This window comes from Podarcis melisellensis (assembly GCF_964234715.1).
Source record: "Podarcis melisellensis genome assembly, chromosome: 5".
Taxonomy (NCBI): Eukaryota; Metazoa; Chordata; class Lepidosauria; order Squamata; family Lacertidae; genus Podarcis; species Podarcis melisellensis.
The window spans coordinates 47,348,446-47,420,534 of NC_138537.1; the positions used below are offsets into that span (position 1 = coordinate 47,348,446).

At 43.2% G+C, this 72,089-nt stretch overlaps 1 protein-coding gene across 1 annotated transcript; it reads right to left on the reverse strand.

Annotated features, from left to right (window-relative positions):
• Positions 1–16,127: 16,127 nt before the first annotated feature.
• On the reverse strand, positions 16,128–51,262 carry XPNPEP1 (X-prolyl aminopeptidase 1). The gene is made up of 21 exons (XM_081912112.1): positions 51,139–51,262; positions 47,715–47,814; positions 42,106–42,226; positions 39,220–39,283; positions 37,416–37,520; positions 34,669–34,761; positions 33,741–33,884; positions 33,365–33,460; positions 31,739–31,820; positions 30,830–31,040; positions 29,391–29,480; positions 29,075–29,125; positions 28,145–28,203; positions 26,559–26,636; positions 25,351–25,422; positions 22,643–22,703; positions 21,889–21,958; positions 20,589–20,762; positions 19,202–19,278; positions 18,132–18,230; positions 16,128–17,453 (listed from the first exon to the last, which is right to left on the reverse strand). Exons 3-21 carry the CDS (start codon positions 42,220–42,222, stop codon positions 17,325–17,327), a joined length of 1,872 nt encoding a protein of 623 aa, XP_081768238.1. The 5' UTR covers positions 42,223–42,226; positions 47,715–47,814; positions 51,139–51,262; the 3' UTR covers positions 16,128–17,324.
• Between the last annotated feature and the right edge of the window lie 20,827 nt (positions 51,263–72,089).

The following is a 72,089-nucleotide window of genomic DNA, read 5'->3' on the forward strand; positions in this document are numbered from 1 at the left end:
CAACGTTTTGGTGTCCACACCTTTACAAAGGTGGAGGATGGGAAGAAAACCAGAACAACATGGCCTCAACTATGTGACTTCCCTGGTCCCACCCATGTGACCTTATAGGCTCCACCTACATAACCTTCTTGGCTATAGGCTGCCCCACCAGGTCCAGGCGCTACCAGCCATCACTGGTCATGATAGGTGTCTATAACCTCCAGGATGAGGATATTACCTCTGAATATTCGCTGCTGATGAATAATAGGAGGAGAGGATTGTTACCCTCATAACCTGCTTGTGGGCATGGCTAGAGATGTGCTTATGCAAAGATGGCTCTAGGGAAATTAACATGGTGAGCCACCATTTTAATTTCCCTAGAGTCATCTATACATCTGTAAGCAAGGTTTTCTAAAAAGAAGAAAAAGAAAAGAAATGTTACTTTTTCTTTTTCCTTTTTTTTAATGAGAGGGAATGGTGCAAGACAGCTTGGCACAAAAAAAGGAGTTGAGCTCCCTGGGCTACCCACTAACAATATCTTTGTTTTCAGGCTTTCTAGGCAACTGGTTGGCCGCTGTAAGAAACAGGATGCTGCAATACATAGACCATTGGACTGATCCTTCAGGATTCAACTTATGTTCACTTTCCCCAGGGAACTCTGGAAATTGGAGCAAGGGATTTCATATACAACTTCACCAAGTTGCAGCAATCCTTGAGGGTAGCCATGATCGTTTAAATAGGTACTGCAAACTTTTAGCACAGTTATAGTCTAAGAGGGTCAAACATAATGTAACAGTGGTTCTGTTTACTGGAGTCACTGGTGTGTTGAATGTACACACTTCTGGCAAGAATGCCTCATATTATGTTTAATTGTCTGGGGGTCCATGATTGGCTGTTTCCATGCTTAATATCATGTGGAGAAGGAGTTTTAGCAGATCAGATTCTGAAGCACAACCGAGAAAAGCTGCATTTGCCAAAATTCCTTTTACAGGCACAGCTACTTGAGATTTAGATTCTCTTTTGTTAACCTTATTGTAACTTTTCATTGCATCAATGAAACGCACAGAAACCCAGTATAAACTGCTGGTATAAGATTCAGATGTCATCATGTTGGGGAGGGGGAACACATCTGCAGACTACACTTGGCAAGGCAAGTGGCAGTGAAGATAAAGTCAAAATGCTGAAACATTTTGCAGAAATGGCAAGGCTCTGCTCCAAAATTTGCTAACGTAAATGAAAAACATTTCCACTGACTTGGAAGTTGGAAGTTGATGGGGAAATAATCTTCAAATTCAGTCTCATTCTCACACTTTCATGTTTATAAATCCAGTTTTGTAAGAAGTACTTGGGCATGCAGTTTCTTGGACATGATGCCAGCTTGCCTGCTTGAGCTATTGCTTTGCTTTTCCATCTAGTAATTTATTGTTACCTTCACCAGGTAAGCATCTCATGGGTTTTTTACATCAAGCCGTTTGGATAAATTTCTAATCATCACCGGCACATACACACTGCGGTGGGAACAAGGGTGCTTTAAAGTTAGCAAGAGCATGTGCATACACAGGACCCTAACAGAGGGAGGAGGGAAGGGTGTGCATGGAGCTCTGAAAAATAGAAGCAGCCATGGCTTTTGAGATGAAGCAGCCTGCCCCACAGCTGGTGGGAATGTTTGAATGCAGCCTCCTGCTGAGCAAGCCAGCAGATTTTGAAATATATTTGGCTGCCATTGTGTGCAATGTTGTAGGGGCAAGCACTGAGTTTAAAGCAAAGTGATGAAATGAGTGGTGAATTTTATCTTTGCTCCTGCTTTAAAGAGAGACAGAAAAGAATTATTATGGTAGGTGTGTGTGTGTGTGTGTGTGTGTGTGTGTGTGTGTGTGTGTGTTCAGTGCTATCTTTGATTAAAGCACTTTCACAGGAACCTCATTTAGCAAGAGATTTGTTACAGAAACATCAGCAAACAATTAACTTGATAAGATCTATCAAATGTAGGGATAGGCTAAATTTATTCAGGTTAAATCTAGCCAGTCTCAAACTTCGTTCTTCCTACTGAAATGACACCAGCTGTTACACATACACTTACCTTTTCTCAAGAAAGAGGAAAGAATATGCTATCAAAACCTCATTAATATTCATCATCGTAATCATCATCAATGTTGTCCTGTTTTTCAAGACCTTCTGACAGCTTTGGCAGGTAGCGGCTAATAATAATTCCCTGCTTAGGGTAGTTTTTAATGTTTGATGCTGTATTGTCCTTAATATTTGGTTGGAAGCTGCCCATTGTGGCTGGGGAAACCCAGCCAGATGGACGGGCTATAAATAATAAATTATTATTATTATTATTATTATTATTATTATTATTGCAATGAAGGATGCTTACAGGTCATTCAGTTCATTAGATCACCAGTGGCCATTTAGATGGGCACCTTAGTGTGGGCGTATGAAGGTGAGATGTAGCCTGAGGTATCTAGAGAAGAAAGCAGTTTATTTTTGGAAACCACCTAAATAGTTTCCAAGAAGATTCCTACCAGCGTAAATTGCTTGTGATATTTCAAAGTGTTGATGAAGTGCTTCTGCACCCACAAAATACATGCTCAACATGTAAATCTTTCACACCCAAAAAATAAACTGACCCAGTAAAGTTGTACTGGAATTTATGCTGCTCAGGAAAATGAGCCATGTAAGAACATGGCTATGCATGTTTCTATACAGTCATTCTTAAAACCCATTACATGTTTTTTTAATATAAAAACCAAATCATGCAAACAAATCTTAACAGCCCAATAACTGGGAACCTTTGTGAACTGAGTGATTTGCCTATGCCGTTTCTGTCCAGTTAATGATCAATAAAGACACCTGGGACATATGTGCCTAATTTCAGATTCTTAGTAAGAAATGAAATTGAAGCTGATTTCAACATAATAATAACAATAGCAATGTACACATTACACCAACACCTGGAAAAAATCTGATGAGATCAATATGTGTCTACATAACATGAGATGATAGATAGATGATAGAGATAGATGATGATAGATAGATAGATGATAGATAGATGATGATAGATAGATAGATGATAGATAGATAGATAGATAGATAGATGATAGATAGATGATAGATAGATAGATGATGATGATAGATAGATAGATAGATAGATGATAGATAGATAGATAGATAGATAGATGATAGATAGATAGATAGATAGATAGATAGATAGATAGATAGATAGATGATAGATAGATAGATGATAGATAGATGATAGATAGATAGATAGATAGATAGATAGATGATAGATAGATAGATAGATAGATAGATAGATAGATGATAGATAGATAGATAGATAGATAGATGATAGATAGATAGATAGATGATAGATGATAGATAGATAGATAGATGATAGATGATAGATAGATAGATAGATAGATAGATAGATAGATAGATGATAGATAGATGATAGATAGATAGATAGATAGATAGATAGATAGATAGATAGATAGCTGATAGATAGATAGATAGATAGATAGATAGATAGATAGATAGATAGATAGATAGATAGATAGATAGATATCAGTATACATTTGCATAGCTGGAGAGAAAAGGGTTCGTAGCATTTACTCCACAGGGGCAGCTGTTCTGTGACACAGTGTTAAAGGGAGAAGGGAAAAGGCAGGCAAGCAGGTTATCAGGCATTTGTGGACATCTCCTCTTTATACAGATGGCCCATTTTTAAGGTCATGCCTTTGTTTTCCATCTTGAAGGAGCTGGAAGATTCAGTTGTGTAGTGGAAGAGAGAGCATGGAAAAGTGTAGCTCCAAGGCCAGGGCCAGTGCACCCATGAAGCAAGCAGTTGCCTCAGGCGGCTGATCCAGCTTTCTTTGTGCCGTCCACTTGCCATTGGGCCCAACTCCTTCACCCATGGCTGTGTAGGTAGCAGTGGGTGGCAGCACAGGAAGGGACCAGGCACAGGAGGAGGTAGCTACTGCCATGGCCAGGTGCAGAGGAGGTGGCCATGAGTCCATGACTGCAGTGGGCAGTAACTTCTGGGCATGGAAGCAGAGACAGCAGGGGAGCCATATTTTCTGTTGTGCCTGAAGCATCAAAACATCCCAGGCCAGCCCTGCTCTGGGACTTTTACCAGAGCTGGTGTAATGATGTCATCTGCTGGAGTGCCAGGGAAATTTGATAGTCCTTCCTTCCTCCGGCAAGTGAATGAGGTGCTGGGGAGGCTTTCCTTTTCTGACAGACTTGCATAGAGGAAGTTAGAGAATGAGAGAATTCAAGCAGAGGTTGGATACTTTCTCTCTCTTTTTGGTGGGGTTCCTACTTCATCCTACCAGTTTAAACGATAACACTTCTTTCTTGAGATTCTTTGCAATTTCAAATGGAAAGCTAAAGGTTGCATTTCAGCTGACTGAAGATCTTTTGTTGAAGCTCAATATGTTTCCTTCAAGCTGAACTTATGCAGTCAGAAGTGAGCACTATTGAGTTCAATGGCACTTGCAGTCATGCTGATCCTAACATGGGATTATTGGGCATTATACTTTGTACAGCTGCTTTGTGGTATATACCAGTGGATCCACACACCTTCCTGCATTGTTGGGTTCATTGCTGCAGGACAAGGTCATTGCTTTGCCTGGGGTCCTTTGTGCCAAATCCTGCCTCTACTTGACCCTTCTTCTTCCCTTTACGGTGTGGCCAGATGCACTCCTGATGAGGCCCACCCACCCACATATTCATTTGCCCAGAGCCAGTGATGCATATAAATCAGCATGTGCTTTTTTTCCAGATTTGTTCCAAAAGATCAAGCAATGTCCCTGCTGCTGGGACCTGTCAAGATTAGCTCCTGCACGTCATAATTTCCCACTACACCACTGGAGAGAATAAAAGGATTTGGAGCAAGTTGTCTGCATGTGAAAGACTGAAGGGAAGAGCTAGAGAGAAGACTCCTGGAGACAATGCTGATGGTGGTTTTCTTTTTCTTTTTCTCTTAGTGAGAAAGCACATAAAAACGTAAGGAAAGCCCTGCTGGATCATGCCAAAGGCCCATCTAGTCTAACATCTTGTTCTCATAGTGGCTAATCAGTTGCCGATGGGAAGCCTACAAAGCCTCTTCTTCATCTTCTGAAGGTGCTTCACATCTTAAGACATGAGTGAGTAAAGGCAAGGTTGGGAAATGGCCTTCAGTGCCCTCCTAAGTATGGGGGAGAGAACACTGGATAAATTCAGCAGCATTTAGGCCGTCTGCTGTTCATATAGCTTCGCCGCAAGGAGAAAGAAAAAGTTGCTTTTTGTCATAGTGAGCAAAAGCCATCTACAGTGGTACCTCGGGTTACATACGCTTGAGGTTACAGATGCTTCAGGTTACAGACTCTGCTAACCCAGAAATAGTATCTCAGGTTAAGAACTTTGCTTCAGGATGAGAACAGAAATCGCACAGTGGCGGCATGGCAGCAGCAGGAGGCCCCATTAGCTAAAGTGGTGCTTCAGGTTAAGAACAGTTTCAGGTTAAGAACGGACCTCCGGAACGAATTAAGTTCTTAACCCAAGGTATCACTGTATATGTTTGCAATCAACAGAGTATTACCAATCCGCTCTTTGGCAAATGTTATTTTGGGTTGATAAACTGAGACTAGGTTTACCCAGAGTAAACTATTTCAATTAATGAACATGGCTACATTAGGTCCATTAACTTCAATAGATCTACTCTGAACAAAAGTTAGGTGACCACTGTTCATAATCTAACCTGCATGTAAGCTTTTTGTACAAGTGAATCAGGATGAATGCTCAATAAACAGATTGTCTGGACGTACCCATAGGTAAAGGTAAAGGGACCCCTGACCATTAGGTCCAGTTGCAGACAACTCTGGGGTTGCGGCACTCATCTTGCTTTACTGGCCGAGGGAGCTGGCATACAGCTTCTGGGTCATGTGGCCAGCATGACTAAGCCGCTTCTGGCAAACCAGAGCAGCGCACGGAAACGCCATTTACCTTCCTGCTGGAGCGATACCTATTTACTTGTACTTTGACATGCTTTCAAACTGTTAGGTTGGCAGGAGCAGGGACCGAGCAATGGAAGATCACCCTGTCGCAGGGATTCGAACAGCCACCCTTCTGATCAGCAAGCCCTAGGCTCTGTGGTTTAACCCATCACGCCACCCGCGTCCGGACATAACCATAGACACTCCTAATTTTCTCTTGCTTTTTGGGCCATAAATCAACCCTTATACCTATGCATTAGGAAGAGATGGTCTCTCCAGCAAATGACCTTTCTCATTTTCCTCATTTCTCAAGTATCATTCAAGCTATCAGGAATAGGTTGCATTCTGTTTTGCTTCACCCACAACCTTACCAGAGGTCCCTGGTGACCTTGGCTTTCAGCTCTGTTCTTTGCTTTTGCTTAGACAGGTAGCTGCTATCTGGCATACCAGCCTACTCCAACCCTGCAAACCTCTCTGTCCTGTTCCACCTGCCCTATCACCAACTCCCACCTTTCTGCACCCTCCATATTCTTTAGCATTGGTCGCATTGGCCTCTTTGGCCCTTGTGGACATGCTTGTCCTATACACAGTAATCCGATTATATGCAATTCCTGAGTACTTCCTTAAAAAGTCCCAACATTGACAGAGAACTGCAGTTGGCATACGTTAAAAGTCTGGATTCTTGAGTTTCCGTCACAGCTCAAGACACACTTGCAACACTGTTTTGACAAGTCTGTTCATTACTTGGGTGTAGACAGTGTGATATGGGCTTGATTCATTGGCATCTCTGATACTTGTATTTTTCTTCTTCGTTAGGTGGACTAATAAATTAATATGGGGAAATAGCATGGCAAGAAAAGTGAAGCTTGCCCTATCCCAGAACAGCTGCTACAGTTGAATTTTGGGCTATACCTTATTTCAGGGTGCAGTCAAATGTCATGGAATCTGATCATAGACTCTCTTATATGAGGTATAGTTTGGGCCACAGTGAGAAGCACAAAGCCCAGCCTCGGCATGTTTTAAACCAAACAAACTCAGCTGAGCAAGGAGGGAAACTCACATGAGTGGAGTACTAATCAGGGCAAGCATTTATTTTGCATGTCTGATCTTTAAAATATTTTAAAATCTATCTGATAAAATATACACCCTTGACATTCAAAGGAGGGCAGGGAAATCTGAAAGGAGAGGGAAATATTTACATGAGATTTGTGCAACATGGCGAGTCCCGTGAAAATGCTAGCCACCTTGAGCCTATGGGCAGAGGGAGCGAGGATATAAACTGAAATAAATAAATAAAATGCATCCCTTATATCTTCAAGCAGCGTACTCCCGTGGAATACTGATGGGATGGAACAAGCAAGTCTCTGGTAGAAGAAGGACCCCTTGTGGTGTGAAAGAAAAACAGAATGAATTGAATACATGCCGGAAAGCAGCTTCTGGCCTGATTTGCTCATGGGGCGAAGATTAAACACTTTGAGAGGTAAATACAGCAGAACGTCCCCTCACACTGTTAACGTGATGCTTATGTTGGAGGTGGCCAAGAGCACAATGTGTATGGTTACTTAGAAGTCCCACTGTGCTCAGTGGTGCCGACTCTCAGGTAAGTGTAAACAGACTTGCAACCTTAGAAAGGATATGCAAGCAGGACTATGAAATGTCAGAAGGTTCACTTTGCTTACTCCACTGAGATGGCTGTTGAGCATCTGAGGCTTATGTATGTGGTACACAGTGTTTGCGTGCATCACTGTGTGTGGTGGGGCTCATTATATCTTTAAAGAGAGAGTTGAGACCTATTTACTCCTTTGCTTAATGTAAGACGTGTAACTTGAATATTTGATTTCACTGACAATAATGGGTTAGATGTATGTATGGACATACACTTGGAAATCAAGCTACAATGTCTAATGGCAGTTGATTGATATTTTGTGCATGCTGTGTAAAATATTAATCAAGCAATGAATAGTAAATACTGTCTTATTTGCTAACAAGCAAAAGAGGAAAGTGCAAATAACCATTGTAGCGTGGATAATTAATCAAAAGATGGATCTCAGTTGCCATACTCTTGAAACTCTCCCATTTAGTCACAGGATGTATGTTAGCTCAGGCCTTTCATATGACGTACATTTTGATGTGACTTTTGAAACAAGAGTATTTTATTTAAAACTACAGTGGTACCTCGGAAGTCGAACGGACTCCGTTCCAGACATCTGTTCAACTTCCAAAATGTTCGGAAACCAAGGCGCCGCTTCCGATTGGCTGCAGGAAGTTCCTGCAGCCAATCAGAAGCCGTATCTGACATTTGGGTTCCAAAGAACATTCACAAACCAGAACAGTCACTTCTGAGTTTGCGACGTTTGGGAGCCAAAACGTTTGACTTGCAAGGCATTCGGGATCCAAGGTAAGACTGTAATGGCAAACGATTGATGGTCTTTCATCTTCTTGATACTCAATGGGTTTTCAGCAGGGTGGTACACCAGATTGAATCCTAATCCAAATTGAGCCAAGGATCAGAGCAGGATCTGGGCCTCAGTTCGGTTGGGTTGAAACAACCCTGGATCACTACTTGTTGAGGAGGCCTGGGTCATCCAGGGCTGTCAGAGAGCAGGGCATCAAGAAGGAATGAGAAGAAGGCATGAGCAAGAAAAAGGAGAGACCATGAAAAGGAGAGACCTACTGAATCAGTCTGATCCAGAGATGACAGGGTGGATCAGGGTGGCCCTAATTTTCAGGTGCCTCCACGGTGAGGAGCTAGATGCAGTATATTTATTGAATGTCCAAGAAGACTAATTCTCTCATTAGGCTTTGCACCTTTTTTGCCAGCTTTCACTGCATATTCTTTGTCTTTAGGACATATTATACAGTTTCTTCACTTCTGTCATTAAAATCTTTCTCGCTTTCTCGCGCTTTCTCACACCGAGAGAAAGGTCAAAAACACTTCGCTGGAGATGGGTTTTCCATTTTATTGTCTACGAGGTCGCTAGTCGTGGTGTATATAAATAAAATATATACGTAGGGTCTGCTAGCTGCCTTGTTGATTTGGTTGCATTTAGGGCCTGTTTATTTCTTCCTCTCATTCTACACTGGGGAGAGAAAGAAAGGGAAGGAAAGAACTGGAACATTAAAAATAAAAAACAAGCTGCTATTTGATACACTTCCTTTGCATTAAAACTGCATCAGGCTTCCGACTTGCTTTTAACAGCATCCACGCCCTGCTTCTGGGAGTGAGGCGTTGGCATCTCTTGTGAGCCATTAGATTTACACTTGCCAACGTTGTTCTTTGAAAATTTGAGAGTTCTGCTTGGTGAGCAGGGTCTCAGGTGGCTTGCAAGAAATAAGGCTGGCTCCCACGTTTCCATTTGGGAGTGAGTGTTCCTGTGGGGATTAAACTCCCCTGTAGATGACCAGCTTGGCAAGCAGCAAATCACCACCACTTTCTGTGTTCTTGCTGCAGACGCGTAACAAGCTTCCACATATTGTGATGTTGATAGTCAGAGACACGCAGGTGACCACACATTTCACTTTCCTGTCAGAGAAAATCTACTATAAACTATCCCTGTCACCCCCATAGGGACATGTCATTGTTATTTTCCCCTTAGGACTCAAGGCACACACTGAACACAAGCTTGTTTACTCCGCCTAATACTCTTTAATGGACCGCATTCGCTGTTTTGCAAAGGTATACTTTTCTACTCTTTTCAGGGCTCATCCACACCATGCATAGAAAGCACGGGTCTGGGCAGTTTTTTATTCTGCCCTGCTCCTTTTCAAGGGAAAATCCGCTCTTTAGCAATAGATAAAAACAAATGGCAATCCGGAGAAAAACTGAATTGCCATTTGCTCCTATTAAGCACTAAAGAGCAGTTTTCCCCAGGGGAAAGTAGCAGAACAAGAGGAAGTGTAGATAAGCCCTCAGTGCATACCTAGGGATGAAAGTGGGGGTGGGGTTCATATTCGCTTTAGCAATTGCAACGGGAAAGAGATTAGTTCTTCCAAATGAATGCATGTGAGCAGCAATACAAGTTTGGCATATAGACACCTCAGGGTGTCTCATAGCTGAATATGGAAGTGCTACAGCTTCTAGCACAACCTGGTCTGCACACATTTTCTAGCCAGAAATCCATTGAGAGGTATTGGGCCCTTGATTGCAAAACAGTGAAACTGCCTGTTCCTTAACACGCTTGTAGACTTCATTTGGCCAGATAGGTAGCAATGTGCTATTATCATGAGTATGTGAGGTGTTCAGACATTGGTAACCACAAGTACTTTCTTAGACTGCTACCCTAACCTCTACTTTATGTACAGCAGGGAGGGGAAACATCTGGCCATGCAGATATTTGGGGCCATGCTGGTGGAAGTTGGAATCCAGTAAGATTTGGAGGCCTGCAAGTCTCCTGCCACTGCTGTTCAGAGTGCCTTACCACTGGCCATTTTGACTTGACTTTAGTTTGTACTCAAATTTAGCTTGTCCCCTGCCTAGTTTGGCTGCAACTGCTTTCCTCAGACAGGATTCTAGACATGGTGATGCATTTGATGATACACGTCCCAGTAATTGATATTTTCTTGTTTTGGCTCACTGACAATACTCAGAGCATCTGTTCTCGATTCCATATATAGAAGAATACCTGATCAAAGGAATTTGTTTTATTTCTTCCCTTCCTTAGAAAGTGCAGTATTAGGACTCTTGATGATCAATGAGAATAAACTCCTAAGGAAAGCCAGTGCTATAAATTCTTAAAGTGTGGAATGGCTGCTATATCAGCAGGAGAGGGTATTTTTGCAACAAAAACAAACAAACAATGTGGTGGAAAATAGCTCCCTCACGTCAGACCTCTGAGGTATAATGGAGTCCTTATTGAAAACAATACAGAACAGCTTTCCTGACTATTATTGCCGAGCCAATTGCTTCTGAATGCCAACGCAACCACTTTTAACACCAGCAATGAAACACACAGCCTTGTCAACAGGAGTGCAACACTTAAAAACCAGAGCCAAAAGACTTCCCCTCCTTTTATCAAATTTGTCCACAATGGAGGGTTGAATCTGCTGCCAGTGGGTAAAGATAGATAATAGCTTGGTCAGGGACAGGCCAATGTTCTTCCTAGTGGAAGGAGCTGCTTGGAACAGTGTAGTCCAAACCATGTTTTCTGAGAAATTAGTCTTGCTGATTACTGTGAAACTTACTAGCCTGTGAGTGGCTTTAGGATCACAGCTGTAAAGCCAGGGTTTGTTGTGTGGGCATCAGAAAAGTCTGGCATGTCTCAGAAGAGCAGTGCATATCCTCTAAACATTAGGCTATCCCCCAATTTAAGAAATATTAGACAATCATATAGGTTAATCAATCTGCATAATTTGGATGTTAATAGAAACAAGCAGTTAGCAGCACTCACAAAATTTGCCTTGTGACTGCAATACACAGCCTGATAAGGTTTTAGATTTGCTTATGTCTTTCTGATTCAGTTTGTTATCCAGGACCCAAATTTGACCTGTTTAATCGGAAACTCTATTTTTCCCCATTGACAATGATAGGAAAAATAAATATGGCTCTCTTTTTTTACAGAAGTGGCTGGAATTTGCAGTTAAGAGTCTCTCCAGAATGGCTTGAGCCTGCCAAATTTCAGGTGATGATTCACTCATGGGGTTGTTGTGCAGAGAACTTTTTCGATGAGTTTTTAAATTTTTGCCATAAGTACATGCAAATTCCAGACATGCTTCCCTGTTCTGAGGCAATAAAGCCTGCCAAATTCCAGAAAGATAAGAGCAGTGGTTCTCCCACAAGGGCATACTTTTATCAGTTTTTGGTGGAAATGGAAATCACGTTCCCTCCTAGTTCTTTGTGCACAATCTGCTTGAAAACTCTTGGCATTTCTCCTCTGTTGCTGAATGGAATGAAAGATGGGTGTGCAATACTGGCATCCAATGAAATGTGAGCATGTTCAAGGGGCTGTGGTTTAACATAGTTAAACCAATGCAAACAGGAACTGAGTTCGGATATTTATTGAGACCTTTTGCAATGAGCCATAGGATGTATTGGTGAGCACCTTGGCACCTCCCTGGCACCACATTTGTGACCCCTGCCATAACACAAACTGCTTTGGAAACCCCTTTCCATTTCAAAAGCAGTTTGCAGTGCAGTGAAGTTTTATTGTTTAATGAAAAAAAGGCTAGGGCTGTGATCCCATGAATATGGGAGTCAGACACATTGAACTCAGTGGACCTTACTTCCAAGTAAACATACTTAAAATGGTGCTGAAAGATCCTCTTGGCCTCATAGAACTAACTCTATAGTTTGTTGTACCTTGATTATTAGGTATATTTGTTTTTTAAAAAACAGGCTTATTATTATTCATCTTGAAATTTGTTGTTCATCAGGATTAGGAATGACTCTAAAAAGTAGATTTACTTTTACTTTGTGAAATCCCAGTGGTGAAGCTTCTTCTACATTTCTCTCCTTGATCCTTCGTTCCCTGACATCAGACAATATGTGACATGTCTGTGGAAGTTCTCTCAGAAAAAGCCTTGGCAGATGCAAGAAGTAAAGTTCTTATCTCAGTACCCAGGGAAGTTATGCAAGTTAAGCTGATGGCACTGAGATGAGGAAAAAACACCCTGGAGAAATGAATCATTGATAGAAGATCCTAAATATTAATAAGATACAAGAGGATGCTTCATTCAACTTTGCACTTAGCCCAAATGCCTGGATAGACTTGCTCGCTCGCCTGCTGGATAAACTATTCTAAGCCATGCAAAGATACCGAACAAATGCCAGGTCTTTCTGACTGCTGAACGGATTATTTATTCAAATCTCAAATGCAGCAGAAACTCTATAGCCTAAACAAGGTTTCAAATCAAAATTTCAGTTCTGAATATACTGTCCTTCTGAGGCCCACTAAAGAAAGGGGCCTCTATGAGAAAGGGGGGAAAGGATATCAAAAAATTGCAAAGCATCTTCAAATGCATCTAGGTTAGATTGCACTAATGCGTTATATACCTGGGGCTGCCTTTGAAGACAATTCAGAAACTACAGCTAGTAAAGAATGCAGCAGCCAGATTATTGATTATTGACCAGAAGGTCTGAACATATTACATATTTGTGTCATATGAGCACAAGGCATCAGCCTTAGTTTCCAGTTTCCCAGCTTTTGGGAACTTGGGCCAATATGAGTTAGCCTTAAATCTGATATTCAACTGGCAGGCTTTTAAATAATAATTACAGAAGGTTCTAGAAGGTTCTTTCTGCTTGGACAGGTGCATCCCTAAAGATTCAGAATTAGAATTTCTTCTGAGATAAGGTTATGCGTGGCACACTGATTCTTGCAGTTAAAAGATATATAAGCCAATATTGTTCATGGCACTCATTTCCTTTCGAGTATGAATCCATATAAAAAAATGGCAGAGAAAGTTTCTTTTCTCAGAACTTCACCCCACTCCACCATCTTATTATATCAGTATGCATCTGTTGCAGCAACCCACATTTTGAAAAAAAATTAATGAGAAAAGCAAAGTGGGTTCCCCCCTCCCTCCCTCCAGTCTGAGAAGCTTCCACTGGAAATCCCCCAAGGACAGAGAACAGTGAGGAGATAGGCCCCAGCTTTAATTGTTGTATTAAAATTCTTCCAAGCTAGTACACAAGCATTAAAAAGGCAAGCTAATTAAAATGCCAACACGGTGCCTTTCATAGCCTGTGAAGTTCTTATTATGTGCTTTTCTTATTGCTACCGTAACTTCAGCTAGACCCAAAAGCCTCCCTAAAAGTCTCTGCTTATATAAAAAAGTAGAATTGTGGCAGTTTTCTCCCTCTCTTGCAGTACTAGAAACTGAGGTCATGCAAGTGAAGCTGAATGCCTTTAAGATTCAGGGCAGTCAAAAAAATAACACAGCAGCACATCATTAAAACACTGGAATTTGCTGCTTCAAGGCCTAGTGATCACCACCAACTTAAGACAGCTTTAAAAGGGGATCTGACACACTGAGGGAAAACTAGCCGTGGCTACCAGTCATGAGATCACCTCTAGCATCAGTGGCAGTGTGCTTCTGAATCCGTTTCTGGGGAACATAAACAGGAGGGTGTTATAGTGCTCATGTCCTGCGTAAAGGTAAAGGGACCCCTGACAATTAGGTCCAGTCGTGGCCGACTCTGGGGTTGCGGCACTCATCTCGCTTTATTGGCCGAGGGAGCCAGTGTACAGCTTCCAGGTCATGTGGCCAGCATGACTAAGCCGCTTCTGGAGAAACCAGAGCAGCACACGGAAACACCGTTTACCTTCCTGCCGGAGCGGTACCTATTTATCTACTTGCACTTTGATGTGCTTTCAAACTGCTAGGTTGGCAGGAGCAGGGACCAAGCAACGGGAGCTCACCCCGTTGTGGGGATTTGAACCGCCGACCTTCTGATCAGCAAGTCCTAGGCTCAGTGGTTTAACCCACAGCGCCAGCCATGTCCCTCATGTCCTGCTTGTGGGCTTCCTATCAACACCTGGTTGACAACTGTGGGAACAAAATGGTGGACTAGATGGGTCTCTGGGCCAGGATCTAGTGGGGTTCTTCTTGTCCTTGAACCCTTTCCTTCTCCTGTACACACAAATGGCTCCCATTGGTCTCTGCAGCATAAAGAGGCTGCAATGTCTGATATCACTGCAATGGAAACCACAACAGCCGCCTCCTTCCACTAGGTCACTGTAAGGGGACAATTCACATCTCCTACATGGAAGCAAATGACTCTAATCTGTGGGGGAAAGTAGAGGAAGTGCAGGAGAGGACAACTTAAGGTAGGGGGAAAATCCTGCCCCCATCCCGTGGTTATCCCAGTATTGGAAGGCAGATTTTGCCCCCTCTTCAATAGTACCCTTGGTTTGATTCTGGTGCCGAATGGAAGTTCTTCATTCCATGTTTCCCCCCCCCCCAAAAAAATTGCTTTTTTATCTTCACCTCAGCACTTGAGAGTGCTGCAAATTTATACTAGGCCTATTTGCCTTTGAGTGTCTTGTCTCATCCTGACGTGCCCGTTTCTTCGCACAAAATGACTGAGCACTTCTTAATAAGGATTCTTTTAATCGTTTGGCACCTTTGTGTTCGTATTGCAAAACCCGGTCTAATTCCATCAAACTCCTGCCTCAGAGAGTGACGTGTTTTAATATTAGTAGGAACCAATATGGGCCTGACTATGGCAGCCGAACTAGCAAATTGCCACCGTGAGGGACAGTTAAGAGGATTTGCATGAACAGAAATCAGATGAAATACAGCAAGAGACAGGTCACTGTTAACTTCTTAAGGACTGCGAGAGCCTGTTCCATTTTTAATTAATGACACTGAGCCTTAACAAAGATTTGCTTGAAGAGTGTTTGTCTGGAATGCCATTATTTTAGGAGCATCGTTTCATTATTTAGTGCCCATGCAGCAATTCTTCCTGTTAAAGATTCAGACCAAGCTCAATAATATAGAAAGTGCATGGTCTGGAGTACAAAGAGACCCCAGGTGATACAGTGGTTAAAATGTCTAAATAGGATGAGGGAGGTCCGAGTTCAAATCCCCATACAGCAATGACCCTATTTGGTTGGATGACCTTGGACCTGTCCTCCTCTCCCAGCCTATCCAACCTCTCAAGTGTTGTTGTGAAGATAAAATGGAAGGAAAAGAACTGTGTATGCAAAAATATTTTGCAGCAAGTTGTTTCCCCCGTTTACCTGTGGGTGGGGGTGGGTGTGCTCTGTCCTGGCACTCCCCGTTGGCTGGAATGGAGTAGAGTTTTGATGTTGAATATTTGTTCAGTGGCCCAAGGCAAGAGCAATTCAGCACCAACTTCCCAGTTGAAACACTTTTTTTGCAGAAATATTAAGAGCTACCTGGTTTATATCATTGGATTGAAGGATGGACTTGACAGAACCCCCAGAGCTCTTTGGAGAATGGTGAGTTAACAATGTTAACAAATAAACAAACTAGATCTAACTTTTACGTGTCCACTCTAATCCGTGAGTGAAAGAGTAGACAGCCCACATTCAGATCTCTGATCCTAAGGAAGACTAAAGCCCTTACTCCCGCCTCCAAAGCTTCTCACATTGTTCAATCAGACTGCATTAAATTAAGAAAAAATGCCTAAGAGTCCACAGCGTGCTCCCATTGCAGAAATTTGGGGTGCATTTGTGGGATTTTAGAAATCTGTGAAATTGGACACAGCAGTAAAGAAGTATATGATGTTTATTGGCACTTCCAGATTTTGACTGTGGGTAGAGCAAAGACATGTTCCTAGCCGTGTAAAAGGTTCACTCAAAACAATCAAGGCTGCTTTTCAACATTCTCCATCCTCAACACTAAATGTTTGCTTAATGGTCACACCCAGGAGCCCACACCCTCAGAGCTGGGGGGGGGGGACAAAAACCCAAGTGGCTACCATTGCATTATACCGCATGCTTAAACACTGCAGGTGTCCAAAACGATTTTCATCACAAGAAGCAACTTACAGACGCTGCAAGTCGGGGCTGGTTTGTAGAAGAAGGTACCTTTCCCCATCACTTATTGCTCAATGACACACAACCGCATCCATTGAAAAATAGTTTTGCTCAAGGTAAGCCAGGACTATCTGGACATTCTCTTCTGTGGCAGCAAACTTTGTGCATTTACCTGGAAGTAAGACCCACTGAGCACAGTGGAACTTTCTTCAGAGTAGACATGCACAGGACTGAGCTGGGGGGGGGGGGGACCTCACAGCAGCCAAGAGATAACACGATGCTGCAGTCACTGTGTACATGTGAACTTGCTCTGAGCTGCATTTCTGAGAGGTGCAAAATGCAGAAAAGCAAGGCTTTGGAAGTTTTCAGTACAGGGTCCTTGGGAACACCTGTTCTCAAGCCCCTACAGGAGACCCGTTTTACTACGCATCTCCACCTGATGCATAGCCCTGTTCTCTGTAGTGCTTTGGCAGGACATCGCAACCAGTAACTTGCATCACGTTGCACACTTCCCAGGTAGTTTTCAGTCAGCTGCACAAGCTTGGCGGTTGCATAAACAATAGAATCCAGTGATTCAGCAAGTTTTCAGTGACCTCCTGTTCTTCTCCACTGACCCATCTTCTCCGTAAGATACAGACTCCATAGCTCCCAATTTATTTTTGCTCATTATCAAGAAAATAATAATAAAAGAATCACAAGGAAAGAAATCCCCTCCCCACCCCAAAAAATATTCAATCCCACCCAGCCCCAGCACCAAGTTCTCTCCTGACCGATATGAAAGGGTTTTCACATTCCCCCCACTGCACTCTCCCTCCCCAGGCATGGTATATTATTGTAAAGCCGAACCAATACTGCACTTGCAATTGTAAAAAGGAATGACTTTCTCGCAGAAACGCACATAGACACACAAAGAGAACGTGCACGGCTGTTAGTGCATCTTGGAGATGGGCTCCGTTTCCCTAATGAGCCACCGGAGAGCTTCTTGCCGTCCTTGTCGCTCGAGCTCTGCCCCGACCACCTCTCGGCATTTTCTGTGGTACTCGTTCACCCAGTCGCACTAAAGAGAAAGGAGAGTGCCTTGATCTCCAGCCACTGTGAATGCTACTTGCAAGGGGGGAAGGGACTATATATGTCTAAAAAGCTCAAATAGTTAAAGTGAAGAGCAGCCCTTTGTGTACTGATGTCTATGGGGAAGTGCAGCTGAATACAGTAGTCCCTTGTGCATCACTTTTGGAGGGATGGAGGTCAACGGCAATTGTGAGGGCAAGCTGAACCCGCAACAAAATGCTGCAGCATGGAAGGTTCAGTGTTCCAGGCAGCTAGCCATGCCCTCTACCATGATGCGCAGAGAAAAGCTGCCTTTAAATTTCAGCTCTTGATTTCATGGCAAGTATAAGATACCTATGAATGCCTCACTAGAGAACAATCTCAATGGCAAAATGCCCCCGAATTTCAGCTGATATATACTCAGTTCCTGAAATATTTGCCAATCTGGGTGTTCCCCTTCCCACCTTCTATCCCCAAAATAACCACGGTGCCACTTGTATTATCATCCTATCAAGTTTGGCAATAGACCACGACAGGTTTGGCTGTAAAAACTAAGACAGCTAAGTACTAAGATGGAGGTTTTCATCAAGACCTGGTCTGTCTGGAAATGAGGGGGAAGAAAACCAAGCATTTCAAGTCCTCACAGTAAAAGTCTCAAGTTTTACAACACAGTTATTATTTTCCTTACCTCTTTTGGAGTTAGCAAATCAACATCTATCATTTTGGTTTGAATGGGAACCAGGGTCAAAGGCTCAAACGTCAAACTCCCTCTGTTGCTGAAGTTATACTACGGAGATAAAATATTCTGGTCATTGGAGAAAGCTTCTAGCTGAGTAAAAGTGCCCCTCTCACCATCAGAGATTTCCTATATTGCAGCCTTCCCCATTCTGGTGTTCTCCAACTCTCATGAGATGACAGAAAACTGGAGAACAGTGGCATTAAGGGTATATTCTGAGAAAGTTTAACTAAGCAAATCCAGACATGTTATCCATCCCTCTGGAGAACTGTCCCTGGTGCATAAAATTGACTTTAGATTTGTTCTCACCACTTTTATAAAAATGTTTTCGGTCAAGTAACGTAATGCATGTCTAAAGTCCATTTTGGGGGCGTAATCCAGCCCGCCAGTCGGTTTAATCTGGCCCCTGTGGCAGTTTATTTCCTGGGTAAAATCCTTTTAAAAACCTCAACAACTTCAATCCTAAAAAGAGCTCAACAAGTTTGGGGTAAAATCATAAAAAAAACTTCAATCCTAAAAAAAGGCTGGCCCTTTGGTCGGCCCTCACAGCCCTTCACTTCATCAAATCTGGCCCTCTTTGAAAAAAGTTTGAACACTACTGAAGGTCCTAATGTGAAGGTTGGCCATCTTGTGCCAAACACCATGTTTCAACCCAATGTTCTCTTACGTTTGTCATTCCTACATAAAAACTCCCTTTCATCAGCAACTAGGAAAGTTAATAGAAGATTAAGGATACTTTCCAAAGTTATGTTTCAGCTTCCAGGACAGCAGAAACCACCAAGCACTGCAAGGATGGAAAAGCTGTGGCTTTGAAATCATTGGTGGGGAACCCATAGCCCTTGAGATGCTGGAGGACTCCAAGTGTCATCAGCCCAGCCAGCATGGCCAGTTGTAAGGGACGATGGACCATGATGGCCAACGACATTTGGAAGGCAGGTTCACTCCCCATTGGAAAGACATTGTGCTCACAAGTCACAGTAAGGAGGCATTACTCCTCTCAGACATGCAAAGGAACTTCTCACCTTGGTTTTAACAGGAACGACAATGACAACGTTTTCTATTCGGATCCCAAAAGCATCAGCCTCATAATAACCAGGCTCTGCAGAGACAAAGTTAGCCAGGGTTAGGGTTAGGGTTAGGGTTAGGGTTCAAGCAACCTGAAGATTTTGGAGTTCAAAGAATCTTCCATATCACACCCAAAGACATATCTACACCTTTCGTAGAGAAAGGCAGTAAAGGCTTCTTCTATGGCTTGATCACAGAAGCTGCATTGGTGAGGCAGCACTTGGGGGTGAAAATCCCAGCACCGTAAGAAAGGAAACCAGGATGGATGATTTTTTAATGCAGGAGCAGAACCAAAGCCCTTGAACAGCAATATTGCCTGAAAACCCCACAAAATTCACATGGCAGACAAGAGATAATGTGCACCAAATCTACTGAATGCTTGTGCCAGTAAAATCAGACCTTAATGCATACATCCTGGGCTGACAAATAGCTGCCGTAACAGCTAAGGGACATCCCTGCCTCAAATCTCACTCACTGCTAGGTGAGCCCAGGCACCATTTCTCAGGCTCTCATCTATAAAATGATGCAAGAGTAGTTCAGAGCAGCAGCTTCCTGGAGATGGAGTTACTTTACTTTATTTTATTATGCTTTTTATTAACTTTTTATTACAACACATAAAAACATGATACTTAAGAAACAAACTAAAAATAAAACACAAAACAAATGACAAACAAATAACCATAAATCTGAAAGCTCTTACACACGGACTTATGTTACCCTATTTTCAATTTTCGATTGTTATTCTATTCTAATAGACTTCCTTCCTCCTCAAAGCGGGTCTAATTTCTTGTTTGTTTAACTGTTTCTTTTTCATTTCATCATGGAGTTACTGATGCTTACCAGGAGGAGGGTGGCTAGGAGGTGTTAAAAGCCTGTTTGATGCCCCACTGGGCAAGCTGCTCCTGATATGATGATAATACTGAGCTACCATACAGGAATGTAAGGGTTATTGAGATCAATGCATGCAAACTGGTAGCTCAGTCAGTACAGCATGAGACTCTTGATCTGAGGGACACGAGTTTGAGCCCCACATTGGGCAAATAATTCCTGCATTGCAAGAGGTTGGGCCACATGACTCTTGTGGTCCCTTCCAACTCTACAATTCTATGAGTCCATGATTCAAATATATTTGGACACTTGCAAGCACTATATAAATGCTACGTATTAATATAACCAATGTTGATATTTAAGGACTGGAGAGGTGCCACCCTCCCATTCTTTCCCAGAAACAACAACCTAGAGAGCCAAGAGGATCACATGAAATTCTTATATTAAAAGCCAAAGAGGCAGAAGACACTAGTTCATGTAGCAAGAGTCATGAGTCAATGGGAATAAATTAATTACCATCAGAAACAATCATCCCGGCTTCCAGAGGTTCATCTGCAAAGGTTTTGTAGCTAATGCCACATGGACCTTCATGGACATTTAGGAAAGCCCCAACTCCGTGTCCTGTGCCATGCAGGTAATCTAAGCCTTGGTCCCACAGTGCAGAGCGTGCAAAGGAGTCCAGGAGGTGACCTACAAGACACAAAAGGAAGTTGCAGGTCCACAATATATTAACAAGCTGAGCAGAAAGCAAGCAGCCTTATTTCTGACAGTCATATCCTGAACTTGCAGGTTGAAAAAGATGTGCATACAACTTTATGCTGTCCTTTATATACTATTATTTTTTAAAAAAAACAAACCACCTTTGGAAACAGGATTTAAGCATGACCATAATATTATCCAAACAATTGGTTTCCCACTCCCCCAGAACAAAAACTAATTCATACAACAAATTTCCCCATAAATCTATATGCATATGTAGTGGATGCTAGTCATCAGAGAGTTCAGTTGGATACTTTATAAAGGGATGACGTATTTCAGCAAAATCATCCGTATCAGTCGCATCATTGGGGCATGTACTCTCTTAGTTAGTTTCTCAGATAAAGCAATTGACCATTGTGTGATGTGTAGATAATCGTGTCCTTTCCTTTTGTGCACTATGCTGAGGGAACAATACAGATACCCCTTTTATCTGCATAATTTATTCATTTTTTTAAAGGGATAATGTTGCGTCTTGCCTGAGAGATTCAGAATTGTAAATTGAGGGGAAAGAGGCCATAGCTCAGGGCTTGAGTATTGACATTGCGTCCCAAGGCCACCCCAACCCCCCTCATCCTCAGGCGGGGCTGGGAGAAAATTCTGCCTGGAATCCTAGATAGCTGCCAGCCAGTCAGAGCAGACAATACTGAACTGAATGGACCAATGGTCTGACTCCACAGAAAGAAGATGGCTTCCTGTGTTCCTAAGTTTCTTAACACTCTTTCATTCAGGTCCCATATAATTTTATTCAGGCTTAAACTTCAGGTGTCAATTTTATTTTACTTAACATGTTAAAACAGGAACCCCATTTTTAAAGGGGAATTGTTGTGATTTGCTAGGGAAATATTCAATTTTAGTTTTAAGTTTCTTTAGATTGTATATATACTTTATCTGGGTCTGTGGCAATTCTATTCATCCTAAGTTACTTTTACACAGGTATGTAGTTCCACATCGTTAAACCCTTCCCTCGTGAAGGCCTGATGATTAGATAACAGAGAAAACGCAAATATGATTCCGAGTGCCACTGCAGCTGAGGAAGAGGAAAAGGAAACTGACCAACCTTTGGTCCCGTTGGGGAATACGGCTGCACTGACAGCTATGTGACCCTTCAGCACATAGGTAAAACACTCCTGGAAGGAAAGGGAAGATGATGAGCAAAACAGAGCCAGGCATTGGAAGGCCTGGCCCACGAGTCACTTGCAACCTAGAACAAGTGCATAAAAAATTCTGGACTGGGGTCTGCCAATATATTTGAAGCAGCAGCTCAGTTTGATAGTAAAAGCGACCAGTGTATATCTCATCTCCCTAAGATGTGTGTGTGTACAGGGAGGGAGGGGTGAAATAAAGGGCAATTTCTAGCAGTGGTCAGAACTTAGATGTTCAGCTTACATATGGACTACACACCAGATGTTTTAATTGGCTCTTGTACACATTGGCATCCAGAACATCTGCCCCACCCCAACCCCTTTGGAGAAAACGCTGCTTCTATAAATATTCAGGTGGTTTTGATTATGAAAAAACAATGCCACAAAACTGAATATCCAAAAGGTTCCCAATGGATAGATACAAAGGGGGGAGGGATGAAACCAGGACCGATAAAGAGGGAGAGTTGCTGCAGGTGCCCAGGGACAAAAAGGCCACCCTTGACTTTCAGGGGGGAGGGTTGGTGTCAAGCAGAGCTACTTGATCATCTCACGGTCCTTGTAGTAAGTGAAATCTGCACACAAACAAACCTACAGTGCTTATTGTATCTAAAATTGCCTAAGGCAACCTGTTTGGGGAGAATCAACGATGAAACCCGAATTCTTGCATACCTTTTCATAAGCTGTTGGGGTGCCAAAATGCATTGTCCTTGTCACATCTGTAGTTCCATCCCTTCCAAAAATAGAAAGAGAAAAACATATTCTAACTATCGAAAGAGAAAGGTGGAGGCATAGGCTGTTGCGTTATACCGAGTCTGAGCTCAGTTCAGTGATGTCTACCCTGACTGGCAACAACTCCCGAGGGTTTCAGGCAGGAGTCTCTCCCTGTCTTGCCTGGATATCCTGGGGACGGAAGCTGGGATCTTCAGCAGGCAAAGCAGATGCTCTAACACTGAGCTATGGCACTTCCCGGAAAAGTCAAGAATATACTTTAAGCTATAGCCAGCCTAGTGCAAAATTTTGTGAGCTTCTTCCAAGTGTTCTGCAGTGGGTAAGGCTCAGCTATAACAAGAATGGGCATTGCTGGTCTTGCTGAGTCGCAGCAAAATAGGCTATGAAACAGGTCAAGATTTCCTCATGGAAACGCCAGGAGACCATTGCCCACCAATCAGCTCACACAGCGAGATATTCTGTGGGCCTCATCCTTCTTACTGGAATCTAAAGTGCAGAAATAGCAATCAACGGGCAGAAGTTCACTGGGCAGGGGAAGGACAAGGTATGCCTACAGAGGGTGGAATAACAAGACGGGTAATTGGTTGTGGCAGCTGTGACCTTCCAAACCTGCTAGCAAGAGATCTCACAATTAGAGACCCCCAAAGCAGATGGTTTCTCCCGCACTCCTGAAATAAGGTATCACCTAGCCAATGGACACCCAGGTGTCTTCTGCCACACCTCAAAGTATAATCTATTTACTTATGCTGTTTTTTAAAGGGAGCAGCTTCTATAAAATGGCTCCAGCCCTATCCCAACTTTTCTCTAGTTAATGCATGCTCAAGTAAGCTTTCACAGACTGCAAGGCCACTGGAGAGATGTCAAGCGGAATCTGTAACTGTAGCTCAGAGGAAATGAACTCTCTTCCTACAAATCTATTCTGTTATCCCTCCAGCTATCCCGGCGCTGGTGTCCGTTGGTTCCTTCTGCTCTCTGCTTATGGAACATTCCAATCTGGATAACCATCTGCATTGTTGTCTCTGCACAGGGCAAGCTGTTCGGAAAGCTGAGGTACAAAGGATTTGGCTCCAGCACAAGAGATTGTACTAAACGACCTCTGCTCCCTCCCCCCCCCCCCCAGCTAGCTCTGCCAGTGTACAAACTGAAGTCACTGGATGCAACTCAAGGCTCTGGGATGCTATGTTTCATAAATGATACATAATTTGGTACTGTGGGGCATGTTTCAGAGGATGAGAAAAGCAGGACACACTTCCTTACGTCAAACCAACAAAAACAAGGGAAATAAATCCTGCCAATCCAATAAAAATCAGGGCAAAATGTGCATCCTGCAGCTCTGTGCATGAAGCACAAAGGAACAAAAATCAACCTTCTGAGGACAACACTATGGAAAGCGAGTTGGAGAGAATGTGAGCAGTGCTTGGGGAAGTATTCAAAGCCAGTCAAGCAGGATTTCTATTGATCCATGGGGGTTAGAAGCTATCAGGACCCCTGCATAACTCCTCTACTCTGTCCCAAAGGAGTGAGCAAATATTTCAAGTTCTCCAGAACTTCTTCTGCAGGCTGGGTGTTAAGCAACACTGTTTAAAAAAATGGGGAAGAAAAGAAAAAGGCAGGTACAGTGGAAAATCCTTGAGAGTCTGAAAGTTGGGAGGTCAGAAAGTGCAATGCACACTTAATTTCATTAGATGGCCCCGGTGCAAAGTAGGTTCATCAAGAAATTCTATCTAATGGGTTGGGATCGCTGACCAAGGAAGCCTACTTCATCTCTACTTCACAAGGTGTTAAGCAGGACCCTGAGAACTTCCCCCTGGGGGGGCGGATTTGTGCAAAGTCTCTCTCCAGGCACTCTGCCCTAGCACATGACTTTAAAAACACTCGAGTTAACTTTGCAACATCAGCCAGTTCAGCCCTGCTGCCCCACAGCCTAGGGAATGTCATGGATGCATAACTCATTATATACAAGTGACTGCTTCACAATGTGGCACCGAGGAAGTCGATAATTAGGCTGCCTGAGAAGAAGGCTCTCATTGTACAAGTTTTATCCACACAGTTCCCATTCAGGGGGCCATTAAAATTTCAAAAAAACCAAAATGCCAAGCCTCTAAAGCCAGGAAGGGAAAACCTGTGACCCTTCAGGTGCTATGGGACTCCAGTTCCCATCAGCCAGCACGGCCAATGGTCAAGGATAATGGGAGTTGTAGTCCAACAACATCTCGAGGGCCACAAGTTCCCCATCCCAGTTCTAAAGAAGAACTGTTCCACAGATCAGTTCCGCTCCATTCCTTGCTGAACAAAATAGTTTTCATCTTAATGCTGCTGTGCCTAAGAAACTATGCACTTCTGTAAGTCCCCAGCTTTTGAATCTCACCTCTGCAAGCACACTAGGTTGCCTTAAGCAAGCCACTCACTCTAAGCTTAAATAAAAAATGATACTGTATGTGAAATAGCACTATTTCAGAGCAAAAGGCAACTGCACAGCCCCCAACTTGCCAGGATAATATTGCTATGACTCATATTTTCTCCATGGTGTTTATCTTAAACAAGTATAGTATAAGGCTGTGTCTTTTTCCATACCAAATCTATATCTGAGGTGGGATTTGATTTAGTGTAGGTTCACCAATGCGAAGTAGCCTATAAGCTTCATTTACCTGTACTGAGCCCCAGAATCCAGGAGGTAGATTTCATTCATGGATAAAGTCCTATTTGTCTCAGGTGTAGGCCTATTCAAGAAAAGAAAAATGATTTGTCTCACCTTTTCATTGAAACCAGCAAGTGAAAACAGACTGAATTACAAGTTCTTCCTTCAATTATACAATTTAATTATGAACTCTGGGCCGAGTGTATTTGTCCTTAGTAAATTTTCATGGATTGTTGGATCAAATCAGCTGCCCATTTAGGTCAGCATCATGTGTCTGAGGGCATCTTCAGCATTGTACAGCATGTGTTTACTATTCTAACTTATATAAGAGGCTGAATAGAATTACAATATTTTGTGGTGGAAGCACATTCACAATGACGATCAGAAGGCTGGAAGAGCTTGTTATCTACACCTACTTGTTGATCACATGATTCTCTATTGAAAATTCTACAGCTGACAGGAGACAGGTCTATGAGCCACCAAGAAATATTCCAACACTTCAAAAAAATATATAGATAAAGTAAAGTATTTGCATGTATTTGCACTTCATTCAACCATTATTTCAACTAGGGTTGTGCTAAATTCTGCACAGTTATCAGTTTTTGCACTGAAAGCTGCACTTTGGGACAAGGTTAAACTTTTCACTGAATCAGTGGATGTCAAGATCTTTTCTTTTAAAAAAAAAACCATTTCCAGCCTCAACATGATGCAATCCCTGAGAAACTTGTAAAGGACAAAAGGAAATCCTCTAGTCTCTGCATTCTGCAGCAGCAAATAACCTGAGCCCTCCACAATGACTCCACCCCTCAAACTCTCTCATTAGTAACTTTGGAAAAAACAGGAAGCTAGCCAAACAGGGACAACCGATCTTCATGAAGCCAACCGCCTGAAAACAATTTGGACATCCACAGTAGATGGTTATGGAACAAGATACATTGTTCTGCTGCTTCAGCCACAAACTCTCTTTATATCACTAGATGGAAAATAACATCAACTGACGTGATTCCCTGAAGTTCTGTTAAGCCTCAGATGGGGACCACACCAAGTGCAATGGGATCCTGGAGAAAAGATTTGGTCATAGAAGCCAACTTGAAGGTTAACAGTAGCAAACATTTCCTAAACTAGACTAAGCAGCGATACACTAGCATGATGGTGCTCTAGGTTCTTCCAACTATGTAGTGAAGTGTGCAGTGCAAGAACTCTGTTGCTCTTACTTACTTGTAGTGAATTATAGCACCGTTTGGGCCTGTGCTTGATATTGTAGCAAAGCTCAAGTCGACAAAGTTCTCTTGCTGGCTGGAAAAAAGAGAAATTTCATGAGCAAAGGTCATTTAGAACTTCTACAGCAAGGAGACATCCTGCCTCTCAAAGGATGAGAACAAAGGTTTTCATTTTCTGTCATTGCCCTTCATTGAGATTTCATCATTCATGATCACCCTGGCAAGTCTTCCTGCAATTTGTCTCGATTAACCATTTGGGCCAAAACTTGCTCAGGTTGTTCTAGCAAGACAATGAACATCACACCTAAAGTATGGGGAAGGGCTGTAGCTCAGTGGTAGAGCATATGCTCTTCATGCAGAAGGTCCCAGGTTCAATCCCAGCATCTGCAGGTAAGGTTGGGAATGCCCTCTAAAAACTTGGAGACACACTGCAGTTCTGTATAGAAAATATTGCACTAGGTGGACCAATGGTGTGATGATGTGTTATAAAGAAGCTTCCTATTTTACCACCCAAAAAAGAAGATTGGGAACTGGACTAGTGATGATCTCAAACCAGAGCTTGCTCTATACCCCCTGCTTGGTTCATCCAAAAAGGTATCAGCTGGAGTACTGAAACATATTGAGTTGGTGTACTTTCCCCACATCATGCACAGCAGACTCCCTAGCCAAGTTTGCCAATCTGGTCTTAGATACAGGGTTCACATTGCTTGCCCAAAATGACATGCACAGTATTCTATGTGATGAATAAGCCTGAAGGCCAAGAACTGCATAATATTGTTCTGAGCTTGTCTAAGACAGAGGTATGAAACCAGGCAAGACAAACAAGGAGAAGACAAAGCAATAGTTTGATCATGAAATTATGCAGGACATGGACCCTCTCTCAAAACAATTTGTGGACATCCAATCAAGCCAAATGTTGGAAGATTCAGGACAAGCAAATGAAAGTACAGTGAAAGTACAAACTGTTCTTAACCTGAAGCACCACTTTAGCTAATGGGGCCTCCTGCTGCTGCTGCACCACCACTGCACAATTTCTGTTCTCATCTTGAAGCAAAGTTTTTAACACGAGGTAATATTTCTGGGTTAGCGGAGTCTGTAACCTGAAGCGTATGAAACCCAAGGTACCACTGTACTTTTTCATGCAGCACTTAGTTAAACTCACTCCCACAGGAGGCAGTAGCGTCCACCATCTTGGATGGCTTTAAAAGAAGGTTGGGCAAATTAATGAAGGATCAGTCTATCCATGGCTCCTAGCCATGCTGGCAATCCTGCCTCCAGGAGGCAGCCACACCTGTGAATGCCAGGTGCTGAAAACTGAGGGAGAAGAGAGTCTCTTATGCTCAGGTCCTGCTTGTGGCTTTCCTCAAAGTTATCTAGCTATTCACTGTGAGGTTGAGCCAACAGGCTCTTCCGATGCTCTTATGTTCCTAAAGGTTTGCTCTTCTTTAAACTGCCTGCCTTGGAAGTCGGACCGCTTCTTACCGCAGCCTCCCAATAAAACAAATAAAAGCCTCCCCAAAGTCTATATAAAACTTCAGTGACTATAATGACCCAGAGATTGCCCACATCTGTCTTTCTTCTTACCTACGGAACTCCTCTGCTTTGTCTGCTGCTGTTATTTCAGTAATATTCCCTTTGGGAACCTAATAGAAAAGATTGCAGCCTGGTAAACAACAATGGAAACACAGCATGTTGTAGCCTTCATGGGATCTTGCCCAGTCACCCTCTCTTTTCCCTTAGAGGCCACTGTTGACTCCCCATCCCTCCATGCTATCCTTGGGCATCAATATCAGGGCTCAACGACATTAGCAGTGGCTAAACCAACGGGACTTGGTTTCTCCTCAGTAGACTACAGCTATTGAATATCAGTGTTACCTTGGAAAACTTAAACGTGTGGTTAATCTTAACTATGCTATATTGAAACCAGCTTTATAGTTTGATTTCATAAGTTGACTTCTTTCAATAAACCACGGTTAAGACTAGACACAGTTTGTTTGAGTTTGGACATTCCACTAAGCTGTGATTGGTGGCAAACAGCAGCAAAAGCTTCTGATACCCTGCATGTGGCTGCACTGGAAAAGCAGAGCGAGGGGGAAGTGTTTGAGGCTAACGCAGGCCCATTCACGTAGTGCTAAGCACCATAGTTTAGTGTGATATCTGAACATGGCCATTGTGAGAAAACCAATATAGCATATAAAAAAACAGAAGATGCTTTCCAGTAACATTCTACTATGGCAACCTCTGCCATGATTTTTCTCCTGTATGCAAGCCAATCATTCACCATTCCTCTTTCAATCACACAAGGCAAGCAAAAACAGTCTCCAAAAGTCATCATTTCCTCTCAAGGTGGAAATATGAACAGCCCTCACAGCCCCTAAAAGTCTCAGTGGCTTTCTCCGTCCCTCTAGGCCATGGTAATCAGTAGTTACCATGAGCAATACTAAAGCTTATATTCATGCAATCTTCTATTATACAGTAACAGTCTTCTCTCAGTAAAAATCTATAAAACTATACCTCCTTCTCCAGCCAGTTAAATAACTCACACAAGGCCACAGCATCCTTAATCTGTTAATAAAAGGAAAAGAAGAAACAAGGTAAAGGGATTAATGAAATACACCTGTATGGAATAACCCACTGAAAAATTGGCCACAAACATTTTAATGGAAGGAATATATTAGTAGGCAGCAGCAAAAAGATGACATTTCTACTTCCAAGCAGAAACTTCTGCACTTCACTCTGCACTCTGCAAAAACTATTGCAGAGTTCAGTAGAATTAATAATTTGCAGCTCTGAAACAGAAAAGAGCCACTAAACTGGGCAGATCACTTACGTGAGCTCTCCTCATGCCTTCTGACTCCGCTGCATTCTTCACAGCTTTTGCAATGCATATGGGAGTGTAGGGGGTGAGGTAGCGGTGAGCCTAAGACAAAAAAGAAAAAAAGAAAAGATACAATTTGGCAAGGAGCCCAAACTGCCTGCTGGCCCTGGAGTTGTCTGGCCATTAAGACTACGCTGAAGTGGGCTAGCTACATCTTCGTATCCTTCCAAGCCTCAGGGACCAGACAGAAAGGGTGCATGCAAGCCAAGAGCATCCTTTATCATCTTCTGTCTGCATGAAAGGCAAAGTGCAGCCTTTCCTTACAAGGGACCACCAGATCATTTTGCATGCCCTTTCCTGCACCTTTTCCAGTCATTTCCCCTCGATTCTGCTCAGACAGTTCTAAGCCCTTCAAGAGATGGTCCATCTGAAGTCTACAATTCCATGGATCTACGTATTTAGATAGGATTCCTGCATTGCAGGGGGCTGGACTAGATTATCTGTGAGGTCCCTCTACAATTCTATGATTCCATGAAGCGGACACACCTCTGCATATGGCTCTCTCTGGAAAGTCTCCAGCTCTGTGCAAGCCACTTTATGAGCTGAGCAGGAAGCAGGGCGAAGTCTGGTCTCAAAGAACATTGCGGACTGTGCCAAAACACTGCCATATACATGTGACACTGAACTAAAAGTACCTTAGAATCTTCTTGCACTCTGTGTTAGGTATGTAACACAGTACAGAAAGCAAAAAGAAAAAGAAGAGCCCATTTCACACAGTAGGCATGCTCCTGCAGCCCAGGGTAGCCGGTGGAGTGCCTTCTACGTGTGGTTGGACTCCAACTCCCATGAGCCCCCACCACCATGGCCAATGGCCAGGGATGAGGAGAGTTGGAGTCCAACGCCATCTTGAAGGCACCACAAGAACTACCACTGCTCTAGCTAATGGAGGTTTCTATATTCATGTTCTACATACAGGTGAAGAAGAAAAATGCCTCACATGGGATAAGAGTAAGTCTCACGGTGCGTTTTGTCACAGCCTCCCCACAGAAAGCCAGAAGAGGCTGCTGTGTCGCCGTCCCCCAACAAAACGATGAGAACAAAACCTCTTTATTCCTCTCTACTAGAATGTTTTCCAGCCCAATCCACAAAAGTAGTTTTTTTTGCTGCAGGGCCAATTTTTTTTTTCTCCAAATCCCTGCCTTATTCTAATCTGACACTCTTTCAGATAAATTCTTTTAATGAGTTAGTCATTTCCTCCTGCCACAGCAACCCATGGAGAGCTTGGCTTGGGTTTCAAAGCCATGTTGCAGCAGAGGACAAGAGGCCTGCAACAGCCCCACACGGAAGGAAGCTTGGAAGCATCCGTCCCGAGTGGAAGTGCACAGCGGCAGACCTGAGCTGGGGGGGGGGGGGAGTGAGAGGAATTTGCTGCCTTGCCAAAGCCTACGGACCTTGGGGATGGCCTGGGTCAGGGCATAGCTGGCTTTGTCACTGAGCCAAACTTTCTCGTGGGGAGAAAGGGTGTCGCAGATGGACTTCAGAACAGTCAGGATGGAGTCGTAAGGCAGCACTTGGATGCTGAACTCAGGGTCCTGAGCAGAGTCCAGCAACAGATGCTCTCTCACGCCTGGGTCGGACATGCGATCGCCATCAATGAACAACCTAGAGGAATATATTGGAGAGATAGAGAAAAGCAGCCTGAGCCTTGCGGGACACACAATTAAATAAAGAGTGAATGACTGAACAACGTTTTATTTATTGCATTTGCATCTCACCTTTTTGCCAAAGAGATCAAGGTGCCGTACATGGTTCTCCGCCTCCTCATTTCAATCCCTACAACAATCCTTAGTGATTGGCCCAAGGTCACCCTTCATGGCCAAGTGGGGATTTGAACCCCGGTCTCCCAGGCCTTAGTCCAACACTCTAACCACTACACCATGCTGGCTGGCTCTCCAGGTCTCAGTAGCAGGGTACTGGTAATCTGGGCACAGACTTTCTTATAGGTGAAAAACATATGGTAGTGCTACCATAGGAAGGAGAAGAGTGAGGTGGCACCGAGGTCAGGGGAGATCTAGATGGACAGTAATATCTCTGCAGGTACAGCTGCCTTGTGGGGCTGCTGTCTACTCAAAGTTCCCCAGACTTCACTGCTGCCTATTTCTTTCCCAGTGAGTGCAGTGCCACCCCTAGGCAAGCACCACAGCCATTCCTCCCCCTTCAGAGGCTGCAGCCTATTGCTTTTAAAGACCTGAAGTCTTTGCCCACTCAGCCAATCAGTTTCTTAAAGGAAAATATATACACATGTTGACCATCAGAGTAACTGTGAGCAAAATAAATGAGAAAGCCTCCGTTTCCATTACCTGATTGTATTGGCTCCTATGATGGCGTAAGCAAAAAAAACCGGGTTGTACTCAACATCTGAGCCTCTGAGATTAAAGAGCCCTAAAAAAAAAAAAAGGAAGGAGAAGACGGTGTCACAAACCTGATTAAAATTCAACATTACAGTGGTACCTCGGGTTAAGTACTTAATTCGTTCTGGAGGTCTGTTCTTAACCTGAAACTGTTCTTAACCTGAAGCACCACTTTAGCTAATGGGGCCTCCTGCTGCTGCTGCTGCCGTGCCGCTGCTGCGCAATTTCTGTTCTCATTCTGAAGCAAAGTTCTTAACCTGAGGTACTATTTCTGGGTTAGCGGAGTCTGTAACCTGAAGCCTTTGTAACCTGAAGTGTCTGTAACCCGAGGTACCACTGTACTTTCTTTTTTTAAAGAAAGCAGTAGGGAAGCACCATCCATAGTGAAATGCAACACAACCACTTAAATGAACAATAAGAGGCTTTTGCCACAAGATGGCATTAGAAGTCCAGACTACGCACAAGGAAGATCTTTTGGTAACAAGAAAATAAAACAAAGGAAGTACAAAGGAAGCAAAGTTGGACCATAAGGAAAAAGTAGAAAATCCACAGCGGGACCCTATATTTATTAGGACCACCCACAAAATAGTGAGGTCTCCAGATCGCTTTATCGGGCTGGAAGATGAGGGAAGCAAAGCAGGAGGCGTGGGATGGTGGAGAGGGGACATGGCTGGTATTAAAACCATAAAGTCTGCATTGGTTTCAGTCTTGTGACCAAGTGCAGGAAGAGATAAGGAACGTAATCAAGGTGCTGTGCAGGTTGCGAGATACACCTGGGATTATAAACGAAAACAAAAGAACATCCAATGGTTCAGCGGGCTCGCTCCTTATTATTAAAAATGTAAAATCCAGGAATTACTCACATCTGTCTCTAGAGACTGAGATGGGACTCACATATCACACTAAGCCAAGCCAGGCTCCCAGAGAGGAGATCACAAGCATTTTTCTACACCACCAGCCCCGGCAGTCATTCTGATGATGGGCAGGGAGTTCAACTCTGCTTGGTGAGGGTGTGCAAGCATGTTTGCCACTATGAACTTACTTGCGCAGCAAAGCCCTGCAGAAAGCAGGCCACTAACAAGCCCACAGCCTACCAAGCAGTTTCCCCAGATCAAATCCAACGTGTTATCCTTTGGGCCCCATTAGCTCCCAATAGGCAAACATGCCACTTCCTGTTTTGCACTTTACTGGGCTCCTGGCTGCTCCTCAGCTGTGCTTGGTGGGTATTTGGGAACTAAGTGGTAGCAGACTGTGAGCAGGCAGCAGCTACCCACAAGTGCAGCACAAGATGGTTGCTCCAACCATTCGTGGTAATTAGTAATACTGAGCCCAGCAGCAGCCCTCCTGGAAATGGCGCAAGGCTCCTTGCCATTGACCAGTTAACAGCCAGCAACTGAAATCTCTACGTTCCAAAGATGACACCGGGACAGACTTCTATTGTCCAAATTGACCAACAGTCCTACTGACCCCTGGGGATGCTGCAGGGTTTCTCATTTCCAGCTGCGTAGAGATTTCTGAGTAGATGACGAACATGGAATTGAACAATGCTAAAGGAAACAGGATACTTGTACTCACAAGCCACTTCATCCAAGGCGGTCACCACAAACCACGGAGCCTTCCTCTCAGCCATTTTCCCCCGCAGGGCTGTGATCTTGTCCTTCCAGCTGATCCCTGCATCATGCAATGAAAGCGAGAACTTAATCCGGCCAAATTCTCTAGGGTTAATGTAACAAAGCAGTTCTTTTATCTACACACAGGTGCTGTTTATGTTCAATGCCCAATTCATCTCAGATGCTTTTAGGGATATTAAATGATGGTTGCGGCCGGACTTGTCTCATCCTTTCCACACACACAGTACCTCTGCCCGATATGCAATTCAATGGGGAGCCTATCGAGATTGTCATTTCATTATCAACAACATTCTTACGGACGTGACTGGGATCCCGCTAACCTGTATAGTTCAAGCCTAGAGTCATCAAGGGTTTGCAAGGCCGTGGTGGTCGATCTGTCCATATGACATCAATTAGGTTGTCTTTGACAGGCACAAGAGTATGGCCAGCACTATTCAGAACTTTGGACATCCTCTTCCACTGATCTGGGAATGACAGAAAGAGTGACGTAAGAAGGATGCTGCTGTTGAGATCCCCAGCCTGCTAGCTTTCCCTGTGAAGTGACATTGTGTAAGCAGAAAGGTGGGGGATATAGTACACATCTAAACACATGGGTTGGTAACAGAATCATTTATCCGCTGCATTTCTTAAAAAGTATTTTATTGAGAACCTCACCATTTGCATTCATGAAATATAAAATCAATTTAAAAACTGAGCAAAATTGTGTGTGCATGTTCTGTACATTACAACGAGAATTAGGGAACGAGAACTTCTCCTGTTAGGGTCAACTAAACCCTAGACTTTCATCAGAAAACTTTGGACCAGAAACGTATCACATTTCATTTTTAAAGTTTTTACGCCTTATGGTTTTGAAGAAGAAACTGGAGATGAATGGTTAGCTTACAAACCACTGTGGGATTGTAGAGGGAAAGTAGTAAAAATATTGCCATTAACCAGATTTGGGGGGAACAGATTCCTGTGACCTTCTGAAAAGTCCCAACTGAAAAGTTTGCTAGATTCATTTGCAGTTGAAACTGGATAGGGCAACCAATCCACCTCCTTCTTGAATAATCAGGATATCTCACTGCCTCCTTGGAAAAACATCAGCCTCCCTACCCCCCCCAACTACCTTGTGGCAGAGAAAAGGTTTAAGGACAAGTTCAACTACCCTGGTTAGAGCCAACCCCTTGATGCTGAGTGGTGAAGCAGCACGGGTCAGGAGAATCTAACCATTTACACAAATCAGAAGGCATTTAAGGGCAAACTAACCTGCTGGAATGATGAAAGGATCTACTCCAACTTTGGAACCCTCTGGGAGAACACTCACAAGCCAGTCCTCCTGCGCGGGAGTGTTCTTCAGACCTGAAGACAAGAAAGAATTCAAGAGAAATTGCAAAGTTTAACGAAAAGGAACACAAGCATGGAGACCTTGATCACTAGACCAGGGAGCAGTAAACCTCAACACAGCGGTTTATAACCAAATTTAAGTGCAGAAATGCATACCCAAACCCCAAGCAAGACTGCAGTGCCAGAGATGGAATTAGCATCAGCGGTGGGGAACCCCCAGCCCACCAGGCCTCCCTATTTGGCCGGAATGCAATTTTGGCCAAGCCACACACCTCTTGGGCAGCTAAAGGCTAAAAAATGATTTCTTTTCTTCACTGCTCACTTCCCTCTGTGGCCCCATAACCTTGTGCTGTGGATCCACATTTACGTGATTTTCGCCTGTGGCCCCCTTAGAATATCCGGGACCCCCCAGAGAGCTGTATGGCACCCAGTTGAGAAACACCGCAATAGAGCCCCACCCGTGGCTTTTTGAAAGCCTTGCCAATCGGCTGATGAGCTGTGATTGCACAGAGCTGTGCAAGGCTCTTTGAAGTTGCAGCGGTTGACTAATTGTCAGGACTTCAAAGTGCTGCGAACATAATTGCAACACAGGTTACCGACAGGTGGCTAGTGCCCTCTCCCCTGTCAAACTTGCCCTGTGAGGGAGATAAGGACCCAGCACACAGGTCAGGTCCACTCCCCATGCCTAGAATACCCAATAGTATTTTGGGGGAACAAACCATGCATAAATCCCTAGGAACACATCCCTAGGAACCAACCTTTATCATAGAAGCCCTCTGCTCCCAAAACAAACCCCATTCATGGATTCCTTTCCATACACCTAAAAACACTGCAGATATCCAGCAAAATTAATGACTTGGAGCTTGGAGGACTGTGATACAGTGCAGTATGGCTCAGAATGTTGCCCCTTTAATAACTCAGTTTGTTCCCTACTATTTGCCTTGTGAAATGATATGAGCAGTCAGCTTCAGAGAACAGTGGAGTCAGAACCCTGGGCTAGATAGAACAGTGTTGCCTACTCCAACTAGGAGACGTCAGAACTTTTCCATTTCTGCCAACCAATACCCTTGAACCTGAAGCCTTCTGCATGCAAACCATGAACTCCTCACACTGAAGCATGGTTCCTTTCAGCTTTAGCTACTGCTATCCCCAAGAGCAAAGCACCTGGGAGGTAGCCAAACAGAACACCCTTCCTTTCCCTTCCTGCCTCCACTGATTTGAGTACCACTGAAAAGAGAAGTGGTACCCATGCGAGCTCTTTCCTTCTCCTATCTCCCTTCCCTCATCAGCCTTTGTTCTCACTAAGGTCAGAAAGCACTAGAGTTGCTAAGCAACCAAGGGATGGGCCAAGGAACAACAAGTTGCAAGTACTGGCAGCAAGTTCAGGGATAAAGGAGGAACTGGTATGTTCAGGAAGCCCAATGGTGAAAGGGGGAGTCAGCACAAGGAAAAGAATGGGGAATGCTGGACTAGTCAGAAATTCTGGTGCCTTGTCTTAGTGCCTCCATTGGGGAAGCTGAAACCATCTCTGTGGACTATATGGGACTGGCGGAGATGACTGGCAGAATCCGTGACCAAGAAAAAGAGACGGTGGAAGAAGATTGGAAGAAATTCAAAGTATATCTTAAAAACTGTTGTAAAATTGATGAGTGCTAAAATGTCAAGGGAAAGGAAAATACAGAATTACAGCTGTAACTGATTAAGTATGAGAAGAAGCTTAAAAAGAATATAAGTAATTAATTAATTGGTGTGAAGGGTTGTTGAAGGAATTTTAAAACAGGGATGCAAAAAAGGGGAGGTAAGGGGAAGTCCGAGAAGCAAGGTTTACGAAAAAGAGGTTTTGAAATTATACATGTTTATATGTTTTTGTTTGTTTTTGTGTGTGTGTTGTTTTGTTTTGTTTTTAATTTGTGTTGGAAAACTAATAAAAAATTATTTAAAAAAAAGAAGAAACCATCTCTGTGGTTCAGGGTACCCTGAACGTTGCAACATTTTAATGTCATGCCTCTCACACACACAGTTTCTGTTCCTCAATCTTTCCCCAATACAGTACAATTTCCATAGCTAGAATTATGCCCAAAAAAAAATTACAAAAGTTTTCTTAATGTTGAGTTACATATCCAGATATTAAATGCAGTATGGCTCTTTACTGTGGCATTTGGAAAGCTGGGTGCCCAATTCACAGGCCCTCAGCTGCACCTTCAAGTGAGCCTGGAAGTAATCAGACCTAACACAAAATGAAGAGGTCACTATGGGGCAAGGTCACATCACCTTTATCGCCTTTGCTCAGCAGCTGTCAATCACTCAGGCTGCATTCAAGCAAACTCCATTATATTCTTCTCATAGGGTTGGTACAGGAAGCTGCAACTCGCTTTTATACCATTCACACAAAAAATGCTATTGTATTTTTCCAGAGAACACTCACACTTGGTGAAGGGTACAGCCTAACAACTAGGATTTGCCTGCTTTCTGCCTGCAAATAACTGCTGACTTTGGGCAGATATACTAGGGAGGGAAAGCAAGAGGCCCTGCTCCTGTAACATGTTCAAGAAAACGTTCTTTTCTCCATGTAACAACAGGGACAAGGGAACGTTAATGGGTTAAGCAGCACAACCAAAGGAACCATGGAGGAGACCTAAAGCAAAGCACTAGTTTGGGCTCTCACACACCCATCATCATGAGTGTCCAGTTGGTATCCATTTGCTCAGCAGCTTGGAGAAAGTAGCGTCCGTCGGTCCACATGGCAGCATCTTGTGCTGTTATTATGGCGGTTCCTGAGAAAGAGTGAAGAAGGGAGAGGTGGTCATATATTATACACACACACACATGGCCAGTGGTGCCAGTTGAATAAATGAAGGGAAATAAAACGCTCAAACCTGAATTAAGTTTGTTCCGAAGCATCTGAAATTCAGGCCAGAACAGTAGAGTTTACCTTGAGAAGGCCTGAGCTAAAATACTCACTTCCTGGGACATAAACCATAGTTAGGCTGCTGACACCTGGACTTGGCTGTTTTACAGTAAGGGGTAAACAAAGCCCCACAGAATGGCTGGCTTGACAATGCTTGCAATGCATATATATCACGCACGCAGCTTGAAAAGGAACCTACATCTCAAAGCTGCAGTTTAATGCGTGTTACCACAGGACATGCTGCTAAACAGAACACACTGTCCCTATGAAAGATAAACAAGGCTTTTCCCGCCCATTAGCCGAATTTCAATGCCCAGCGATTTCAGATGCAGAAAAAAATGTTTTTTAAGAAGATTGAACTTGGCTAACCAACACTGTTTACCGCTTAATCCCCCAATCTACCAAACTACAAGCAAATCTGTTTCCACTGCCTTCGCAGAGGGAAAAAGAAAGGCAAGCTGCGATCACTGTATGAAACAGTTAACAGGATTTTTCACTTTATTGAAGGGTCATCTGGGGGTCGGCAAAAGCTCATTACTACACAGGTATTACGTCACCATTCCAGCTGGTGTCGATGCTGAAAGGGGAAGGGACAAGTCAAATTTTTCCTTCGTGTTTTTCTTTCAACCCAGCACGCAAACTGCAAAGCACAACAGTTTTTCCAGAAGTGAGCTGAGCCAACTCTCTCCACCCCACCCCTACGCACATACCAAAGTTCAGCAGCAACATTGCTATAGACTTATCTGCCCAGAGAAGGTAATATGGAATATATACCAAGTCTGCCTTAAATGTGGTGGAGAGAACTGTTTATGCTGCATGGTAGGGACTGATTTCTTCCCCTTAAAAAGTTACACACAACAGCAGCCAGGTTTGGACCAGTCCCTGCTCCTCTCTAGTATATAAAAGCATCAGGAAACAGACGCTGACATCACCTTCCCCATTTCATTTTTAATTTATACAACAAATGCCACTATGATCAAGGCTGCAATCCTACACACCAGGGGTAGAGAACATAAAGCCTGTGTCCCTGTCTTGCTCTGGGAATCCTCCTCAGACCACACCCCATATCCCTATGCCACAGCTCTCTCTGCTCCCGATTACCCCGCAAGTGTTGTATATGGGTGTTGTATTTCGTGAGTCAGGATGTGCTTTGGGCAAGAGGAAGGAAGAAGAGAGAATGGAGCTGACTATAACGGTGTTTCAAAATGAGCTGCTATGTTGTTGTTTTTAGGAATGCTATTGTTTTATTGCATTGTATTATATTGTAGTTTTGCAGATTCGGTGTTGGGTTATCTATACATCTTGAATGCATTTTGTAAACCACTTAGAGATTGTCTTAAGTGGTGGATGGGTGTATCAAGACATTTTGCAAATTACAGAGAGATTATTAAACAGCCATATCCAGACTGGATGTAAAATAACAGCAACAACCATGCAGCACTTCAGCTTTAGAGGAAGTTGGAGAGACTCATGCTCTGGCCCGTGAACCTCAGAGGAGGAGCTTGGCATTCAAAGCTGAAGAACTGTCAAATGTGACGGGGTCAAGCACAGTTCTGGGAACATACCTGCTGAGCCATCAAACCCGCAGATGAACTGTCTTCGGCAATCACAAGGCGCACTGTACTCACTCTAGAAATGAATAGTGAAAAGAAAAAAGGGGAAAGTGAGCCTAATGATGCACAACAGCAGAGAGAGGCACCAAGAGCAGCAAAACATGCTTCCTGAATTAGCTGTGCTCCCCTTTCAGGTGCTCTTCCAGACGCAAAGAAATACTGAACAATCTGAACAGGCTCTTCCTCTGCACAGCTGGTGAGAATCCCAGACATCTGGTGGGCACCAGGCTGGGGAAGGCTGCCTTCATATAATTATTCCACTGAGACATTTAAACCTCCATGTTTATTCTTCATTTGTTTACTTCAGATCTGCAGTACTTCTTCCTCCGACATTTCTCCCAGCGCTCATGTTTATTTCACTCTTGGCCACAGCCCTGTCCAGCCAAACAAGTCAGGCCTTTGATGTGGCAACACAAGCGGAAGAAACGCCCCCAATATCTTCTGATCCTGGAAGCTGTAATAGACGATATGCCTCAAATCTGTAACCTTTGCTTTATTTTACTGGCATCCTCTAACTGGATTTTATGAGAAGTACTCAAAAATGGGTGTCTGCCTAAAATCTCCTCGTTAAGAATTTCAACCACTGACAACAAGCTGTTCTGGCCTTAATTATAAGCTCACAGCAAAGAAGCCTAGAAGACTCCACTGTCGGCATGTACCCCATGCAATTCAGAATTTAATTTGCTAAGACAGAATCTACTTTTTCTAAAACTATGAGAAAGGTAGCTTTTCAGCTCTGATGTTCACAGACTAGTGCAGTCACAATACAGGCTCCATGCAAACAGTGGTTTGCAAACTGAGACAACCTATGGAATGCATCCTTCCTACTCTTCCTATTTTCCATTTTCTTGTTGGCCTGAATCATGGTTTAGAGTGATATTTTTATCAACGCTAATCATGCTTCAACCAAGCCAGGTACCCTTCAACCAAGGTTTACAAGTGCATCAAACCCTGATTCCAATGGAACCTCTGGTTAGCCATGGCTAGTACGGCTAACCACAGTCAGTTTCCATCCAGCCCCGCAAATAATTTATGAAATTAAGTATATATGCTTACTTTGCATGCTGTGAAATGGTAGGTAGCCCTACCACCACCACCACCCCACTTGAAGCCTTGCTGAGGAACACTAGTAGAAAACCAGTCAGGCAGTTCGTTCTTCTTCTCCCCACCCCCAATTCATTATTACATTTTTATCCCACCTTCCCTTTAAGAAGTTTTAGGGAGCCATGCATTGCCAGTCCCACGCTTTTATCCTCCCAACAACTCTGCAAGGTAGGGTAGACTAATAGATTGCGAGATCTCCCAGTGAATATAATAATAATTTGTTATTTATACCCCACCCATCTGGCTGGGTTTCCCCAGCCACTCTGGGCGGCTTCCAACAAAGTATTAAAATACAGTGGTCTGTTAAACATTAAAAGCTTCCCTAAACAGGGCTGCCTTCAGATGTCTTCTAAAAGTCTGGTAGTTGTTCTTCTCTCTGACATCTGGTGGGAGGGCGTTCCACAGGGCGGGTGCCACTACCAAGAAGGCCCTCTGCCTGGTTCCCTGTAACTTGGCTTCTCGCAGTGAGGGAACCGCCAGAAGGCCTTCAGAGCTGGATCTCAGTGTCCAGGTAAAACAATGGGGGTGGAGACACTCCTTCAGGTATACTGGACCAAGGCCATTTAGGGCTTTAAAGGTCAGCACCAACACTTTGAATTGTGCTCGTAAATGTACTGGGAGCCAATGTAGAACTTTCAAGTGAGTTTCATGACCAAGTGGGGTTTTGAACCCATGACTCCTTGGTCACTCTGTCTACTTCAGCACACATGTACTTGTGTCCTGAGAATCAAGGCTTTAAACCATGTAAATGGGGGGACATGGTTTTGCTGAAGTCATGGTATGCAGCAAATCTAGTGGATACAAAATAAGGAGGGGTGGGTTTCTTCCTGTCCATTCAGCTCTCTGAATGGAACAGAACAAACCTGATAAACTTGCCCAGCAGGAAAAGCATAATGCGAGGTCTTTGCATTACTGCATTCCCTAAAGCGACACAAAGAAATAAAGAATCTTGCAGGTCATATTCCAAGATCCACAGGAACATATTAAAAGCCTCACAAGTGTAACCAGAGCTACAGAAAAGCAGGCTCAGGCAGGAAAAGAAGCACCTGTAGCAGCTGCAAAAAAATAAAAATAAAACCCCCTTGCCTGCAGCAACTTGAGAGCAGAATAGCTGTGTGCGTGTTTGGTTTGCTTGCTTTATTAGATAAAGAACACTGCGCACTGGCAGCTGGAGGCACTGTTCTCTGCATACAGCATAAAACGTGGACAATGGAGTAGCCATTAATCCTGGAGCAGGGCTTTCCACGTGGCTGCCCCCCTTTTGCCCCAATACCTGCACCTTCTGGAAACAACAGAAGATATTTTTTGTTCCCAGTCAAAGAAATGGGTCTTAACCACGAGTGTCTGCTTTCCTAGGGTTTCAGTCTTGTTTTAAATGTATTTGCTGATTTTGTGTTTAATAATCTCATATGTAAATTGCCTTGAGACGGCTGTTCAGAAGGTGATTAATAAATGGATGATAGTAGCTGATGGGGGACAGGAATCTTACTGTGTTCCCAGCCTATTTGTGGGCTCCCATAAACATTCCCACTGTGAGAATAGAACACTGGACCTTTTCACAATGTGCATCACCTTGATATAGGTTTATGATATGGTGGCATAGAATAGGGATACCTCTACATATTAAACACGCTTGGCTAAAGAACCTTAATCTTTAGCTCTTGGCTAAAGCTCTTGGAGCACGGGGGAGGGAAGAATTCTACCGACAGAAGACAATTCTGCTGAATCCCATACCTGGTGTGCATCTCCGGAGGGTACAATGTAGGCTTGGATCGGTTCTGGAACATATTTGGAGTTTCTCATTGCTTGTCGAAGCAGATGAAGCAGCTCTGTAGTCTTCTTGGGAGCCATATTCCTATTTGGAATTATATAATTTTTTTTAAAAAAAGTCTGAGAGTCCTGTGGATTTCATACCTAAATATTTCAAATATGTAAAAGAAACTCCATGGTTTCCAACCAGAACCTGCAAGTGAACTCTCTTTCTCCTCCCTCCCGTTCTTCTCCCACAGGCAACTTTACTGTAGTAAAGTTTGACCCCCACCCGCACTCGGCCAACTTCCAGGACCCTGCATTTGTAATGATGAATCTCTTGGCAGTGGATGCCTCATGAGTGGCAGATTGGAGGAAGTACTGTGCATGGGAAACTTTAGGAAACGAAGCACAGCAGATGCTCTGAGGCATGTGAGAAGGGCAAGGACATCGAACAGGAAGGAAGCAATTCACAAGCTGCTGCTGCTCTCAGTTGTGGGGAATGTTCCTAGAGCTTCTCAATGCTTCCTATGTGCCATCGTATTATAATTTACTGCCAAGGACAGTCAGTAGGTTCCACAATCCCTCCTTTCTCAGCAACACGCTTCCCAAGGGAAATAAAACGTTTCATTTTTCCAAGTTTGGATCTGGCAGCCCTACCCTTGCAACTTTCCATGTCTCCTTCCCAAAATCCAAGTAAGTGTGGTGTAGTGGTTAGTATCTTGGGCTACGATGTGGGGAACTGGCAGTTCAAATCCCCGACCAGCCATGAACCTTTGGTCAGCCACTATCTCTCAACCGAACCTCCTTTATAGGATTGTTGTGATGATAAAATGGGGAGGGAGGAAACATGTGCACTGCCCTGTGGTTCCATGGAGGAAAAGCAAGATATAAACAAAATAAATAGAGAAATAAGAAACATGGCTTGTTGGGGGAGTGTATTTAGATAAGACGAGCATAATAATATTCTTTGGGCAATTCATGTGTCACAGATCACAGATCACCCAGAGCTACCATCTTACTGGAAGATATGTCTATATTTTTATTAATTTTTATAAAATTCATACCCTGTCTCTCATCATAGATGATCTGGCAGGTGTAAAACCCTTTCTTTCTAGTTATCATTATCATTTATTTATATGCCACTTAATGCCAAAACAGTCTTGGGTCGGTTATCCCAGAAAGCAGCACACGTTGATCATCTCTATCCCAGGTTACAATTCAGGATTACAACCCTTTTTGGCACCATTTGTGCATTCCCAAATGACTCCATTACCCAGAAGACTCGGGTTATTTTGGACTATTCCAGTGCTGGTGGAATATTTGCTATACAAAATCATGCAGGTCCATCTGCAGATTAACCTGGGCTCACATCTACATTATTAATTTGGCACTCACAAAGAACAGTGGATGCTCATTCAGATATGTCAATTAACATCTGAAACGGGGGAAAGGGGAAACTGGCACATACAATAAGCAACTTCACACTGGAATTGGCCCTGAATCAGCAGCTACTGAGTCACTAATATTCATTCAGCACAACACAGAAGCTACAAGATCATACTTCTAATTAGGAACATACCATCTGGTCAGGGTGGGTTACCATTTTCCAAAAGGGACCAAGATTCTATCTTTGGAAGAGCTATTCTGTGGAACAATGTTCAATGAGTGCAGGGTTGTTTTTTATTCCAACATTGTGATGGGGGCGGGGGGAACTGTGCCAGTGGAAATTTGTTTTTCTTTACACCACTTAAAGAAAGTGGAGCTCTTTTGGAATAAGTTCAACCACACTATAGCCCACTACCATATCACCAATTTACTGAATCCCTCCATGGGGATTCTATTGGAACTTGCAGCTTGCCTTGGCATGAGGGCATGAAGCCATTGCTGATTGACGACAATGGCTGGTGCCCATCGGGATCCATAGGGCAGAAAACAGAGAGGCCATCAGTAAATGGCGAGTAGAGCCAACTAATTCTAGTTTTGCCCCCCAATTTTCCCCTGTTGAGTTCTACAAAGGCCGATTGAGGGGGAGGGGCTGGCATAAGAACAGACTGCTGGATCAGGCCAATGGTCCATCTAGTCCAGCCTCCTATACTCACAGTAGCCGTCCAGATGCCAACAGGCAGGATCTGAGCACAAGAGAACTCTCCCCTCCTACAGTTTCCAACCAGAGCATAGCCATCATGGCCTAGCAGCCACTGGTAGCCCTATCCTCCATGAATCTGTCCAGTCCTCTTTTAAAGCTATCTGAGTTGCCGGTCATCACTGCCTCTGAGGGGAGAGTGAGTTGCAAAGGTTATCTATGCACTGTGCAAAGTGTTTTCTTTTATCTGTCCTGAACCTTCCAACATTTGGCCTCATTGGATGTCTAGCGTTGTGAAAGAGGGAGCGAAACGTTTCTCTATCCACTTCCTCTGCGCCGTGTATAAATGTATGAACATCTATCATGTCTCCTCCTCTCTGCCTTTTCTCTAAACTAAGTAGTAGAAAAAGAAGAGTTTGGATTTGATATCCCGCTTTATCACTACCCTAAGGAGTCTCAAAGCGGCTAACATTCTCCTTTCCCTTCCTCCCCCACAACAAAAACTCTGTGAGGTGAGTGGGGCTGAGAGACTTCAGAGAAGTGTGACTGGCCCAGGGTCACCCAGCAGCTGCATGTGGAGGAGCGGAGACGCGAACCCGGTTCACCAGATTACGAGTCCACCACTCTTAACCACTACACCACACTGTAGTCACAAAGGCCGCATCCTTTCCCCACAGGAGAGTCGCTTGATCATTTTGGATGCCTTTCCTTAACTCTTTCCAACTGCGCAATATTCTTTTTTTGGTGAGGACAATATGCTTTTTGAGGACTGTTTGTAATAAGGAAGGCAAGCAAGTGGGACTGCTGAGGACACTGTTGGATGAGGCAGTGTCTCATTTGCCCTAATGGACCGGCCTCCTCTGTCGATAGAAATTCAATAACAGATGGCCTTGCCTGCATGTCACCAGGCCACCATCTTCCATAGCCATTGATTAGCCACTAAAATAGAAAGGGCCTTCAGCAGCCAAAGCCCAGTATTAAAAATGGGGTATGCTTGCTGCATGCTAACCCTCAGCAAGAGTACGGCACGTGGCCAATAAATGTGACTGAAGTGAAATTGTGAAGCAAAAATCAGACCAAGGCATTTAACTTCAATTGTCCAACCAGAAAGGAGGATTTGGGATCAAAAGGCAATGACATACTCCAAAACTGTGATCTTGACATAGCAAGGTCTGAAACAACTTGACAACTGAAACAACTGTAATGCGTGACAGAAGCTTTTTAAAAAAAAATAGTTCAGGAGTGCACACAAGTAACAAATTTGCTCTTATTAGCCCACTTTTGTGGGTATTTTTAAAAGCACATCTGCTTTGGGGAGGAAAGGTATCCCATTAAAAATCAAGTGTAAGTACTATGAGGCTGGACCTAGTTCCTGTGCTAATGCATTCACAGTTGCAACGCTTCAAAAATGTCACAAGCATTTCTCCAGTGTGGTTCGCTTTTGAGAGCCAAAGTGCATGTGACACTGGGAGACCTGTAATCAGATCTCCTGTGTTTTTCCCAAAGGTAAAAGTTCCGTATTTTTCGCACCATAACACGCACCTGACCATAACATCCACATAGTTTTTAGAGGAGGAAAACAAGAAAAAAAATATTCTAAACGAAACAGTGGATGTATGGTTTTTGTGGTTCATGCTATGGCCACAGACATGTGATCTGACGGTGAGTTTGGGGTAGCCCAATACAAAAATCCTGAGGATCCATGTGGATCCGTGCTTTGTAACCACGTTTTTGCACCACTGCGGCCCCAGGCAACAGTGGGTGCGTGATTTTTTTGGTGCAAGCTGTAGCCATGGACATGCTATGTGATCTGATGGTGAATTTGGGGTGACCCAGTGCAAAAATCCTGAGGATCCATGTGGATCCGTGCTTTGTAACCACATTTTAAGTGGGGAGGGAAGGAAAAGCACTCAAGGGACAAGGAACACGCGTGGGGTGGGTGGAGAAGGATGCTGTTAATAATGCAGAAGAGGGGTATAAGAGGAGAAGGCTCCTCTCCTCTCCCGCTTTGCTCCTTTAAAGAAGCAGGCTCTCTGTCCCTCTCTCCTCCCCACTGAGCGGCTCTTCTCCCACTTTGCTGTTTCAAAGCGAGCCACGGAGGAGGGAAGGAAGGGGAACCATGGATCCTCTGCTCATGACTGCAGCAGATCCCCCTGCCATCCCCTTACTTTCAAGGAGGAAAAAAGTGAGTGTTATGGTGCTAAAAATACGGTAGATGAATGGGGGGGGGGTTTGAAATGGACAGAAAGCAGGACTAGGAGAAGGGGTTAACCCCCCCCCCCAAAGACACATATATCTTTTCCAATCTAAACTTCTGTCCCTTGAAAAGCTGTGGTGCAAAAGCTAATAATAATTAAGAAAGAGCAAACTGTCGCTCCAACACTGTAATGAAAATATTGCCAGGAGAGTGTGCACGTTGTCTCCCACAGGGCAAATAGCTTTAGATGAGGCAGTTCTGATCAGGAAAATCCCCTGCCTCGCCAGCACTGTTTTCCCAATCCAATGCTTTCCTCTTCCCACCCCCGCCCCAGCTGCTTTTAACAGTGTGTGTCATGTCACACATTTAGTTTATTCCTGAGTCTCTAGCCCACTTGTCTGTAAAATATCTTTATGAGACAGGTCACTGTCTCAGAACTTCCTGAAAAGCCTCTGGTGGCCTGTCTAGCCAATACTGTATTATTCATACTGTCCTAAACCAGCTCCTTATATCCTTATTGCCAAGACAAAATTCTACTGCCAAAAAAACCTTCTTAATACCACAGTTAAAAAAAAACAATAAAAAAACCACAGCAATGAGGACTAGAAGGTTTATATCTAACTAAAACAGTTAGATTCCTCACAGGGTTCCTCACAGCCTGCAAATCACTCTCTCACTTTAGATCTGCCCAGTTCCACAAGTCCTCACTTATGTTTCCCTATATTAGCTTCCCTCTTAAAGAAATCAGTCTTAAGGAAACAAGTCCTTCAGAACTCAAGGGAATGTATCTCACAATATTAAGCTGTTTTGCTCTCTTTTTTTTCTAAATAAAGAAACCGTTAGAGAACTAAGCAGTAACAATTTTACTTTTTCCATGGATAGCTAAGTACATTTTGGTTTTGTTTTAAAAAAGAAACTTATTCATTTTCATTTTATCTGTGTTGTGTGCCTCATTCCTGACTTGAGAAGACCAGACCTCCAAACTGTGTGTCCATAAGATCTTTGGCACAGTCCTACTCTAGCAAAACAAAAGGGGGGGCTGCTCTTTTTCTCCTCCCTTCTATTTTCCTTGGGTGGTCATTTATCCAATTTCACTAGATTCCCAATGGTGCCATTTACCTCCACCACTTTGACAACACTAAATTATAGGCAAGGAGTAAGTTTTAATTCTTTCCCTGCTATCATCTGCCCCTGTGGTATTCAAAGACAAACAAAGCTGGAATTAAATGACATTTTCTCATCAGTGTAAAATACCGCCTCAGTTTAAAGGACAGAACCACAGTCTATACATGCCCCCCCCAAAAAAAATACCTGTCCTGGTTAGTCCTTCCTTGGAATCCTGGGTTCCCCAGCTTTGGACAGCACAAACACTATTCAGCTCCTTCCTTGCTCTTCATTGACTCAGCAGTGCCTGACAAAGCAAAGGGCAAAACTTCAAAGGTACAGAGGCTTTTTGCCACAATAACCCTTCCCTTCCCACAGTGGTTAATCTCAAGCAGCGATCCTTGCAGCGATAGGATTGTTCTAGTTGCAGTTCACAACACCAGAACAGAAAGCATTGTGCCATAGTGGAGGGGAGAGGGCTGCACTTAGATCTGGGCTCAAACCAGTCAGCTGGCTCAAGGTCGTGTGAAACTTGATGATTTTTATCATAATCATCATCATTAAACTCCAGCAGGCTCCAGGGTGGGTTACCACAATTTACAATTTGAAACTCAAAACAGATTACAACCAGAGGATTAGGGTGGGCCCTTTAATCACACAAGTCAGGGCTCAAAGGCCAGGGTAAAGAAATGAAAGTTGTATAGCGAAGAAGCCAGGCACACGTCTGTGGGAAAGGAATTCGACAATTTAGGGGCTGCCACAGAGGATACCCCCCTCCCAGGCCATCACACACAGACACACACCCAAACTTCTGAGGGAGGTAGAACTCCCAAGAGGGATGCCCCTTCCTCACAGAGCTGCTATGAAGATACACAAGATGGTTCCATTTATGTTGCTCTGAACAGCTTGATAAAAAGGTAAAGAGACCCCTGACCATTAGGTCCAGTCGTGGCCGACTCTGGGGTTGCAGCGCTCATCTCGCTTCATTGGCCGAGGGAGCCGGCATACAGCTTCCGGGTCATGTGGCCAGCATGACTAAGCCACTTCTGGCGAACCAGAGCAGCGCACGAAAACGCTGTTTACCTTCCCGCCAGAGCGGTACCTATTTATCTTCTTGCACTTTGATGTGCTTTCAGACTGCTAGGTTGGTGGAAGGATCCAAATTGTGATAAATGTCAGCAAGGTCCAGGCCATATGTAATCAGTTTAGACTTTAATTCTGGAATGGCTACAGATTAGAAAACATAACAGGGGACGGCAACACTTGTAAGGAGGACAAAGTACATTGTAGTTATGTGCACACATGTGAGCTGTTGGGGGCGGGCAGGAGTACAAGAAGTTGCTCATTCAGTTGCAGGAGAATGTACCAACAAGTGCTGACTTGGCGTTCTGTCTGTAGGAAGAACTTCAAAAAAGAAACGAGCCATTTCCCAGGGGCAGAATTTGCACCCCGGGCTCTCACACCATAACCACATTTAAATGGCTGCAAAGAACACATTTCCTTTCTTTATCAGGCCTTTCCTACATGGGGCTCAGGATGACTTACAAGGGCCTCCCCACAAAAGCAACACCCTCAAAGGAAGGTGCCTTGGTTAAAAGATTGGGTCATCCAGCTCAGTAATGTTTTCATCTGACTTGCAGTGATTCTTCAGATGTTTGGGCAGGACTTTCCCTCCAGGCCTATAGCTGAACCTGATCTTTTCTACATGTCAGGAACATCCTCTATCATTGAGCTACAGCTCTTTGTCCTGCGGTGCAAGTTAGGCTGAGGAAGTGGCTGGCACACAACCACCCCGGGAGTTTTGCGAGACTTGAACCTGGATCTCTCCAGTCTTAGTCCAGTGCTCTAACCATTATGCCACATAGACTAACTAAGCTAAAATAGCAGTGCGCCTGTTTAATTTGTGTACTCTGCTTTTTTATTAAAAACCATCCAAGCTGTTTTCAACAAGAATATAACTAATCAAACCAAAATAATCAAGACTTTGGTTTTATTATTTATATTCTTAATTGTTAGGGGTTTCCTGCTTTGTGGGTAGGGTTGGACTAGATGATCTTCATGGTCCCTTCCAACTCTACAATTCTACTATTCTAACCAACTGAATACAATAGAATAAATAGTACTGTAGCTAAAAATAGCCCTACACACTGATATTATTTCTGTATTTTATTTATTTATCTACCTATTGACTGCCTTTGTATACCCGCAATGAAATGTAACATACTAAATGGGGTGGAAGGGAGGCCTATAAATGAGTAATAACAGAAATAAGGGTCAAAAGACACAAACGCCACAAAAAGCAGGGTTTTTTTCTGGTGGCATCTTCAGGAGCTGGTGAAATGAGCTCTCTGTTCATAGCTTCTCCTCTTCCAACTTCCCTCAGGGTCCACTGAGGGTCTTTAAGTAGCCCCTGGGAAAATAAGTTCTCCACAAAATATGCAGAGTAAATAAAATAGCTTATTTATGAAACTGTTACTATGGCTGCTACATGGGCATTCAGGAAATGGGTCCCCAGGACTGTACATTAGAGAGTTCTACCATTAAAACACGTTCTGTTCTGGCCTACATAAGCAACTTACAGTCCAACCATACACACGTTTCTTCAGAAATAAATCCCACTAAGCTCAATATGTTTCAAGAGGCAGGTGTTCACAGGATTTTAGCTAGAGGCATATAGCTTTTCACTGAACAACCTGACTTTGGAGGTCCACTACTTCAGGGAACTCTGTGAAGTACCTGGCGCCCTGAGTTTAGAAGTGCTGACTTCATACAAGCCAAGTGTTGTTTTTTCTTGTTAGAAGACTAGTTGAGGAATACAAAACCAATGCTAGAATACAGTGTGTGGTCAGTATGTCTAAAATTCTGTTTGCTTCTCAGGTGCATACACACCTGAAATCCTGCATTATAACCGTGGGAGAACAGCTTCTTTTTTTTCTTTCTTGTTGCTCATTATTGTAAAAGAAAAGAAAGCTTCTCATCTGGCCCGTCAGTCATACTCAAATGCAGTTTCAGTTTCATTAATAAAACAATTGTTCTTAAGAGAGAGCTCATATTTTCCTTCTGGCTCCATCAGCTGCTTTTAAAAAAAACATTTCCTAACAAGTGAAAGCACACACAGCAACATTTGAGGGGGGGGATTTTTTCCCCAGGAAGTCCCATATATCCGTTGAAGGCTGGGGTCCTATTGCATATTTGCTATGGAATAAGCCCCAGTGAACCTATGGGGATTTCCTTCTCAATGAAAATACACTGGATCCGATAGATGCACACCACGCCACACTCCTACATATGCATGCACACACTTAATAAGTCTGGTCTGCATCTGATGAAATGAGCTGTGCTCCAAGGAAGCGAAAACGTGCTGCTCTTTTAAGATGCCACAAGACTCTTCGTTTGGGCTTTGCGCAGAGATCAGGGGAAAATTAAAGCCTAGCCATTTTCTTCTCAGCCTGGAATGCTTTATTTTATTAGTTTATCTCAGATTGCTGGAAAGCCGGGTCCTCTGTTTCCCAGAGGTCCCCTGCAATGCATCAAGCTGCAGTTTCCGCGTCCCTTCTTTTCCCCTGCCCTCCTCCCGGGCGCGCCACCCCGTTTGTACCCAGCGGCCATCCTGGCCCTTCGGATCGCTCACCTGGCCGCCTCTACTGTTTTGCCTCCCTCACTTCAGCGCTTCCGGGAGGCTGCCATGCAAATCTGACGTCTCCAAGCCCCGTGAGCCACCGAGGCCGGGGAAAGGGAAGGGGCGGAGCAACCTCCGCTTCCGCGCCAGTGACGTCGCGGCGGCGGCGGCGGCTCCCATTCATCCTCTCCGCCCGCAGGAGGGAAGGCAGGCAGGAAGGGAGCTTCTCTTGGCTCTGGCATTCTGAGCTTCTTCAGTTATTAGCTGGTGTGCGAGGCAGAAGGAAAGAAAAGTCGCCCGGGGAAATTATTTTAGCCATTTCATAAGATCTAACACACCGCTTGATATTTAACACCCCTCAAAGCCGCTTACCAAAAAAAAAAAGATAAATACAATTTTGTTATAAATGGATAATTTTAGTTATTTATTACCAGCGCTTTTTTTCTTAAAAAAAATTTTTTTAGGGGCACTCTCATTTTGACTCAAGAAAATCACCGTTTTATAGTTCAAGTCGGGGAAAACAAATACAGTAAATGGACAAAAGTACAAAGATTCACAAAATGTTTAGGGGTATGTGTACCCCCAGAAAAAAGCACTGTTTATTACTATATGTAATACATGGGCATAGCCAGGATTTTTATTAGGCCTTTTGTTAGGGGAGGCGCAGAACCTCAGTTTGCTATGTATTTTTAATGATTTTGGGGGGCAGCTGCCCCTCCCTGCTCCCCCCTTGGCTACACCCATGATATAATGCACCGCTCTTCATCTGAGGAATGCAGGGAGATTTGCACTGTAAAAGCACAAAAATACACAAAAGTATCTAGCAGACAATCACCGCCCCCACAAACACAGTTTTAGAGGCCATTGATTGTTTCATTAGCCCAAGGTTTGGGGGAAGAATGTTTTCAGCTTGCGCCTAATGATAAGTAATGAAGGTGCCAGGTGAGCTACCCTGACAATAAAATAAGAAAAATAATAATTTAAGACTTTTGAAAAGTTGAAACAACAATAGACTGGGATATGAGGTATACATCTTCAAAATAAATTGGAGAATTATATTCAAGTTTTATATATTTAAAAAGGAAGGGGGCGAGAGAGATGTTGGGCTCATTTATTTCCATGCAAAAATGAACTGTGCTTTTGTTATGGTAGAAACCCTTTCCCCCTTGGCAAGGCCACAAGTGTAACAGGCAGATATTTGAGTGGTGAAGTTTACCCATTATTATCTGTAAAGTTGTCATTTCTGCCGGCCGCACTAGAACAAAATATAAGGCCCAGGGCATTTCTGAAGCAGTGGCTTATATTCACTAAAGCTTATATGTACCAGGCAAATGGGAAGAGAAAGAAATGGGCTGCTCAGAATTGGACTGTTTATTGCAATGCAAAGCAATGCAATCAGTTCATTTGAATTTCTGTCCCTTATAAAGATTGCATTTATCCCTCACCAAGAAGTTCAAATCAGTGTCTGTATATTTATGTATGAATACACTGCCTCTCGATCTGTGATTCCACAGATGGCTAGCTGTATGGTTTTGGTTGTGTTTGTAGATATGTACATACACATGCAATAATGTAACAAAATCCACAGTAAATCAGAACAGATAAAACAATCAGCCTCATTAAAACCAAATATTATTTAACAAAAACATATCTACCTGCTTCCAATACATAAAAATGGCGGAGGCTGACAGACAAATAAGGAGAGGAGTTCCTAGAGATAAGGCCCTGCTCATTGTTCCCCACCATGCCTTAGATGGTAGGGGCTCCCTTGGGAAGATCTTGGTAGTCAGGCCCCCAGAAAGTTACACTTTTTAGCACTACACAGAGTTCTATTTCTTTAACCTTCACAGCACCCCAGCAAAGCAGGTTAGAGAAATAGTGGGTGAGAGCTAACTAAATAATACTCTTGAGTAGACCCATTGAAATAATGGGTGGCACTGTGGGTAAAACCTCAGCGCCTAGGACTTGCTGATCACATGGTCGGTGGTTCGAATCCCCGTGGCGGGGTGCGCTCCTGTCGTTCGGTCCCAGCGCCTGCCAACCTAGCAGTTCGAAAGCACCCCCGGGTGCAAGTAGATAAATAGGGACCGCTTACCAGAGGGAAGGTAAACGGCGTTCCGTGTGCTGCGCTGACTCGCCAGAGGCAGCTTGTCACGCTGGCCACGTGACCCGGAAGTGTCTGCAGACAGCGCTGGCTCTTGGCCTATAGAGTGAGATGAGCGCACAACCCTAGAGTCTGGCAAGACTGGCCCGTACGGGCAGGGGTACCTTTACCTTTAGTCCTTATGCAGCACTCAATCCACAACCTTTTTTTTAAAAAAAAAAACCTATCATTACTTTATAACCTAAGGCTGCCGTCCTACACTTATATATATAAGACACTGATGCCGAAATCCAGTATTGCTTGAGCTCTGCGAGTGCAGCTTTCTCCTGACTGAAATGCAGAGTGTTTGAGAACCAGGACATTTGCAGGGAAACCAAAGTGCTTGTTTACCAAGCTATCATACTACCAACTTTACTGTATGCTTGTGAAACATGGACCACTTATAAATGCCATCTCCAACTCCTTGAAAGATTCCATCAACGGTGTTTATCCGGGAAAAAATACACATCACTTGGGAGGACAGGCAAACTAATGCCAGTGTACTGGAAGAAACAAAGATCACCAGTGTCAAAGCAATGATTCTTCCAACATCAACTTCGTTGGACTGGTCATGTTGTTCAGATGCCTGATTATCATTTTCCAAAGCAACTACTCTATTCCAACTCAAGAATGGAAAGCAAAATACCGGTGGACAACAAAAGAGGTTGACAGATGCTCTCAAGGCAAATCTTTAAAAAATGTAACATAAGTACTGATAACTGGGAAACACTGGCCTGCGAGTGCTCCAACTGGAGAACAGTCTTTACCAAAGGTGTCATGAACTTTGAAGAAGCACGGACTCAGGGCGAAAAGGAGAAACGAGCTAAGAGGAAGGCATGTTTGGCAAACCCTCACTGTGATCAACTCCCACCCGGAAACCTATGTCCCCACTGTGGAAGGACTTGTGGATCCAGAATTGGCCTCCACAGTCACTTACAGACTCACTGTTAAGACTGTGGTCATGGAAGACAATCTTACTCAGCTACGAGTGATTGCCAAAGAAGAAGAAGATAAGACTAAACCCTTAAAGAACTGGATGAAACTTGTTTCTGAACAAATATGCGTAGGATTAATGTTGCAGCCTGCACATAGTGATGTTTAGTTACCCATCATTTTGGTAAGCTACAGTTGTGGCTGTGTTGGTCTGAAGCAAATGAAAAATAGACCTGATTGTTTCTTTGAATTTGTAGAGGTGGGATTCCCACACACACGCAGTGCAGAGGGGGGCACTGAACGTGACTCTACTCCCCCTCCCCCATGATTGGCATTGTCTGGTTTATAAATATCCAAATAGGCCTAAGGAAGCCAAAACCAATCACAGCTCCTCTGTGTGTTTCCCCATGTGTCTGCTCCTCATAATCTGCAGCAAATGGACATATTTGTGGGCCAGTGCAAAGCAGGAAGCAGGCCTTGCTGCTAATTCAAAATCAAGTAAGCAACTTAGACCTGGTTTGCCTTTGATGACAATCAAAGGTTTGCAGATTCTTCCTATCCACCAGCATAAATTTTATTTGTATGTTGCCTTTCCACAAAACGATTCCTGCTCAAAGCAACAACAAAGGAAGCAAAGATACATGTCTAAAGCAACTATTGCAAAAGCAATTCCAAAACAGGACAAAACAGCAACATAATACCAAAATGAAAAAACAGGAAAAAACAAATTTTCAGCACCATAAATATAACAAGATTATATTCACAGGATGGAAGTAGTAACAAATAACAAGGGAGCTTGACAGTTTCAACTTGAACCAAGAAACTCCCCTCCTATTACGTCTCTCTCCTGCAACAGCTTCTTATAAGACCCAAAGGCAGTGGGTAGGATAAAGTAGCCTGAAACATCCATCTCATTTTGTAATTTACAGGCCCTCTCCTGCAACAACTTGCAAGACTTCCAGGGACATGATCTTGCTCCTAGTATTGATGCCCCACAAGGACCTATAATGCTGCCTGATCTAATGTTTACATGTTCATTCAAATATTGTCATTTTATTTTTCTAATAAAAGTATAGAAGCCATAGGTCTGTATCCAGCATTCTCTGCCCACTAGTGCAAGGACTCTTGCACTAGCAGACTGGGAAGTTTTAATTTTACACTACAGAGATATCCAATGCAACAGTTGCGCAGGCAGAATTGTGTGCAGCCGGTTGCGCCATCTCACCTGCAACAAAGCTACCAGCAACCTGCTTGTGCATTATCTTGCTTAACAACATTCTGCTGGAGTAAAAAAAATTGGCAGCAGAATACGTACTGCTAAGTGACTTCAACTTAGTGCTACATTGGATACACTGTTTTCCTTGCATCTCAGCAGATACCAGTTTTCAGTTTCAGTTCTCTCCTCCCATCCAAATCCATATAGCCTCAAAATGACAGGCGTAATTACTGCAAAATCTGATATATTTCCCCTGATTGTTCCCTCAAGTATAACAGCTTGCCAGTTTATTTAGCCTCGAGCACATTTTCACAGGTGGCTTTTTGCTTAGCCCCCTTTAAAAAAGAGCGTTTGTTACAGATGACCACTGCTATAGGATTGCAAAGGGAACTGCTATGACTGAAGGTAAAAGGATTTGTGGTGCAGGATTTTTTTGATAATTGCTTCCAGGTTAGAGCGTGTTTGCTTCAGTCTGGGGTTACCCACAGGACTTGCAGCATGGCTTGTAGAGTAATATAATCATGTGGCTTGCAGCAGCCCCCAGTTTATAACTGCCAAGGGAAGGCACAGCAGATCATCTGCTTGGTTTTATTGCTAACAGGCTAAATCTGGGAGGAATTTCCCTTCATCCATCAAGTGAGCAGCAAGTGCAAGAGAATTTTATGGTACTATGATTGTAAAGTTTGATCTATTGATGCCTAGGGGGTGGTTCATTTGGTTTTTGTGTTTTTGTTTTAAAAATTGACTTAACCTGAAGTCACAGCTAAATATTATTAATGAAGTTACATACATTTATGAACTGTGCTTTTCACAAATACTGCGAAGGAATTGTATGCAAAATATGAGAATATTTGTTACCTTATTAGTTATTAGCAATTTCATTGTTAATAATTTCAGTGGATTTGATGGATAGTGTTAATATTGGAGCTGCTTAACAAAGGTTAAAGACAGGGGCTCAGTTTCAAGAAAATGCATCACCACAAGACCAGGACATAATTACCAAAATATATACAGTATATATATAATAATAATTTATTATTTATAAATCTTGCTGAGTTTCCCCAGCCACTTTGGGCAGCTTCCAATCGAGTTTTATATGCAGTTTTGTATAAAGTTGCTTATTCTAATTTGTATGTATATATGCAAATATGGAAATAATCACTGTAATTTAATTGGAAATGCAATGCATCTCAACACAGTGAGGCAGGTGATCTGTGTACCTGTTCAACCTGCTCTTCAGATGCTAGCTGTTGATGGGCAACTTCAAAGCCCCTGCTCTTTTGTAGTTCTTTATTGGACTTGGACCAGACAGCCCTTCAAGTAGAAAACACCTTCAAAGAGAGAATATTCCTTTGTAAAGTAGAACATGTGGCCACCCCAGAAATCAGACATCCCTGCCCCTCTTCTCTGGACTGCTAAATCTAGTCCAGTCAGGAAACAGGACATAGTGAAGTCAAAATGGACCCAGTAAGTCTAAAACGAATAACCAGATTTTGGTCCTCTACAGGCAGAGTTGGAAAGAAAAGACAAACCAGCACATTGCATGATAGTGTCAGGACATCATGCTTTCTGATCACTCAAACTCCCAGGCAAGAAGAAGGTAAAACTTCACTACTCTTAAGCAGGAAGTAAGTAATGCTTGCTCACAAACAGTTGGGAGTGAGGAATATGATCCCCGTTCCATGAGCAATACAGCTTTTTGCTTATGAAACACCAGATCTGGAAACTGTGGTAGTTCCACAGTAAGGAAGAAATCCCAAATCCAGTTTAAGGGCTCCACCAAATAACCTGTTTACTGACCATTCATCCTGACTTGTTTACTCAAAACATATGCAGAGGTTAGATTATCTCCAGCCTTATTTGAACATTCATTCTGGTTTGTTTGAAAGGTGATTATACAACATTGACCCTGAGTTGCTTATACATCTTCATGTTGCTCATTCATTTGCCCCACAGTTTTCAGTGCATTTCCTCATCACTTTCCTAACTGCAATGAGTTGGATGTTTTGTTTCATTGCCTTAAAAAATTGTGGATTAAAGTATTATTTTGCCCTGGTACAACTAATCCACTTTAAGGGCACAAACCTAAATTTCCCCTGCATGCTTGAATACTTCCTGCAAAATAGTGACAGCCTAGGAACACTCGGAGACATGCAGAATTTTTATCTAGTGGAGACAAATGAAATCATCTTACATGACATAGTTAAAATGCACAAAACCACAAGAAACAACTGAGGAAGGAGTCTTACTGAAAACATTAGATTAGTAGAAGAGTTTGGATTTGATATCCCGCCTTTCACTCCCCTTCAGGAGTCTCAAAGCGGCTAACAATCTCCTTTCCCTTCCTCCCCCACAACAAACACTCTGTGAGGTGAGTGAGGCTGAGAGACTTCAAAGAAGTGTGAATGGCCCAAGGTCACCCAGCAGCTGCGTGTGGAGGAGCAGAGACTCGAACCCGGTTCCCCAGATTACGTGACTACCGCTCTTAACCACTACACCACACTGGCTCTGTACTTCCTACACTTTGTTGTAATCAACCAACATTTACTCAGAGATGATCCATTTAAATCAATAAATCTAAGTGAGCCAAAGCCATTAATTTCAATGGGTGTGCTCTGAGTCAGAGTTGGCTACAACCTTGCATTCTTAACTTTGGTCTTGGCACTACTTCTCATCCAGTCCCTAGATGCAAGATGAGGAGCCTGTGGTCCTCTAGTCACCATTGGACTATAACTCCCATAATTCCTGACCATTGGCTAGATTGGGGCTGATGGGAGCTGGTGTCCCAACACCAACCATCCCTGTTCTACAACTTTGTTTAACAGAATTCACAATAAAAATGAAGTGAAATAGATATGGATACAAAAGGCTACTTACAACGTCTGTAAGCAGCTTTCAACGTGATTCATTTTCTCAATGTGCAGCACTTTTGTGCAGCAAATAACAATACTATGCAAGCCCATTTCCTTGGAACAGCCAGTGAACCATGTTATGAGTTCATGTTCTCCAGACGGGGGGCAGGGAACCCAAACAAATATGGAAATATCTTATACATTTCTATAAATAATGCAGACCGCAATGTATCTAATGGTCTCACGGACATCTCAAACATTTGGATTCCGAAATCTAACTGCTCATCTAAACAGAAATGCTATTTACGCAAGTCTACAGTTACACTCGGAAGGTCACAAGCTGGGTTTGCACAAGTGGGAGCTGTGGGTCTGAGTTCTTTGTAGCAGATGGGAGAGATGGATAGGACAGCTTTCTGTTCCTGGAGGAAACATTCTGTTTTCTCTCCTTCCTTCAGTAATAAAAGGAGCCGTGGCTCCCATTGCTATTTGTGAAGGGAAGGGCCTTAGTTTTAGTCCCTCTCCCACACAGCAGCAAAGGGCAATTGGCATGGTAAGACCCTTGCAGGAAGTGAGATTTCCGTAATTGCCTATTGGCTGTTATTTATTTAAGGCATTTAGATGCTGCCCTTTAGCCAAAAAGGCTCTTTGGGTAGCTTGTGGATATCAGTTCTAAAGCAGTTCCCTCAAGTCCATAATCTAAAACAGACAAAAGACTTGTGGAAAAGGAAGAGGAGGAAGGAAGGAAAAGCAAGCTAAAGCTCAAGTTCAAGTTACTGTTCTTATTAATGCAGTTATATAGTTCTGTCCATGCATATCCTGGCTGTCTAGAATAGCAGCAATCCCTCTATGATGCCTGTAGAAATTCTGTTTTCCCCTTGATAAACAGGAGTTTTTTCCCATGCATGGAAGCCTTCCTCTCGCAAATCAGATCCAGGAGCACAACAGGTGGCAGTGGCCAGGCAAGGAGGACGCAATAGTTCCTGTTAAACCTCCGGTTCTCAAATTCTAGGGGATAGAGAAGGGAGTTCAAGTTTCTCCTCAATGGCTCCTCCAGATCAGTTTTCATGATGGTCAAATCAGGAAGCTGAGAATGTATGGCGAGGCCTTCTTCTGCTCTTTCAGTGTTGAATGGCAAGGAAGAGGTACATGGCAAGCACCACCTCTTTCTGGCTAGTTTTAGCTTTCCCCTGTGACCCACCATACATAAAACACCTTGCGGACCACTGTGGTCTTGTTGTCAGATTTGTAATAGCACACTCTCCTACGTGAAGCTAGAAATGTGTGAACTATATTAGGATACACTACAGATTTCCAGCACAAGCCTAACCATGGCTGTTGTGACGTGAATTCAGTAAGTAAGTGAGGTGAGTATTGCAGCCCAAGGCCCTACAGTTACAGCAGGGCTTAACTACAATGTACTTCTTACGTATAGTACTTAGTTGTTAAGAATACACACACACCCTGCCTTTCCAATAAAACATTGCTCAAGACAGGCAGCTGAAAAGAAAAAAAGAAAATTCAGCACAAAAACACAATCAATGCTTCGTAAAAAAATTCACGCCAAAGGAAAAACACAGCACAGAAAACAAAGATGGCACGAATGCATTTGGAGATGAGGGCAGGTGATAAGAGGCAAGGGAGGCAGAGCATCACATTCTTTTACTATTTCTCCTCTCTCAACAATACAATCCTATTTCTGCCTACTCAAAATCCCCACTGAGTTCCGTGTGTGTAGTGCTGCAGCCCAAACACACACACCTCTCCAGCGGGTATAGGATTGCAGCTTAAATCCCCCTCCTAAATCTGCTTTTTCCTGGAATTGCGGCCATCTGGCTTTTGTTACTTGCATATGCAAGTTAATGTGGAGTTCCGCCTTTTATATCAACATTGCATTAAGACTGTCACTTAAAATAAATGTAGCTGACCCTCCCTCCTCCTCCTCCTCCTCCTCCTCCTCCTCCTCCTCCTTCTTCATTATTCATTATTCTTCATCATTATTACCCCTCTTCTTATTCTTCTGACATGTTGCTCATGACCTTGATTCAGTGAAAGGAATTCTGGATCTCCATGGTTTAGGGAAATGTTCAGGACAGCTGGTCAAATCAGATGTTAGATTTTATCGAAGCTTCTAAATGATTGCTGGATGCAGTCTTTATGGCTAACAGATAGCTCCATACACACCCTAAAATTGACGTTTCTTTTAAAAGTCTGCACTGTTTGTTGCTTAGAAGAAAACTGGAATGTCCCTAGTGCATCAAATACTTAGAAATAAAGCTGTCTGGATAGTTCTCCTCTGGTCAGAGCAGTTGAAAGCAGTAAATTGATATTGCTCCCTCTTGTCACCTGTGTGTCCCCTGTTCATTCGAACCAGCATATCAGGCAATGGTTTTTATTGGAAACATTTTTTAAAAAATATGCACAATTTGGTTCTAGTTGACCTATGTCTGCAATAGGAGCTGAGCTTGTCCCCACTTCTCTCTTCTTCAAGCCTACTCCAGCCCTGTGGATTCCTGTAGGAGCAAGACTTCTCCAACTTCCTTTCCCTTGTCTTCTCTCCCTATCCTTTTCAGCCACATTTCCTGTTTTCCTCATAATAGTCAGGATCTTGCAGGGAGCACAAGCCAATATGTTGTCCTACAAGGCGGAGGTAGTTAATGTGGTGCCCTCCACATGCTGTGGAACCATCAGCCCCAGCCAGTACAGCTGATACTCGGGAATCATGGGAGTTGTAGTCCAAAACATCTGGAGGGCACCATGTTGGTTACCCCTTTTATGAGGAAAGCTCTTTCGATCTTTGAACTGTATGAGAAAGATTCTAAAGCACAGCAGGGTGTTCCTTGGAATTTGGCTGAATGGATGCCTTATTAAGGGCCTGACCCTGTGGGTATTTCCCAGAAAACAGAGGCAGCGCTAACCAACTCTTTGTGTTGGAAGAGGCAACCATCTAATCAACTAAACTGCTGCCAGGAACCCATATACAGCCATAACATCACACCTGCAGGTCACAGTGAAACTCAAGAACCACCTTAGTCTCCCTTCCTCAGGACTGGTAATTATTGGCGTCTCATTCATTGCTCCTTTCTGTACCTTTCTCACTTCTCAAATTTTCCTGTCTTCACATAATCTAATCCCCAGTCATTTGCATACAGGAATTGCCCCTTGTGTGTTTAGGTTTCATCAGCAATCCTGCCACTTTCCACACACCTGCCCTGCTCCAGATAAGGCAACTTTTCACCCTCCATCTGTTTCTATCTCTGTATTAGTAACTGAGTAAACATAAGCTAATGGTCCAGCCAACATAGGTATGTGTAGCTTGGGTATTAACTTGGAACACCTAACCTTTTTGCTGTTTCATATTCTGACCAAAGTCCAGTTTCTTGAGCCTCCATTTTCTTGGGCAAGGTGATTCTTGCCCTCCCTGAAGCCTGAGAGAGGCCCAGACCTGTCTAGTTTTCTCACGTGAGGTCAGTACATAATTCCCATCAAACCCCCACAAGTTAGCAATGGATTCTATCTTGCAGAAACTCTGGGAAAATCCAGGCATTAATTAACATCAACATCACCATCTTCCTCTGATCCTGGAGGGTGTCTACCACTCACCCTCCACTCCCTGAAAGGAGTCAGTTCTCTTTTACCTGCCAAACATGAGAGGAACTCAGAAGGTGGGTCAGAAGGACCCAGGTATCACTCAACCCAATGTGGGTGGGAGAGTCCTTCAAAGAAAACAATGGCACACAAGCCTTTGTCCAAGACTCTCACATCAGGTTCTGTCGTCTCCTTTCTACCATCCTACCATTGGCGTCCACCATCCATCACTGACCATCAGGAAGCCTGCAACTGACTATGCTTGCTGCTTTGCTTTTGAGGAGGCCAGAACACTGTATTGTAAGTAAATAGCTTAGGATCTGTCAGGTTTGATCCGCAGAACTCAAATGTTTCAGTATTCTCTTTTGTCCATTTGCCTTCTTCCTTTCCTTCTCTAATAATAATAATAATAATTTTTTATTTATACCTGCTCCACATAATCAATCACATAACATGGTGTACACACACCATTTAAATTGGATTTTGGATTGTCCTCCTTATTTTTCTGCTTTAACTAAAGGAATGCACCTACTGGGAGCAGTAGATGCACGAACATAAATAAATGAGAAGAGCCCATTCAATCTACAGTCCTATTTAGAATAAGCAAAATTTAGAATTGGCATGAATGATTAGTATAGCTGTAAATGAGAACTATTCGAAAGCTTGCTGATATTAATGTTCTTCCTGGTGACCTTATTCTTGGTTATAGTTGAATAATGTATGGTTAATCTTTTAAATACCAGAGTGTGGGATGAGATTTGCAATGAACCCAAGGATGATTTGATATTAATTTTGGGGTGTTTAGTAGGAGCTTCAATAATCTAAAAGCCATCCTCTGTGCATAATGTAAAATATTTAATAATTAATTTATCAAACCAATTATATTTAAATATTTAGACTAGGAAATTACTACTTAGAGCATTTTGATCTTGACTATGCCTGATGGCTCATTTTTATTTTTTATTTTTTTAGTTCAGTAATTGAAAGACATGATTCCTCACCTTTGCAACATGGGTTTGGAATCTGGAGCTGTACTTTTTCCATTTCATTTGGATCATATTATTTAAAAAAACAGGATATGACATCAGAATGTACTAATGCCTGTCATATGACAGAGGATGTTACCCTTTTGTTATCCTACCCATAGCAGGAAATAAACACCCCCTTATCACGACTCCTAAATGTTGCACCTTCGTCACTATTCCAAATCTCATTTCCCACATTTCCAAACGTATGTTTTTAAAAATATATATGTATATATCCCAACCCTATCTCTGTATCTGATGCAGGCTGTTTCCAAACACCACCCTCCAAAGTCAACAGAGAGAAAGAGAGAGAGAGAATTCACAAATATTTTTTTTAAGTGCTAGAGAGAAATCACTAAAGATTTATCATGTAGCAAGGCTATATATGTCTATTGTATATATCTATCCAGATGGACTTTGACACTACTCCCTTTTCTTTTTTTATAGCCCTTTTATTACTTCAAAGAGAGATCTGAAAACATGCAACCAGTGATATCACTGGAGATATGCAGAATCCAGACTAAGGGCTGCGCTGGGCCAGAGGGTAAAAAGAATTGGTGTTCCACACAGATCCTTGTCATGCTGTCTTAATTATTTATTACACCTGAGCACAGCTCTTCTTACAAAGAACTCAGAACAGCTTCCATTCGGTTGCCTGCATGTCTGCCATCCAGAAACTGCCCAAGGCCAGACTTCAGCAGATGGGTTGCAGTCATGTGTCTTCAGACCTCTCTCACAGCTAACCCAATGTGTCTGCCATCATATCCCATTATATCCCACATATTTCCACTGTCCTCCAGGCTAGTATTTACATCCTCTTTCCATTCTAAAACTGCTGCCTCCTTTTACCGTTCATAACAATGCCTACAACTTTCAGGGATAATTATGGAAGTGAACATGGTCATTGCTCACAATTGTTGTTGTTTAGTCATTTAGTCATGTCCGACTCTTCATAACCCCATTGACCAGAGCACGCCAGGCACTCCTGTCTTCCACTGCCTCCCGGTCAAACGCATGTTCGTAGCTTCGAGAAGACTGTCCAACCATCTCATCCTCTGCCATCCCCTTCTCCTTGTGCCCTCCATCTTTCCCAGCATCAGGGTCTTTTCCAGGGAGTCTTCTCTTCTCATGAGGTGGCCAAAGTATTGGAGCCTCAGCTTCAGGATCTGTCCTTCCAGTGAGCACTCAGGGCTGATTTCCTTAAGAATGGAGAGGTTTGATCTTTTTGCAGTCCATGGGACTCTCAAGAGTCTTGTCCAGCACCATAATTCAAAAGCATCAATTATTCAGTGATCAGCCTTCTTTATGGTCCAGCTCTCACTTCCATACATGACTACTGGGAAAACCATAGCTTTTACTATACGGACCTTTGTTGGCAAGGTGATGTCTCTGCTTTTTAAGATGCTGTCTAGGTTTGTTATTGCTTTTCTCCCGAGAAGCAGGCGTCTTTTAATTTTGTGACTGCTGTCACCATCTGCAGTGATCATGGAGCCCAAGAAAGTAAAATCTCTCACTGCCTCCATTTCTTCCCCTTCTATTTGCCAGGATTTTTTTATTTGCTCACAATACTTGGCATTTAAAGAGTCCTTTTAGAGTGTCAAATAGCATCATACACATACCAGTAAGGTGACTCAGTAATATAACAAATGTGAGACTGAGGTGGAATTGTATCTCAGCTGAGGCCAGACCTATGAGTTCTAGCTGGGATTTTAGAAAGCCCTTTGGGAACAGATTCAGGACTTGTCTCTTTCTAGATGTTCTTGCCTGTTCAATGAAGTAGTATGGGAGATAGGTGCATATTCAGCCTCTGCTACGCTAAGGGTGGAATCCAATGTAGCACTAAAGAAATTCTCCCATCTGTGCAAGGACTTCTGCTTGTACAATGGGCAATTCTCTTCCTCTTATCTCCCCTGTGTACCCATTCAATCTATTCTACCTGGAGCAGATATGGGGAAGGTTTGGGGTGCATGCAGTGGGGGGGGGGAGTCCCATTGTGAAGCTGGAAATGCTTGCTCTTCTGAGACATGGTAGTTGAATGCCACCTTAAGCTTCCATCCCCTGAGGCCTCTAGCCTGTTTGCCCTTTCTAAATTGTGTCCCAGCAAAATATCACTTCCTTGCAAGGACCACTAAAGCAACAAGGATTGTCAATTACAAAAGAGGATGAAATGACGCTTGGTTACACTGTACCAGTTACAATGTGTGGTCTGTAGCATATTGAATTCTATGGGACCATGCTATCCTTTGGCAGATCATGGTTTCTCACCCTAATCTACCTCATAAGGTTGTTCTAACCTGAAAACAACCCTTTGTATACCAGCTGGAATTCCATTGTAAAAGGCATGGTATAAATAAATTAAGGATGAGCAGGATGTTCCACTAGTTTAACAGAGCTAGCAATAAATCCATTCTGATCTGTCAAAACTCCAGAATAGTTTGTGGAATTTGGAAAATTCAAAGACCACCACTATCACCTTCAGCTGCATATTTGCAGCCACTGCTTTGCAAGATTGTAGCTTTATTTATTTCCACCTAAGGAGCTCAAAGCAGCATGAGTACATTACCTCACATTATCCTCACAACTTCCCTTTGAGGAGAATTAGACTGAAAGACTGTCAGCTGCCCAATGCCTGTCAACTTATTTTTCATGGAAAAAAATATTTTCTACTGCAGAAAGTGAAATGTGAGAGCACACTTATGTGACAATTTGCAGGGAGGAGACAATTTATTCAGTGGTGTGTTAACTGGTTAGGTTTGGAGCTTATTCATCACAGTAAATTACCATTTGTGAAGCTTTGGGGGGCGGATGGCAGGCCCCTTAAGTACCCTACCCAGCTCTGTTTATGCACTGAACAATAACACTCCTTCTGAAATGTGATCGTGTCATGAATTTCCAGAGTCTTAACTTACCTGTTTCAGAACAACCCAACACCAACAAATCCCATTGCTTGCTGCTAGAGCGAACCATTGTGAAGGGTAATTTTCCCTGCTTACACAAAACATAATTCTGTTTGGAAGCACATTCATGAGAATGAGACATATTCAAGAACGTAAGAGCCCTGCTGGGTTAGACCGAAGGCCTATCTGGTATGGTATTCTGCTCTCACAGTGGCCAACCAGATGCCTGTGACTGCCAGGATGTGGGTACAATAATGGTCTTATTTTTGGCCTATGATTTATCTGTATGCCTTGGAACCTTATTATGGGTTTTCACCCCACAACTACTGGACTATTAAAGGATGAAATATTTTTATCCCTCATTTACTTTTCAAACTATCTGCTGTTCATGTGCTTCTTCCCAACTGATCTAATAACACACACACCCCTAAATATTAAATATATAAAATCATTTCCTTCTAGATAGTGCATGTTCAATACAGTGGTACCTCTGGTTATGTACTTAATTTGTTCCGGAGGTCCGTTCTTAACCTGAAACTCTTCTTAACCTGAAGCACCACTTTAGCTAATGGGGCCTCCCGCTGCTGCCGCGCCACCACCGCACGATTTCTGTTCTCATCCTGAAGCAAAGTTCTTAACCCGAGGTACTATTTCTGGGTTAGTGGAGTCTGTAACCTGAAGCGAATGTAACCTGAAGCATATGTAACCCGAGGTACCACTGTATCGGAGAGTGAGCTGTTCACCTTATTTGACTTCTGTAGATCAGCAGTGGGGACACTGTGGCCTCCAGGTGTTCCTGGACTATCACTCCTCAGCCCTGACTTTCGCCCATTCTGACTGGGGCTGATGGCAGTTGGAGTTCTACAGCACCCAGTAAATCACAGGATCGCCATTCCTGCTACAGATGAATAAGAAAGGGGTGCCAATTTGACAGTGAGAAGTGGAGATACTTTGCTGCTGCTCTCTCTATAGGTCCACGATGTGGGGCTGAGCAGTTTGGGGTGGGTCTGGGGAAACAGCCTAGAACAAAAAAATTTCACTTGAGATATATATCTTCTTCTTTTTTTAATGGCCAGGGTAAAGAGAGATGGGGAGGGTTTGTTCCTCATTTCTACAGAAAAAGGAAAAAAAGAGGTGAAACTCCCAGGCAGCACTTGTATTTTGTGGTGTTATTTTTTTTCCTGGTTGCCTAGCAACCTTACAATACGATCAAGCTTGAAGATATCGCACACCCAAATATTTTCTTCCTATTTTAAAACAACCTTTTATTAAGAAACAATAGGCATGCCCTAGATTATGTTTTCATATATTATAAACTTGCCATGTTCCTATAAGTTAAATGAGCCCAATACCCTAACCTTTTTCACTACAGAGTATCATTACAGATACGAAGTTAAAAGGGAAGGGTTTCAAGATAACCTTCCTGTTTCTTTCCATTTGTCCCAAACTGCAAAGGAAGAGATTTTACTATGCAATGCATGAAACCAAACAAGAAGTTAATGGGCGGTGTGGGGGAGGGAACTGTTTGCTACGCCTTTAATAATTTCAAGATTTCCTCCTACTTTTCTTTCCTCTCCGCAGCATATATTAAAGAGAAACCTTATATTCTTCCAAGTCGTTTCTGCCTTCATCCATCCAAAAACTTCAACTTGGGTGTCTAATGAAATAATGATATATTCAGTATCTCCAGTCCTCTTTTTTAATAGGCTTCTGTTATCATTCCAGATAAGCCTCAGAAGCATTATTTCCCATGAGGGGCAGCATCTGGTTGCTGTATATTGTTTTTCAAGGAAACACTCAAGCCCTCTATCCAGACTGCTAGATGACCATGCTCAAGCTGCATTCAAAGAGGCCAGGCAATTTTATTAGCCTTCAGTTCCTTTTTGTTCATGAGACACAAAACATAGCACGAAGCCACCTTAAAAAAAAGAAAAAGCAGTGTGACTTGTTCAGAAGTATGGACCATGGGGAGCTGCCTTGCAGTGAATCAGGCCATTGGTCCATCAGCTCAGTATTGACTCTAGTGACTATCAGAGGCTTTTCCAGGTTTCCCAGGCTTTCCTGGAGATGCAGGAACCCTCCACATAGAAAGCAGATGCTCCTCACCTGAGCCCTTCTTCAAGTGATGGATTTTGATCACCTGAATCACATACACCCTCCTCCTTGTCCCATTGTGCCACCACGCCATTCTGCCCTGCAAGCTCTTTTTAAAATGCACACTGTGTGAATAAAAACAAGCAATTCCTTGCACTATGCAGTTGCTTATCAACACGTCTTTGGAAACTGATTTTGGACTTTTGCCAACTGTAAATTGAACCTTGCCACAGTGGAGTGCATGTACGTATGTATGTATATTCTGTTGAAAGGAGTTGCAGAACCTGCTTCTGTTCTATGTCTCCATATCAGGATACTTAGAGCTCTGAACCCAGCCCTCAAAACAAAACCTCTGGGATAGGATTGTAGCACACAGGCAGATTTTTGTCTGTTCAAAACAAAGCAAAATCAGGCCTCTTGAATCGAAATTGTATGTTTTGAGGTTAAGATTCCCCCCCACACACACTCCCATTGGGTTGACCTACTGTGGATTTTGTTTTGTTATTGCAACTGTTCACACAAAGGAGTTGGAAAGGGAAAGAACTTTGAAAATGTAAATGATTCAGAGTAAGAGCAAAATTAGGGACGCGGGTGGCGCTGTGGGTTAAAGCCTCAGCGCCTAGGGCTTGCCGATCGAAAGGTCGGCGGTTCGAATCCCCGCGGCGGGGTGCGCTCCCGTTGTTCGGTCCCAGCGCCTGCCAACCTAGCAGTTCGAAAGCACCCTCGGGTGCAAGTAGATAAATAGGGACCACCTTCTAGCGGGAAGGTAAACGGCGTTTCCGTGTGCAGCTCTGGCTCACCAGAGCAGCGATGTCACGCTGGCCACGTGACCCGGAAGTGTCTTCGGACAGCGCTGGCCCCTGGCCTCTTGAGTGAGATGGGCGCACAACCCCAGAGTCTGGCAAGACTGGCCCGTACGGGCAGGGGTACCTTTACCTTTACCTTTACCTTAAGAGCAAAATGGAGCTTAAGATAGTTTATTATGGAGGAAGATCCCTGATCTCTTGCTAGGCATGTGCTTGTCATGGTCTTATCACACCACTGTGGGTTTATGAGGAACTGTCAAAGTTCAAAAGCCGTTCTGTATGTCAACTCATTCAAGATTGTTTTCAAAGTAGAGGATAAAGGATCCATAGCTATATGATACTGAGCCCTTGGTTCTCAGCAAGAATGAATAAGGCTTCACATCAGAGAGGAATCTAAGGGGGTGGCTGATAAACCAGCAGGGCTGGCAGAATCAGAGGGAATAGACTCCGGTCCTGCTACCAGGGAAAGATCTGGCTGCCGCCACCCCTAGAAGTACACACTTATAAGCACTGTCTTCTCACTATCATGAAGGCTGGTCCTGCCCTGCTCTTTTGAAAGTGGAGTGGGAGGTGGATGACAAGTACTGGGACATTGTCTTAGCTGCTTCTTCGTCATGTATCTTGGAACTCTGTTGTAGTCTTACAAATCTTGTACTCTGGGCTAATGCTTAGTTCATTTGTTGATCTCATGAATAAAGCTTTTGGGTTTCCTCAAGCAGAGAACCTGAGTGCTGTTTTCAAGAGTGGGAGCCAGGACAATCTGTTCAGTAACACAATTAGAGGCAGAAAAGGTATTATGAGGATGCAGAAGTGAGCATTCAGGCAGGAAGGGCTGCAAGTCCAAAAGCAGCATCAGCACTCTACCCAAATCCAAGCTTTGTCCACCAACTTTCCCCTTGGCCGCTTTCTAACCAGGTAAGAAAGTAGTTCAAACCACCTGGCTTGAGTACATGGCCATGATTTATATTCCTGATACATTTGTTCATATTGCATTAGCACGCACTATCAAGGGCCCAGCTAGATAGAATGTCATTTTGCAGAACGGCAGACCTGCAATATTGTTAATGATAGCCTGTTTAGAGCTTTCAAGGCCAATTAACTTGTTAGTTCTGACAGATGTGAACAGCGGATTAGCACTGAAAGCTAAACAGCTGTTCAACACGTCATTAATGCTAACCATGCACTTTGTAGAAAGCTAAAATAGACAATAGGTTCAAACATCCTCAGATCCTGACATCCTCAGATCATCATACCTTTACGGTAAGGGTTTTAAGTTTGGAAATATTTTTCTCCGTAAAATAATGCATTTATATGTTATTCTCACTAATATATGAATTTCAATGCACACTTTACCACAGCATATCCATGTTTGCACACGCTAGTTTTGGTGAAGTGTGAATATTGAAAGCTGCCTATGCTTTGGTTCACTTATTTCAGAAAGTGTGGATTATGTAGGTTTGGCTTTAAACATGAATTGAATCAAATTTCTCCCCTATCCTTAGGTGTATGTAATTTTTAAGTATAGCTCTTTAGCATTTCTCATGACAAAAGTACTGTCACTGTGCTAGTTTGTTTTCAGTATTTCCCAAAAGCACCTGATTCTTTTGGTCTGTCTCTGTCACACTGCCATTATGTGACACTGCTTTGTGTGTCATGATTTCCAAGTGTTATTCATGGCACTTTCTTTCATAGCCCATATGGTTTTGCAGTCTTCCATGGATATTCTTCTACAGCAGGAAAATGTGAGATCAAAACTAGTCTGTAGTCCTTCATCTCCTATGAGGATTCACATGGAAAGAATAAGCAGAAGTGAATGAGAACATCTGAAGGTGAGAAATTTATGCACGTGTGTGTGCCTGATGGCCATTGCAGATAGAGATGACCCATCACCTATAATTTTAATCATATGGAGCCAATTGGTACACTCAAGTTTAGGGTGGGTTAACTTTTATACACATTAAGGGAATCCCATCTACTAAGTCCTAACATGTTTACTTAAATGTAAGTCCCACTGGCTTTCTCATACATTTCAAGTCAGTGTACTAAGATTTTTCTCCATTAATTTTCTTCATTTCTTTTATATTTATAAAGAATTCAGCTTTATTCAATTTAATGGCACATTCACATCTATAGCAAGTACAGTAATACCTCTGCAAACGTCCACCTTTTCTACCATCCATTCCGATGAACGTCTGCGGCAAACCCAGAAGTACCAGAACAGGTTACTTCCGGGTTTGCCACTCGCACATGTGCAGAAGCGCAAACTGCTCCATGCATGTGCACAGACGTGGCACTTTGCCCTGCATTCTTTTCGACTAAAGGCTAGGGCTCTGGAACGGATCCCAGCAGCAAAACAAGGTACAACTGTAGATACATTGTGGCTCATGATATTAGAAGTACTGCTCCTATACTTCTGCTCATATAGGCAATACGCCTGACATGGAAATCTGTCCTTATAAACCTACATTAAATTATCCCATTGCTGTGGATGTTTCCTGCCTTGGGGATGATGATAAGTTAGTTCAGTAAGAAGGAAAAACTGTAGCTTCTTTCCTGTTCCTGTTTGCAAGCACAAGCTGCACTCGAAACATGCTGCATCCTGTCTCTCTGCTAGTGCCTTACATTTTGAAACAAACTTCCCCATTGTTCAACGTTTTGGCCTTTGAATTATGTTCCCTAGAAGAAAAGTCTGACTGTGGTCATCGAGATGGAAAATAAGTATAAGGATTAGCCATTATGAAAAGTAGTGAAAGCATTATTTTATACAACTCAAGTGAATAAAACCACAGGAAGACCATGAAAGGAGAGAGAGAGGAGCTTAAGAAGCTTCTTTGTTGTCCAGGCTGTGATGCAGAAGACTAGAGCCATACATGAGCTATTATTTCCTAGTGAAAGGGAGAGGTGTGTGCTCAGGTTTATACAGCAAAACTGGGGCCACAGGTAGGGTAGTGCTTCTGCTGTTGGCCACTGCCAGGGAATAAGTACTTCCCCAAACCTCCAATACATGTATGGAATTGCCAGTTTGAACCTTAGCCATCATTTCTTCTATTGGAGGTGTTCTAGGTAGGGTGAGTGCCAATTATTATGCAACCAGAACAGTACCACCACTGCACAAGAGGGGAAACCTAAGGTTTGCAGCAGTAGAAAACATTTCTAATGGGGCAAATAAAACCACCCCACCTCTCAAAACAGCTGAGAGAAGACTGAACAGCCTCAATGACCATAGAATACTAATGTCTCTGGAGCAGGGACAGAAAACTGGAGGAGGTGGAATTGAGAAAAGTCTACAGCTGGCTGAAACTATGACCAAGAGCATTCCACATATCAACATTTGGTTTCAGGTTCCACTTCTGTATATCCTCTATACCATAGATAGCCAATGTGATGCTCTCCAAATGCCATTGGACTACAG

Coding starts and splice junctions, on each gene's coding strand:
- XPNPEP1 (XM_081912112.1), bottom strand. CDS start 42,222: ATGGCTCCCAAGAAGACTACAGAGCTGCTTCATCTGCTTCGACAAGCA. Junction 37,521..39,219: donor CGGGTTTGATGGCTCAGCAG/GTATGTTCCCAG, acceptor ACTCTTTCTCAG/GAACCGCCATAATAACAGCA. Junction 29,126..29,390: donor AAGGCATGAGGAGAGCTCAC/GTAAGTGATCTG, acceptor TTTTATTAACAG/ATTAAGGATGCTGTGGCCTT.